The sequence below is a fragment of the Papaver somniferum genome, chromosome 2 (assembly GCF_003573695.1).
Source record: "Papaver somniferum cultivar HN1 chromosome 2, ASM357369v1, whole genome shotgun sequence".
NCBI lineage: Eukaryota > Viridiplantae > Streptophyta > Magnoliopsida > Ranunculales > Papaveraceae > Papaver > Papaver somniferum.
Genome location: NC_039359.1, coordinates 6,092,516 through 6,143,067, shown reverse-complemented (window position 1 = coordinate 6,143,067; position 50,552 = coordinate 6,092,516). Strand labels below are relative to the sequence as shown.

Genomic DNA, 50,552 nt, shown 5'->3' with positions numbered 1-50,552 from the left:
ACCAAGGAAGGTCTGAGATAGACATCAGCTGTTCATCTGGGAATGATTCTCTAATCAGCTCACAATCATCAATAGACTCTAAAGTTAATCTAGACAAATGATCAGCAACCACATTCTCACAACCTTTCTTATCACGGATTTCGAGATCGAATTCCTGTAATAAGAGTATCCATCGAATAAGGCGAGCTTTAGCATCCTTCTTGGAAAGAAGATACTTCAAAGCCGCATGGTCTGTGTATATGATGATCTTAGACCCTATCAGATAAGATCTAAACTTGTCTAATGCGAAAACGACGGCAAGCAATTCCTTCTCGGTAGTTGAATAATTGAGTTGGGCATCATTAAGGGTTTTGCTAGCATAGTATATCACATATGGTAGTCTATCAACTCGCTGTCCTAAAACAGCACCAACAGCATAATCAGAGGCATCACACATAAGTTCGAACGGAAGCTTCCAATCGGGTGGTCGGACTATAGGAGCGGTGGTGAGAAGGGTTTTTAATTCCTCCCATGCCTTCACAAGGCATCATCGAAATTGAAGGCAACATCTTTGGAGAGAAGACTGCACAGAGGTCTGGAGATTTTGCTGAAATCTTTGATGAATCGCCGGTAAAAACCAGCATGACCTAGAAATGATCTGATCTCCTTCACAGAGCAAGGTTGTGGTAGATGTTGAATGAGGTCAACTTTAGCTTTATCCACTTCAATTCCTTTTCTGAGATGATGTGTCCTAGAACTATTCCTGAATTCACCATAAAATGGCATTTTTCCCAATTTAGAACAAGGTTCTTTTCTTTACATCTGGATATCACGAGGGCAAGATGCTTCAAACATTCGTCAAACGAGGAACCAAAAACAGAGAAATCATCCATAAAGATCTCGAGAAAACTATCTATCATGTCAGAAAAAATGCTCATCATGCAACGCTGAAAAGTAGCAGGTGCATTACACAACCCGAAGGGCATACGTCTATAAGCAAACGTCCCAAATGGACACGTGAATGTAGTTTTTTCCTGATCTTCCGGAGCAATGTGAATTTGGTTATAACCGGAAAAGCCATCTAGAAAACAGTAGTGACTGTGTCCAGACACACGTTCTAGCATTTGGTCAATGAAAGGGAGCGGGAAGTGATCCTTCCTTGTTACTGTGTTCAACTTCCTGTAGTCGATGCATACTCGCCATCCTGTGGTTGTACGAGTAGGGACTAATTCATTCTTGTCGTTCTGAACAACAGTAATGCCTGACTTCTTAGGCACAACTTGAATGGGACTAACCCATTTGCTATCGGGAATTGGGTATATGATACCGCATCAAGTAGTTTCAGGATCTCTCCTTTGACTACATCTCTCATGTTAGGTTAAGTCTCCTTTGCATTTCCCTCGATGGTTTGGCATTCTCTTCAAGGTTAATGTGGTGCATGCAAATGGTGGGACTAATTCCTTTGAGATCTGAGATGGTCCATCCTAAGGCCTCTTTGTGTTCCTTAAGTACTTCTAAAAGCTTACTTTCCTGTTCCGTGTCTAAACATGATGAAATAATGACAGGTAAAGTATCAGAAGAACCTAGGAATGCGTACTTCAACGTACTAGGCAATGTTTTCAATTCAAGCTTGGGTGGCTCAACAATGGATGGAATAAGCTTGGAATCAGAGAGTATGGGTGGTTCCACTTCATATTTCCTTTCGGTGACGTCCATTTGAGGTACAGATTCGAGCAGAGATAGGACGTCACTACAGTATGCATCATCATAGAAATCAGGGTTAAAGTTCTCCATACATGCTTGAAAGGGGTCAACGGATAGAATGTTAGTCAACGAATCTTGCATTAATCCTTCAATCATATTAACTTCATGCACATCATCATCATCAAGATTCACAGGTTGTTGACTAATATCGAACACATTCAATTCTACCGTCATGTTACCAAAAGACAGTTTCAACACTCCATTCCGACAGTTGATGATCGCGTTGGACGTAGCCAAGAAAGGACGTCCTAAGATGACAGGAATGTGACAGTCTGGGTTTTGTACAGGTTTTGTGTCTAAGACAATGAAGTCTACGGGAAAATAGAATTTGTCAACCTTGATCAAAACATCTTCGACCACTCCACGAGGAATCTTGACAGATCGGTCTGCCAGCTGTAGAGTGATAGATGTTGGTTTCAACTCCCCAAGACCTAACTGCTCATAAACATAATATGGCAGTAGGTTAACACTTGTACCTAGGTCTAATAACGATTTATTGACCGTGTGTTCTCCTATAGTGCAAGAAATTGTTGGACATCCTGGATCCCTAAACTTGGGTGGAGTTTTGTTCAGAATGATGGAACTTACCTGCTCAGCTAAGAAAGCACGTTTTTGCACATTGAGCTTGCGCTTTTGAGTACACAAGTCTTTGAGGAATTTGGCATAAGCAGGGATTTGCTTGATTGCTTCAAGAAAAGGAATGTTGATGTTGACTCTCTTGAACAGATCTAACATCTCATTGTAATGGGTACTTTTCTGTTGATAGATCAATCTTTGAGGAAATGGAGCAACAGGAAGATGAGTTGGCAAAGGGACATTCACAGCAGTAGAATTGTCAGATTTTCCAACTTGCTCAGATTCTTTGGTTTTCTGGGGTTGTGGAGACAACGTGGAATTTGTATCAGACTCATTAGGTTCGCCTACGTTGTTCTCGATGACTTTACCACTTCGGAGGGTGGTAATGGCATGGATTTGATCAGGTGAGGTTTCAGTGCAGGATGTTGTGCCTGTTTGAAATATCCTCTTTGGATTTTGTTGGGGTTGGCTCGGAAGTTTACCCTTTTCTCTCTCACATATTTGATCCATCTTTTGATCTAGATTTTTCTGACTTTGCATCAAACTCTGGAACATCTCCTCTAAGGTGGACAATCTCTTGTCGGTATTGTGTTGAGGATATGATTGTTGTTGAGGGTTTCTCGGGTGTTGATAACCTTGATTGTTCTGATATCCCTGATTGTTTTGATAGCTCTGATTGGGTTGAGATGGTCCTCCTTGAGTGGGTCCTTTTGACCATGAAAAGTTAGGGTGGTTTCTCCATCCTGGATTGTAGGTCTGTGAATAAGGGTTATGCTCTGGTTTTTGAAACATGGCATGTGCCTGTTCAAGCCTAGACTCCTGGACTGCAAGCAAATCGGGACAATTTTGGAATTGATGGTTGGGGTCGTTACAAGCAGCACAAACAGATGAAGCGACATGTTCTCGGAGAGTAGTGGTGGAAGGTTTTGAATTTTTATGTAGTTCTAACTCTTCTAATCTCCTAACTATTGATGCCATGTTTGCTCTACCCTCAAAATCCGCTTCAATCCTAAAAGCCTTTGCTTCGGATGTAGTCTTTCTGGTTTCACGGATGGATTCCCACTGTTGCGTCTTTTCAGCTACTTCAATCAAGAAGTCCCAAGACGCGTCAGCAGTTTTATCTACGAATAGACCATTACACATCGACTCAACCGTTGTTCGGGTGGACACATCTAGACCTTCATACAAAATTTGCACAAGTCTCCATTTTTCAAAACCATGATGGGGACATTGGAGCAATAATTCATTGAATCTCTCCAGGTATCTAGCTAAGGTCTCACCTTCTAATTGCACAAAGCTATTCAGACTTTGACGAATTGTCGCAGTCTTGTGGTTCAGGAAAAACTTTTTGAAAAACTCCTTTATGAGGTCATCCCATGTCATGATGGATTGAGGCTGTAAAGCATAGAGCCAGGCCTTTGCCTTATCTTTCAGGGAGAAAGGAAAAAGCCTTAACTTCAGGGTTTCGTCGGTCATTTGAGTGAAACGCAGAGTTCCACAAATTTCCTCGAATTCTCTCACGTGGTGGTACGGGTTTTCATTCTCAACACCTCTAAAAATAGGAAGCATCTGTATTGTGCTAGATTTCAGCTCATAATGGCCATTAGCCTCGGGCAGCAAAATACAAGAAGGTTGACTGGCTCTAGTTGGGTACATATAATCCTTGAGGGTACGTGGTTCTCCCATTGTTTCTGGTTGATCTGGACTGTCTCCCTCAGAACTTAGAATTTCGATAGGTTCGTCTGGGTTAATTCTAACAAGTCTGTTTGTCTGGTCTCTGTAGGTCACAATCATGTCCTAGTAGGTACCTTAACTAACATGTTGGTCAGACAGAGCAATCGGAAACAATTTGGTCCACAAGGGTTATGAAGATTTGGTTTTGAATGGGTTTTGGTTTAAAGAAGGGGTTTTGTTTTTGGTTTAAAAATTTGGGCTTTTGAAAAAAAAAATTTTGAACTAAACCTAGCATAAATTAGCACAACTCATAAAAGAAAATAAAAAACAATAATAATAATTAAAACAAACCCATAAAAGAAAAATAAAAGAAAAATAAAAGAAAACAAAAAAAAAATAATTACAGTCCCAAATATAAAAAAAAAAGAAAAAGAAAATAAAAAATTATTACAATCCCAAAATAAACAATTAAATTAATTATTACAAGCCCAAATTTGAATTTAAATGAGGCCCAAGTGGGTTAACTCATGGGTTAGGCTTACTTGTTTTTTGGAGGGAAGCCCAAAAATAGGCTTTTAGTCCCCTTTTAGTTGCACAGCCCAGTTGGGCTTTAGGATCGTCTTAGCAGCTCACGTCCAAGCCCAGCAGCAACAGGTGGAGCAGAGCCCAGCAGCAGCAGCAACGGAGCCCAGCTGAAGCAGCGAAGCCCAAGAGCAGAAGTTGCAAGCCCAGCAGAAGTTGAGGTTATTGAGCCCAGCTCAGTTGGTTCAAGCCCATCTCAGTTGGTTCAGAGCCCAGCAGCAGAGGTTGCACAAGCCCAGTTGACAGCTTCAGTTGGCAGCCCAGTTGGCTTGGCAGCAGGCTTGGCAGCAGCTTGGCAGAAGCAACAGCAGCAGCAGCTTGGCAGCTTCAGTTGGCAGCATCTTGGCAGCAGCAACAGCAGCAGCAGCAGCTTGGCAGCAGCAACAGCAACAGCAGCAACAGCTTGGCAGCAACAGCTTGGCAGGGCCAACAACAACAGCAGACTTTGAAAACTTCAAAAAGATGGCAGCCAGCTCCCCGGCAGCGGCGCCAAAAACTTGGTGTGATGATAAGATGCACACAAAACACTTGCAAGTATACAAGGTCAAGATTTATAATATAGTGATGAGTGGGGGTTTGTCCACAGGGAGAGGAGCATACAAGAAGTCTTCCTAGCTAAAGTGTGTAGTGATGATGCAAGGCAAAGCAAGGTAAATGGCATGAACCAAAGATGCAAGGTAAAGCAATAAAGAAACAGTTAAGAACCACAACAGGGAAAGATAACAGACAAGGTAAATCAGCAAAGAACCAAGGCTTGGAAGCCAAGGGCAAGGTGAGTTTGTGCACTGACTTCAGTGCACAGTAGCTACAAAGTGCAAGAAAATAAAAGGCAAGAAAATAACTGAATTGCAAACACACAGGACTGAAAATATAAGTGACTGAAAGGGAATTGGTGGGTAAGCCAAGGCTTATGATCCACCTTGTGTCCTAATCAAATGACATGTTTCTAGGTTATGTTTGTTCCTAAGCATACATCTAGAAATGGAAGAACACCAAATTGCTCACTAGTCTACCCCTAGCATTGGCTGTCTTTTGACAGTACAGCCAATCACAGGCTCTATGAGCATTGGTATCTCCCATTTGCTCAATCAAAACACAGCAACAGGAGAACCATCCTAGCTTCTAGTCACATGACAGTGCACAAGGCTTCACTGAGCCTTGGCCTGATGCTGATTAGCTCATGTTAACCATGATGTAGCAACATACATTCATCATAAGATATAAATTAGACACAATTAGCAACATATCAGATAACTAAAAACATGTGCAATACTCAACTGTTCACTGATAAGCACTGAAATTTGAAGTTCATTAAAATTTAGCTCAATTCTCTACTGGCTAGTCCAGAGAGATATACAGTGTCCCCTACACACTTCACATAACATCAATTTATACCCATTACACATCATTGGGTTTTCCCCCAATTTTCCCCCAAAATCAGTAGAACTAGGGTTTGGTGAAATTGATTTACCTACTGTTGATGAGATACTCGCTCCATCTCGTCGACCCACTCTTCTCCTGCTTCTTCTCGTTCCTCCCATGCTCCAATTGATGCTTTAATCATCACTTATATCCCCAATTTCTCACCTAGGGTTTCAGTGAGCAGAGAGATGAGAAATTGAGGTTATTAGTGATGCTAAAGAGATGGTACGTGATGGTGATGATGGGCTTAGGTAGAGTAGAGTTGGGGAGAAAATAGTGGAGTGATTTGGGGTGAGGTGGTGGTGATGGAGACGGACATGGTGGTGGTACGGGGTATGGTGGTTATGCAGAGGGGGGTGATGGAGGAGATGGGTTCGATGGAGAAAGGGGAAGGATGCGTTTGTTTGGGGTGTAGGTGCTCGGTCGCTAGGGTGTGAGGCGGGTCCATCAAGAGGTGATGTTTCGTGAGATGGGCCGTGGGATGTGAAGCTGGTAGGTGGATCGGATGGTTCCTCCTGAAGAGGTTGGTAGCGACCGTCAGATTTTTTGATACAACGAAGTTAACGGCTCTAGATGGGGTTAGGTGTTGTAGTGTAAGTCGGAGATATCAAACGTTGATGAACAGCAAGGGAGCGACCGTTGGATTCAACTACCATCTAATCTGAAGGCTTGGAATTTCAGCGCTGTGGTGCTTGGCAGAGACTTCAGATTTTGATGCTCTATGAAGGAGCGACCGTCGGATGCTTCTGAGAACTGATCTGGTGGCTGAGAACGGAGGCGTTTTTGTGTGTAGAAAATGAGGTTGTGCGCACCATTCTTCGTGGCTTCCTTGCGTGATTTCTCCCGGCTTTTCACTGCTTTTCTGCTCTTTTCGCTCCGCGACTCATCCAATCTTTATTTACTACCTAAAAAATGCAAAATTAAGTAAGAAAAATATTTATTCTTGAAAACAATGAAAATACAGAATATGGGATAAAATGTAGAATTAATGCATAAAAGATGAGTTAAATTGCCAACAAAAAGGGATAAATATATACATTATTTGGCACTCATCAATCATATAGCCGAAGCTAAATGCTTTCATCAAGGAATTTATAAAGATACAAGATAACCCCTATAATATTCCACAGCCGCACTCCCCACAAAGATTTGGCAATTAAGCGCAAGTTCAATTAAGAACTCTCCCCCGTAAATTGTCATTCTCGAAAGAACAACAAGAGCGACCTTACTTTCATAAGAAAATAAGGATTTCTTTGGACATAACAAATCACATACGAATATGAATTTGAATCCAAAATTACTCAATTAAATTAACCACAAGAGAACCCATGATTAATTCAATCGGAAATGCTCAACATAAGAGAACTTACGGAGCCGCATAATATATACATAAAAAATGGATCATGGAAGATCAATACTGCGGAATAGACAAGGATTCATTATATTTTCCATCACTATTTGCACAATGACATACAATAGACATAATCCTTGTAAACAAAAGTTCATCCTATTTTCCATCAATATTTGCATATGACATATGATAGGCTTGAAACTTTTGTAATGTCAAAAGTTCATTCATTCTTTTATCAATACATGCATATCGACATACGAAAGACTTAACTTTTGACTAGGTATGGGACAATCATAGTTCACGGACGCAAACACACATATCCCATAATAAATTGTAATATATAAAACCATAAAGATAAATACTGCAAAAATCATCTTCCAAACAACTTTTTAGAATTTAAACAAATAAACCTAAAAATATGAAGATGAAAACGTTGGGCATAGCTATGTGTAATCACAATAATGGCTATTCCAAACTCTAGTTATTCTTTTAATCAAAACAAGAAAATAAAATTCTCATAAGAAAATTTGCTAGACAAAAATAAAATCAACAAGCTAAAAAAGAAAACAAAGAGGACTCCTATGCCAAAGTCGAACACGAACTGACGTCAAATAGACAATTCGGGATCCTCACGAGCCTTGAGGTCTTTGAGCTTGTGATTGACAACATCCACTGCTTCTTCAGAAAAGATATCCTCATTGAGAAGATCTTTAACATGTTGTTGATGGTGGTTTTTAGCTTAGGGTTAAAATCGTAAAGCCTTGCATCTGATGTGACGTCACTCTGCAAGGAAACGGTGCCGTGAGTGCTAACCTATCCACCGGCATATATATTTACATGAAATCTATCCAGACTGGCGGATGCATCAACCATCCCAAATACTCTGTAAATTTCGGCACTTCGCCTACATAAGACTCACTGAGTACTTTCCTGTTCTATGTTCCCCGGCAGAACCCTTAATATCGGTATGGCATGACAGATTTATGTTCACTCGTAGCGGAGTAGCATGAGCCTCCGAGTACCAAAGTTAAGGCAATCGCACGAAATGCTCAGACGGAAAGCACACTGCATTCTGTAGATAAGGATTTTTGTGGCAGCATACAAAATCCATTCAATTATTGTGATAACTCACAAAAACTCATAAACCCAACCAATTTGCAAAAATTAGGCGCCACCCGCAGTACACTAGACCCCGTTGGTCGAAACTATGCTTAGCCAAACTAGGCGATTAAATCCGCCATAACGCACTGGAAGTGTCGCCACGCCCTAGCTTGCTGGCCCCACTTCCCATCGACCAATCAGACCGCTTTAAATCCACCACAGCGCAGTGGAAGTGTGGTCGCTCCCTAGCTTGCCGTCCCCACTTCACATCGACCAATCAGGTCGCTTTAAAATCCATCACAGCGCATTGGAAGTGTGGCCACGACCTAGCTTGCTGGACCCACTTCCCATCGACCAATCAGGTCGCTTTAAATCCGACACAACGCACTAGAAGTGTGGACGCGCCCCAGCTTGCCGGCCCCACTTTCCGTCGACCAATCAGGTCGCTTTAAAATCCGCCACAGCGCACAGGAAGTGTGGCCACACCCATGCTTGGCCGTCCCCACTTCCCATTGACCAATCAGGTTGATCTAAACTCGCCACAATTTTTAAAAGGAGGAAACCACGTCAGATGATCGCAAAGCCAATTGGCTTCCCAAAACCCGCGCCAACATGGCAATCGGCATGCCAAGCAGCATGCCAAACTCGCCAAACGCGCATGCCAGGCGCACATGCCAATCGGCATGCCAAACATGCCAAGCAACATGCCAAACTCGCCAAACGCGCATGCCAGGCACACATACCAAGCAGCATGCCAAACTCGCCAAATGCGCATGCCAGACGCACATGCCAATCGGCATGCCAACCATACCAAGCAGCATGCCAGGCGCACATTCCAATCGGCATGCCAGGCAGCATGCCAAACTCGCCAAACGCGCATGCCAGGCACACATGCCAATCAGCGTGCCAAACATGCCAAGCAGCATGCCAAACTCGCCAAACGCGCATGCCAGGCGAACATGCCAAGCAGCATGCCAAACTTGCCAATCGGCATGCCAAATATACCAAGTGGCATGCCTAACTTGCCAAACGCGCATGCCAGGCGCACATGCCAAACGACATGCCATATATGCTAATTAGGGTTTCGTCATGCTAAACCCTAGTTTAGACAAAGTTGCCAGGCGCCGACAGAAGTTAGCCATAAGCAACGACTATCCTTCCTCATGAGATGTAATCTCAGCCGTCCAAGTTCGCCACCAAATTAAAAGACTTGTGGCAACTTTTAGGCGACGATGCCAATTCTTTGGCCACAATGCCAAAACCTTGGTTGTGCCGCCAAAACCCTAATTTGGCTACGATGCCAATTGGTCACGACACCAACTTGGCTACAATGTCGATTCTTTGGCCACAACGCCAAATCCTTGGTTATGCCGCCAAAACCCTAATTTGGCTACAATGCCAATTCTTTGGTCACAGCACCAACTTGGATACGATGCCAATTCTTCGGCCACAACGCCAAATCCTTTGGCTGCGCCGCCAAACTTGTCAGGCACCAACGCAAGGTAGCCACGATCAACGGCTACCCTTGTTTCATAAGATGCAATCTCAGCCGTCGAAGTTCGCTGCCAAGCCAGCAAGCTTGTAGCAAGTTTTAAGCGACCAACCAAGACGAGCGCATCACATGCTATCTACTTACGGAAAGCCTCTCAATGTTAACTTGCCCATACTATCAAAGTGCTACATGTTTTAGAGGAAAACACTCGAGACATCAAAACATGTCACAAACTGGGGGATACTCATCAGGGTATTGGTCTGGCGGTTTACAGCATGCGGCGTGCAATACGCCCGTTATAAGAAAGTGTCATAAAGCGGGGCGGTTAGTAATGGCAAGAAGTAATTGTGAAAACATATCCTTCATTACGGAAACATCAATTCCAGGCGTTACCCGTTACTCCTTTCTTCCATTACTCAAACGTTTCCGCTTCTACGAGACTAGGGTACGTTTTATTGCGACTTTTATAATTAGGTCTCACCTGTTTCCACCAAACAACAAGTTTTGGTCAGGAGAACAATACCACATACAGAAATCATCTGATAGCTTTTCATTCATCTAGCCAGTCCAACTTTCTGATACAAGTCACAAAACACCCACATTTCCAGAATCAACTATTCTGGTCTCAACACTTCCTTCGCTTCCCTACATAAGACCAACCTGTCTCCTTTACTTTGTGACCGAAGCAAGATTGGAACATCCATTTCTTGGTTTAGTCCAGGATTGTACAGATTGATCTCTCGAATCAAAAGTACTCCCGTGCAGTACATTGTTTAGGGTTTAGACTAAGTTTTTCATCCACACACACGAAATTACCAAAATCAACAGAAACGGTTTTCACCCACAAACAATTGGCGACCACAGTGGGAGACTAATCTCTCGGTCACAATATCAATTTCTCAATTCCCGATTTTATATTTCAACCCCGATCTCAAGATGGTAGAACTCAGGTCCGGATCAGCAACAAACCCTGAAAACACTGACGCTGAAATTATTCTCGGTGTTGGCGTTCCTTCCAGTAGTGTTAATACGCCACCTGTCAACACCAACAACATGGAGAATGTTCCTTCAGGTGCTACACCTTCGGTTACCAGAGCCAAAGCCTCTGCCTCGGAAAATGTTCCTTCAGGTGTTACGCCTCCAATCACCAGATACCGTGCCGCTGCTGCCCCCAACGTTTCTTCAAACGTGACATCTCCAACCGTCACCAGAGCCGCTGCTACTCCACCATCAATACGAGAGACTGGAGGAGACAGGGTGAGCCGACCCCATATTACCATTGCTGGCTTGATGGAAAGACAGGAATTTCTCGCTAGAGCCCAAACGGACATGGCTTCGACTCAGAAGGAGGTACTTGTTTTTCTCAAGACACTAACGGAGCGGCTACCACAAGAATCACGCCAGCCAGAGCCAATGAGTAACACCTCCAATACCCCTGGAACCAGCACCTCAACAGGACGCGCCTTTATAGACGAAGAGACTCGCCCAGGAACTCCAGCGGTGAGAAATCAACCGTCCAATTTTGTCACACGAGAATATTTGGAACGACTTCTCCGAAACCGAGACAAAAGAGATTCCATGGACACACATCAGCATCAACCCACGTATCCTTCGGAAGTACAAATAATTCCTCTTCCAAGGGGGTACTCTTCCCATTAATTCTCTCCGTATGACGACACCGATAATGCGCGTGAACATGTTTCTCGATTCTTGGAGTCCTTGGGGGGGCACGAATACAATCACGTTCTCCGTTTGAGGGAATTTTCGAAATCACTTACTGGAAGAGCATACACATGGTACAACAACAATACACCAGGAAGCATCTCCAACTGGCCTGACATGGTTACAGCTTTTTATAAGAAGTACTTCTTTGTGTCTGAGCAAATTACTTTCTCAGATCTAGGAAGGATGTTCCAACAAAACAACGAACATCCGAATGATTTTGTCAAAAGATTCATAATTCAAGCACTGGATTGTCGTGACCCAAACGTGACCGAACAACAATTGGTGGATTCTTGCATCAATGGCATGGTTCCCATACCACGCCTTACTAGAGAATCTGCAATCCCAGACATTCTTTGAACTTCATGAAGATGCAAAACGGTCGGCCACAACAGCACCAGCATTGTTGGAAAGAACCAGGCCAACCAGAGGCGAGGAAACACGCGAAACTCGAGGAAATAGATGCCTCATCAATAAGCAATACAACACTGGTCCCTCCTATGTGAGCGTGGTAGACGAAGGAGGAAAAAGGAAGGCTCCAACGACATAACAACAATCCAAGCGCGCAGCGCCATCGGTTGAACTCACCAAACGTTGGTATGTCAAGTTTGGTTGTCATATTTTAGTGAGCCAAAATTCATTTAAGAGTCACTTGATTATGTACTAGAGTCAACTTTGTATAGGTTAGCTTGAAATTATTAGGATATGAGACATTACAAGTATTGTGAGGACTTGAAGAAGTGAGGAAGTGGGGAGCTACAACGACAACATCATCCTTTCACTTGAGGTTAGTGATATTTGACTTGAACTGTTTCATTCCCTAAATGTATCTTTCAAGTCGTGCATATTGAAAACAAAACTGCGAAGCATGAATGATTATACTCTAGTTAGACATAGTATTAAGGAATACAATACGAGGTTTATTGCTTAACCATTAAACTTTGTAGATAAGACACCGACATAATCGTTTGAATGCTATTGTGATTATGTATGGGTATAAGGTGAAGATTTCATCCTAAGAAACAATGTTTTACATTTGTTTTAAGGAAGTAAATTTATGAACTTGTTTTCTGAATCGAAAGAGAAATCGTTAGGCATTATTAGTATTGTTATTCATTGCATATCTTTTGAACTACCAATATGTGTGATTAGTATAACCGCTCATGACTTGTTTATGTTCTTGGTAAAACTATTCACAAAGGCCTGACTTTTGTATTGGTATGACTTTTATTAGTGAAACTGATCTTAAGTAATCACCTGAGATGGTATGATCGATTTTGTGTTATTGGTATGACCGACTTTGGGTAAAGGGGAACCGATCCTAGTAAGAGGTGCAACCTATCACAAAGGGGAATCGATCCTTGTATGAGGTGCAACAAGTTTTTAGCAGAAAGGGGAACCGATCCTATGGACATGTGCAGCAAGTACAAGTTAGATATCATATATATGTGGGGAACCGATCCTAGTAACTAGTCAACCTAATTTTGGAAATCTAGTGTGACTATGCACAATACTCACATGAAGGTAGAACTGAAACTTGTTTTGGTAGAACCGTGAAACCTATGATTTGTGATTGAGTGTTCTTGATCAATCACATAGTTCTTGAAAGTCAGATGAACCAATTCTAAACTTGTTTGGAAGTGTGGCAAATCGGTTTCAAGATTGCAAGTATGAAAGAGGACTTACAAAGTAAGGATGTCGACATATTTTGAACATGTGCAGTAACGCTTATCTTTAATTGTTCAAAGTTATTCCTTAATAGCGAAAGGAAGAAAATCCCAGATCGAATAAAATAAATTGAGAATCTTTTATTTAAGGTTTTTAATTTTATTTTAGGAAAATTAAAATTAGTAATGTGCATTTACTATTTGGAGATTTTCCAAGAGATTTTCGGTCATTATTTTGGACAAATCATTTCCAGGAATTATGGAAACCGAATCTGGAATATATTGCATATCTTGAGAATATTTTCGGTTTTGGAAATTCCTTGGTGTCCAAACTTCCTTGGTCTATAAATATTAAAGTTTGCATTTCGAGCAAACTAATCCTCGTACAACAAGAACTATCTCAGTTGTGCTGCTACTGGTGAAGCCGCCTATTCGGAGAGGAGAGTAGCCTAATTACGCGAAATCTCTTACGACCGCTCATTTTAAAGTCTTCTTTGGGATTGAGAAGATCTATTAGTATTGTTGGTGGGAAACTAGATAATTGCGGTTTATCTTTTGTTTTCGATTGATTTGATTGACTAAAGGTGGTTGAACTTTGATTGCACCTAATTTGTTTATGCTTGAGAATCTTCTCTTCTGATATAAGATTTACTCAAACTAGATCGAAGTTTCGACGGGGATCTTTAGACTGTTTGTAGATCTAAAAACGTCTTGTGATAATCCATTGTTAACAGACTTCGTTCTGTGCGTGATTGATCACAAGAGATTCAAGTTGATTATGTGCAGGTGTTTATTAAATATCTAAGAATATTTGAAGACAAAGAATACTTTGAAGATTTCTGATTTGGGATTCATAATCTTTGGTGTGCACAATACTTGTTTCGGTAAAAGAGGATCCAACTATAATCGGTTTATCCTTGTGGTAGATTAGATTGATTAGTTGTGTAGATCGGCATCAATACAATTCTTTGTGATTAAAAGTATTTATTGCGAAATATTAACAATTACTTCGGTAGTTGATAATAAGATAGATCTAAGAACCTGACGAAGGAGTTTATTGAGATAAACAGAAGAGCCTTTGTCGAACTCATATCACTTGGTTGAAAAGAGTTGATATATGTTCCTTTACTGTTTGGAATATAAACCACATGAATTGTTCCAAGTACGTGACTTATTACAGGTCGGAGGCGTGGGAATACGTACGGAACTAGGTGAACTATAGGTTTAGTTGCTTGGTCTCAACTATACGAAGTTGGTTTGATTTTGTATAACGGCTTAATCTTGAGAGTATTCAATTCTGGACAACGTAAAGTTAGCAGATCTTCAATCTTCAAAGTACCTGCATAAACAACTTGATTCCTATTAATGATCAACACACACAAACCGGAGTTTGTTAACGTTGATTGATCAAAATCTCTTTATTCAGATCTTGAATCACTAGATATGAATCAATCGTCAAACAAAATTGAGTGCGTTTATATCATAAAAGAAGGACCATGGAATAAACAAGTTTGATCTATCAAGGATAACTATACTGATAGTCAATCAAATCAATAATTAGAAAACTAAAATAACAATAAGATAAGATTTACCACCAACATACATACTAAAATCTTATTGATCCGCAATAAGACTTTAAATGAATGCAACGTGAGAAATTTCACTTAATTATATTATTTTTCTCTATCAACGAGTTGGCTTCCCACATAAACGGTTAAGGAGTATGTCAAGGAATGAGTTTGCAAGAATACAAGATCCATTATTTTTTGTGTTATGACCAAGGCTTGTTTGAAAGACAAGGTATTTTCATTTCGAAATTCCCAAAAAGACATTCAAAGAATATTATTTTCGAAATTATAAAATACCAACTCTATTTCAACTCATAAACCGACATCACTATTAGTTGACAATTAATATTAGCTAGCAAAGTTCCATATACTTTATTAATTTAATAAGTAGATATCGCAAAACTCTGGGATATGGTAAGTATATATTTTCGAATATCTGAAATATATTTGAAATTCGGTTTTCTAGGATCTCGCCTTGAGTACCAAGGAAAATACCTGGACATTAAGTAAGAAGAGTTTAATACATGTGTGAATCACTATGTCGATATTATGTGAACATTCCAAGTTTAATCCGTATACATCTCGATGTTTATCCAAACCCTAAGATCACCAAACATAACGGAAATGTAAAATCAGATTAAAATTCAATCATGATCTGTTAGGGATCGGTCCTGAACCTAAGATCTGTCTTTTGCACAAAGGATCGGTCCTTACCAGGGATTTTTCCTACATTGGGATCGGTCTTGAATTCTCTTTCATTATAAAACGTAGTTTTCCATGTCTAATTCCTTAGTTTACGTATATGATATTCCTTCGTATGCAATACCAAGGGTTTAATTCATTTTGGGAGTTCAACTCACTAAATAGTAATAAGTTACCGATTATTGTAATATTGACCTATGAAGCTTATAAATAAACTATACTTCATAACTTCATATACTCAAGTTGTACAAAACGACTTGTAAATCTTTCCTTGATATATTTTGATCATAGTATAATGACCAAGTCACTGATACTAGAGAAAAGTAAACAAACTGTACTTCATATGTCGTGTTTTTAATGGAAAATTACTTGAAATAAAAAAAAACATATAAATGGAACAAGTCAATTCTAATGTACTTCGTTGATGCCGATACATCTTCAGGTTCATCATGAGTTAAAAGAGTGAGTCTCAATATTCTTATGTTCGTATTCTAACCTGACAAAGTTCAAACAGCTTCAAGTTTTGGAATTGATAACCAAACCACCAATGCTTGGTGAGTTCAACCAAGAAATTATCTAACACATAAAAACTAACTTGACATCTCCTTATGATTTTATTATACAAATAAGATATTTCAAACAATAAATTATTCTCAATCTATTGTGTAACAAGTTCTCTATTGCTTGAATTTATTCTTTATAATTGTTCACCGTAATACTAGAATTGTACCATATGTCTCAGTAGATACAATGGTAGATAATATGAGTAAATAGGATAGTCATTCTTCACATACCTTTTTGATGAATTTTTTGTTTATGTTGTCGTTCTTCAGTCTCCAAGTTTCAAAATCGATTGGAAAATTCTGATACTCAACTACCATGCTCTATTCCATTCGAGAATGAAATTAGTAGTCTATAAATCAAGATATAATTTTGATAAACTAAATACGACAACATGCTTGATATACCAAAACTTGTAAGTTTAACCTGTAACAAGGCTTTTCTTCGATAAGAGTTTAAGTGTTCATGACCCGTGAGGTTTTCTAGACTTGTTCTACTGCAAACATATTTCCAAACCTTTATTGAAACATATATGAAGAAAAAATCAATAGGTTTATGTTAGAGGTATATAAGTATCAAAAGTCTTCACTGAGGATGAAACAACTCTTAGGTTGTAACGGACGCCAACTAAGGGTATCAAGTGCGTCGAAACCACATGGGTTTAGCGATGTACAAGAGAACGACTGCAACTGAATTTCTTGGAGGGTTAATTCGGTCTCAACGACATTCCAGTCTGAAATCTGATAGTAAGCTAGTGTCTATAGTGATTTAATACAATATGTTGTTCAAAACTGGACTAGGTCCTGAGGGTTTTCTGCCTGTGCAGTTTTCCTCGTTAACAAAATTCTGATGTCTTGTGTTATTTCCTTTTCCCCATTATACCATTTTATCTTTATTATAAGAATATCACAAGTAAGTAGTAATCAATCTAGTTCGTTAATACATTATTGATTGAGATCTTACAAGACTAATGCTTGTTGAATTCGTATATTGGGATATAAATTATAAGTTTTGTACTTGTTGTAATTCAGATCTTGTATGATTTGGTACATACTAGATTGATCATAGATATTAGTTTTTGAGATCGTCCAAGAACTCTTCTCCACGATCAGGTACACGTACCTTTGGTCTATACATACTGATTGTGGAAGGGAAATAGAGAAACTTTATATACAATATATGTTAGAGCATTGCTAGGTTGAACCCACCAAGCATTGGTATGTCAAGTATTTTAGTTTCAAAACTCAAGGTTCCTTGATTTGATTATCTGTTTATTTTTTTACTCAAGAAGAACATCAGATTAAAAAGACAGTACCACCATTAAGGAAAAAAAAACAAATTAGAAGAGCTAGCTAAAGATATTTGAACACCAGACCTCTAAGAAACTTGATTTGATTATTAGAGTCAACTTCGTTAGGTTAGACTAGGAACAATATAAATGTTGAGGCTCGCTCGTGTTACTCTGAAGAACCTAGAGACGTATCAGCATCAACAAACACATCACCCTTATGCTCGAGGTTAGTAACAGAGGCTTGACTTGTTCCATTTATATATTATTTTCTTTCAAGTCTGTTTATATTGACAACATAATATACGAAGTACTTGTCTCTAATTATTGGTGATTTGATCTTTCTATGATTAAAGTATCTAGAAAGCATATACTAGTTGTTTTACACAACTTTGGTATGTTGGATTCCGAATAATAGTTTATCTATTTGGACTTCGTAGATTCGAAATAACACTATTTAGTAATTCGCTTATTTTAGTTTGTGTGTTGAACTTTCGGGTTGATCCATACATGGAAGATTATGTTTAATTACATGGTTTTGGTTTAAGGAAGAATACTTGTAAAACTTGTTCGTAGTTGAAAATGAGTCAAAGGATCTTTTCTAGGAGGATCTTTACTAGAACCGATCCCAAGGATTTATAATAGGATCGATCCCTTACCAAGAACCCCTACTAGGACCGTTGTCGATAAAACATAGTTTGTGTGGTGGTATTATTTTGGGATCCCACACTATAGACTTGGGTTCAAGTCTCACCCCATACATTTGACTACGTATATGTATATACATATATATATTATTTAATAAAAGTTCGGGATAGCGGGAACTTGAGGGTCTTGGAAGGTTGGTGATTTAAAAACTAACTTTTTGCTCATTCGACTCCTGGTTTTCAAAACGGTTTTGAAAACTTAATATTCTACAATTAATTTCATTAATTTTCATAATTATATTATGTATGTTTTATTACTGCTATGGAGGATTTCGGCAGGCATTTATTACAAATTTTATTCTCATTAAACTGCATTGATTTCTTTAAGTTATAAAAGACCAGTTTCTGGAGAAGATGAAGATATAGAATGTTTCATCTATCGAGTTCCGAGCAAGTGTTAGAAAGAGTAGTTTTTTTGCGTTTGATTTCTCATAGTGTAGAGAAATTGAACAAGAGAGTTATCAGTTGTTTTATCTCATAGGATTTTCGACAAGAGTTGAAAGCACAATCAAGAAGCAGAGCAGCGAAACACCTTAAAGGGGGCGAGATAGTCCGCGACTCAGCTGTTTGAGATTTGTTCCCGTGTGATTTTATTTCTGAGCATTGTTTCCAACAATTTTAAGGTGTTTATTTATGCTATGAAGAATATAAGGAAGTGTGTTGATGATACCAACAAACATTTCAAGTTTGAAGGGCTGCATTTCAGAAGATGAAAACAAAAGATTTTTTTTATCTCAAACTTATGAAGCTGCATTTGATTGTGTCGTCTATTCTTACTAGAACGGTGAAACCTGTCGCTGATAAGACAAGTACTCGCTGATAAGACAAATACCTTTATTGCTAATGATGTTGATGTTGCTGATCTACCCCCTACCGGTGCTGCCGAAGAAACTATTTTCCAAACTCCTCAGGAGAAACAAAAAGTTATCGACAAATGGGTCGATGATGATTTTGACTGCAAAAATGATATCCTTAATGCTTTATCTGATGATGTATGAATATTATTCTACCTTTGAAACTGATAAAGATATATCAGATGCTTTACATAAAAAGTATAATATTGAGGAAGTTGGATCAAAGATGTATGTTGTAACCCAGTATATGAAATACCAAACTGTCATGACAAATTACAACAATTTGGTATTTCATATTCCGGCTTACAACATACTTCTTTGGACCAGCTTCCTCAGTATCATACTTTTTATATAAAACATCCCATACATCTTTAACAGTTTAAAAGGTAGAATAATATTCATACAAATCACCAGATAAAGCAGCAAGGATATAATTTTGCAGTCAAAATCACCGTCAATACATTTTTCAATAGATTCTCTTTCTCCTCAGGAGTTTGGGTAACAGTTTCTTCGGCAGCACCCGTAGGGAGTGGATTAGCAGCATCAACATCATTAGCAGCGGAGGTACTTATCTTATCAGTGGCAGGTTTCACGGGTTCCAGGATGAACAAACGACACAATCAAATGCAACTTCATAAGTTTGAGATAAAAGAACATCTTTTGTTTCCATCTTCTGAAATGTAGCCCTTCAAATTTGAAAGGTTTGTTGATATCATCAACACGCTTCCTTTAATTCTCCATAGCAGAAATAAACACCTTGAAGTTGTTGGAAACAATGTACAAAAATAAAATCACAAAAGGAACAAATCTCAAACAGCTGAGTCGCGGTCTAAGTCGCTCCCTTTAAGGTGTTTCCGACTCTGCTTCTTGATTGTGCTAGTAGTCAACTCTTATCGAAAACCCTATGGGATAAAACAACAAATAACTCTCTTGTTTGATTTCTCTGCACTATGAGAAATCGAACCAACTACTACTGTTTTTAACATGTGCTCGAAACTCAATAGATGGAAAACGCTATGTCTTACCTTCTCCAAAAAATGGTCTTTTATAACTTAAAAAAAATCAATGCAGTTTAATGAGAATAAAATCCGTAATAAATGCCCACTCAAAATCCTCCATAACACTAATAAAACATACGGGCAGAAAAACTTCGATAAATTAATAGTTTTGGAACTGTTAAATTCTATCAATTTAGCGAAGTATCAATTTATCGATAAATTAATAAGTTGTTAATATATCGAAACAAATCAAATTTAAATTTTAAAAATAAGTTTGTAATATCATTTTCCTATATCAACAAATATATCTAGAGATTTTATTTTCAATTCAAATTATTTTCCAATTATTTTGTCATAATATGAGAAAGTATTTTTCATATTATATGTGTAAATGTACATGCTTTGAACACAACAAAATAATTCGGGAAATTCTCATTGGACTACCAAAAATTAGAATTAGAGATGAAATCTGATATTATATAAATGTGATCAAGAAATAAATAACTTTGGATTCTTCATTTCGATAACGATATTACGCTGATTATTAATTTAGGTATTGGGCCCAATTGGAAGCTTCAGATTTTTATCATCAAATTTAGCACACTGTCCCAAATGAAGACTGGCAAAACGTATTGTTTTAGCAAAGTTACTAATAAAAAAGATGCTGAGCTTGAATGTGCCAGCATCAACCCAACCTTGGTTACCAAGTTACAAATCGATCATTGGATTGTGCAACAACTAAATTTCCAGAAATTGTGGATGGATGACTAGCTCTATTTTCGAAAGCATAAACTACAAAATTCTTTGAAGTTAGACGGCAAGATCAGATATTCCAAACCAGATTTATAACAGAAAGGCAAGCAGATGTTCACCTGAGGTAAGACAAATGATAAATATTTGATAATTTCATCAGAGCTGTGCCACATAACAAAATTCGGTCTTTATCACATAAGTTAATATGTACATGTGAGGTTGCAATATGTAAAAGTAGATTTGTTGATGACACTCTTTATCACAAATTAGATAGCTGATTACATTAGTCTAGCGACTCTAGCCAGTTCATATATGATTTTATATTTACTCTAGACACCATCTTCCTTTTGCAGTTTTCTCTACCCCTAATACTTCTTCAACTATACCTTCCCTGCCAAGAAAGAAGGAAAGTAAGGCAAGAGTGTGCACCTTCAATATAGCTTAATTCAAAGTCCGGATGAGCGGAGCTTTGTGAGCTTGAATTTCATTAGTGCTGCATAACCAGTAAACATCACATTTCAGTCTAAACATAATTTTTTGAACAAGTTGGCATAAAGAAATAGGACGTCAAATGGAAACGATCCGAAGAATAGGACAAATATTACACTAATGAAACTTAAACAAAAGGAGTAAAAAAGATCGAATGTATAATATAAGTACCCGCGTCTTTATATCTTTCCTCCTTGACAGCTAAATTCATATTCTTAAGAAGATCAAGCTCCTCAGAGAGTAAATCTGGCCCTTCTGCAGCACTACACAAGATAAACTCCTAGCTAAGATATAAAATACCAAATTTACTATAGATAAATGATAGAAGCAGTGGAAGACAATAAGGGATCCAACTTTCATGTTCCACTCCACTTTTTAGAAAGTGAATTATAAACATAGGAGACAATAGGGTACATATACAAATACCTAAAAGAAATGTAACTTGATAGCTTGATGCATAGAGGAGGGACCGAGAAATTACCACAGAGGCATGAAAGAAATAAGTCTAAATGAGGTAAAAACCAGAAAATAAACAATGTCCATGGTCACTCCATTTTAGGAGTCAGAACAGCTGTAAGAAGTTTGCATCAGGATACGATCAATACCTGTCCAAATATACGTCATAAGCTGTTTTCGAGTAACTTCGTCTCCTAGCACCGTAAACAATTTTAGTAGCATCTGTCAAGACAATTTGCTTGTTTATGAAAATTGGAACCTGTGAGTAAATACTAAACATGTCAGTAACTATCTCTAAGAAACCAAAATGCACAGAGCTCATACACCTACCTTCAAGAAACACAAATCCATAAAATTTTTATACAGTAATTGAGCAGGCATTAGGTGCATTTTGTCCACTGTTGATGAATGAATCTTAAACAGACATATGAGGGATAAGATACATCGTCCAGATAGACTGATTCCAACTATTTAGGCTAAAGTTTTTTTTTTAAAAAAACCTCAGCTATTGAAATTTACAAGTTCTGATACACTTTATCAATTCAATGCCTAAGACCAATCCTACAAATAATACATTGATTTCTGAAGTATCCATGGTATGCAAGTCTATTTGGGAAAGCTAAAATTTGTAATTGCAAGACCAAATGAGATCTCTTAGTATGAATCACATTACCTTGCATCTCTTTGCAACATTTATGGCATCTGATGGCCGTGCATCCACACTTAGAACAATTTTTTCCCCTGGCTGCAGATTATAGAACCCTTAATATGGTTATCAAAAGGGATTTGACTACTATTTCCTAAGAATACAGCGGGCACTTCAGAGTCATACCTTTCTGAAAAATATTTTGGCATAGTACGTATTAACAACTCTCTCTGTAATCCGTACCATTAATATCTGAAAATTAAGAAAAATATAAAAAAGTATTGAACTAGTGGTGCAAAAGTTAACCTTTAAAGTAGTTGGATAACTAAGTTTGAATAATAAAAGTTCTAAGGACAAAAGAAAGAAGATAAAAACAACATTGTTGTATTGGGCCTCAAAAAGATTTGAGTACTATGTCAGCATTACTGCATGATTCGCTCGTCCTCCATTAACCGTATCAGAACAAAGTTAAGGTAGATTTCTGTGGCAAGTGTTTTTCTTGTCGCACAACTTCAATAAGATCCATAAACTATCGAGGTAAAAGGTGAGACTGAATACTAACACAAAAAAGAAATTGTTCACACGACAACTTGCCATCAATTTTTTTACTCAGTGGGACTCTGGGACCTTTTTCATTTGTCAAGTACTTCTATGATACGTTGGGATATCCTATAGACACTATGTAATGTTTTGGGCCAAATGTTTCCGCAGGGGAAAAGTACAGTAGTAGCCATACACGGAATTCTCACTTAACTCCATAACCACTCTTCAGTGGGGTATACTACAATAGAACATTATCACTAATTTTAGCAGTACAAGCGCAGAACTATGATGAGAAAGACGAACCAGATTATGCCTACAGTTTAAGAAATTATCTCCTTACCTCGTATCCAAGTTTTAACCCAAGATTTTTAATCAACTGGAATTGGCTTGGAAGATCCTGCAAATTCCCAACATTTCGCATTAAGTTTGTTAGTAAGAATAATCGGTGTAAGCTGAATGAAACTAAAAACTTACCGCATTCTCATCCTCTCTTGAGACATCTATAAGATTCTGAATTGCAGAATCCCCTGCACTAACAAGCAGATAAAGTTACATGTAAATAAGTTGTCCATTAATGAAAATAGGAACGCAATCACTGCAAGGCAATTTGGGTTTTGGACTAAACAGGCAGGACGTGCGAAGTCAGTGAACTCACACTTCAAAATTAGGACAGGCATCGGCAAGTTTTGCACTGGCATAGAGTTTATAATGCTAAAAACAAATTATTATGATTGTGGTAAAGGTTCTAGTTATATGACATACCGACAGCAATCGGGAGTAACAAATCTCCATCGCAAGCAATCTTAAGAAAAACTGTAGGATTCTGAAAACGTCGAAGAAACCCATGTCCTGTGGTAGTATTAGGTGTAAAGTACTGTGCTTGAGTTGAAAACGGAGATAACTTTGTCTCTTCTACAAACCCTTGTTTCCGTAATTGGTAGTGTCTGATAGTTTCTGCAATTCCAAAATTGTTAACCCCCAGATTTATTTATGTTTTTGAAGCAATTAACCCCCAAAAATTCATAAATGTACAAACTTAATACCAAATATACAGCACTTAGTAACTATATCCCTAACTCTTAATAGTTAAAAAACTTCATGATTTATCCAATGCAAACACCCAATTTCAAGAATATACAATTAATACTCTAAAATTTAGAAACTAAGAGTAAAAATTAGGTACATAATTTATGAAATTGTGATTAGAAATAAACAAACAAGTACCTGAATATAAGAGAAAAGCTTGAACATAATCATCACCAAAACCTGATCTACGTCTAGAGTTATTACCAGAGGAAGAAGCTTTACAGGAAATGATAGTTTTCAATTTATTATTATTACTACAATTAGATTTATTTATTAGTCTACTTCTAGAAGAACAACAACCTAATTGAAGTGACAATGAAGAAGACGACGATGATGAACAACAACAAGTACAAAAATTAATAGAAGAAGTAGACGAATTAAACACTAGTGAAGTACGATGATGATCTACATTTGATCTGTCTGTGACAATCCCGAAAATCGGAGGAATCTTACAAACTCTACAATCTACTCTAAACATTTACAAAGAGCGGTTTAGGGAAAAAGAAATGGAGAAACTATTATAATCTTAAAATGCGAGTAAGAGCGAAGAAGAAATCAAATTAAAAACCAAGGGTGAAATGAAAACGATCCATGCCTGCCTAATTTCTCAGGTTATGCAGAAAATTTTGTTTTGTTTATACGCAGCAAGTGCGTGGAACTTTAGTTTTGTTTGTTGTTATCCTAATTTTTGTTGACGCTGCCCATGTGTTTTATGCGTGTAGCCCCTTAGCGGATACATGCTCTGACGTGGAAGGCACATGTAACCGATACTGGCAGAGGCCGGCCGATTAAACTAACTTACCGTCTATGTAAAAATAAAAACTAGCGGAGAATGGAAGATTAGAAGAGAATCACAATCCAGATTTACACTTCTTTTACACTGATAAACTGGTCGTTTTTTCTGGTATGTTTGTCTAGGTTCACTGAACCTTGTAGCCTTGGAAGTGTTCGAGTCCCTATCCTAGTTTCGGTTTAGGCATCCCATCCTCTCCAATCAACCTCTGTTAACTGTCATGTTTTGTTCGATCAGAACAAAAAAAAATATGTTACGTATTGTCCCACTGGTGGATTCCATTTCCTCAATTTGCGGGAGAAAATATTATGCATCGTCTTCTAGATAATCCAAGAAGTAAGTCTCAGGCAGGTTTAAACATTAAAAGTGAGCCTCTATATCCAAATATACCTCGTTGCATAACAACACTTCACATATGTAACTCTACACCTGAAAGAGGGTAGAGGTGAATACTATACAACAATGTTGAAGTCCAAGTGAAACTCAATTACGTATGACAACGAACTCAAAGAAAGACAGGTAGGTAAGTACATAAGCTGTCAAAGTAGTTGATGTTGTTTGGACTTGGGCAACAACTTTAATAATCTGAGAAGCTCGTAAGTCCTCGTGTCTCGACCAGAGTATAGGCAAATATCAAGTGGGGTTAAGCCATCCTGAAACACAATCCAACATTATAAACAATCTTATGCAACTTGAAAGTCATCATAAACTTGTATTGGAAATATCTTCTAATTGCTCCAAAATGCATATTATAAACACATCTGGCGAAAAGTTCTAAATAAATACGGACTGCATCAGTCAAAGAAGCTTATCCTTATGGATGACTACTGAACCCACTAACATGTTTAACAAATAGAATTTCCTTTTATCTGTTTCCATCATACAGAATGTTGGGGAATCCCCACTTAAGACTATGGCTGCCATTTTCATTAGAGTGCTGGACATCATTAAACAGTTCATAATGCTGGATATGTCTATCAAGTATCATTTAAGTTCAGTGGGGTCTTGACCTATCTTAACTGGAGATATCTGTCCAGTATCATATGGTTGAGTGGGGGTGTTGACCTATCTTAACTGGATATAATAGTTTATCATACAAGTTCAGTGGGGTCTTGGCCTATCTTAACTGAAAAGAAGGATGTATGCATTTTTCGTATACATGTCAGTACAATCTTTATTTATTTTCTCTCGGTATTCATTATAGAAAATGTAAAGTTGGAAGTAGCCAAGGCAGTCATAGTGCTTTCATTTGATGCTGAACATAGTTCACAAATCGTAATGCATATTGGCCCTATTGTACATCTATTTGTTCATTTGTTAGGGCACTTGGCTTATCTTTAAATGGGTGGAAGGATGGTAGAGTTAGCCTCCAGTCACTAGGTGGAAATTTCTTGACCCATATTAAGGCAAACCGTAACTTCAACAACAAAAGAGGCAAAACCTTCGATGCAGATACACATGGTCTCTTTGAATCGACAATATCATAAAGTATAAAACAGCAAAATGTAAGAGTGCGAGAGGGCAATGTCAGAATAGTAGTCTCAAGTAGGTGGCCAATAACTGACGTGAAAGAATGTAATATAACTGTTCCATGATGCAGGTATGGCCAAGAAATATCCTGATGATGATGTTGCCGTACAGTATAAGATGATAAAGGTATTTAGAACAAGCTAAGGTACTTACCCCATTCTTTAGCGTCTTATCAGCTCCTTTAATAAGCAAAAGCCTCACCAAATCCGTTCTTCGGGATTGAACAGCAATATGCAATGGTGTCCATCCATCCTGTAAAGTAACAAACCAGGGCATTTCAGATAGAGTAGTCACGGTCAGTCGGATAATTGAAGAAATCCAGGAAAGTAAAGCATTATCACAAATCTTTTGATCATACATCATCTGCGAGGTTTATGTCAATATTATACAACAGAAGAATTTTGATTGTGTGAGTTGAGGCACTTTGAACAGCATAATGCATCAAGGTTGCTCCATCCTGTTGTAATAGGAAATCAACCAAAAATGAGTATATTGATGTTGCACCATTAACAGCCAAATTAATATGTGATAAACTACTTCAGAAAGTAACATCAAGGTAATGACACTTCCATGAGTGCCAATATTCAGAATTTGCAAAACTATTTTATCTTTCTTAACTCACTTTGTCACGAACAAAAGGGTTTGCCGATTCCCTTAAAAGATAATTGGTAATGGCTTGCTTTTTACACAGTATTGCTTTATGAAGTGCAGTCAGACCATCCTGCATGGAAAATAATGAATACGGGTCATACATGCAACCGGAACCAATTGAAATAACAGGGTAGAGTAAATTTTGAATATTCAGGATGAATGAGCGTACTCCTAGGAAAAAACATTTAACTCAATGATTCATCTAATTAGCGTATGCCCAAAATTATACCTTATCTGCAGCATTGATGTCAACACTGTGCTTCATCAGGGCATCCACAAGGAAGAACTCTCCTGAAGCAGCTAGAGTGTGTAATGGTAGCCATTTTCCCTAATACATGTCTATGTCAGAAATTGATAAGTGGAATTTTTCATATCAAGGAAATGCATTCCCGTTAATGACCAAAACAAAATTAAAAGACATAAATAATTTAATAGATCCCTCAAACGGAGACTCCTCAGCGTTTGGACTCATAGGCTTCCCTTGCAACTTAAAAACAACTACCCCTTCTACTAAAACCTCCTGACTAATATGGAGCTCAATCATGAGATCTGATCCTTCAAAATACTCAAAGAGGAAAATTTCCTTCTAATAATATTGAAAAGGGTACTTCTTTGTAGAAAAAGAAAAATCAAGAAGGAAATTTCTTGGTTACTCATCAAATGCAGTGAGTATAAGTCGGTTACAATCTGCAAGTGTGTGTGCAGGAGGATTTTACGTGTGTGCTTATTACATAAGGTACATTACTTATATGGGTAGGTAGCAGAGATTTTTCACTATACAGAACATGAATCATCTTTCCTAGCCACCTAATATTGATAAACGATTAGCAAGAACAGTTAACTACAAAAGCCAATGCTGACTACTGTGTATACACTGCCATAGTGTGTCAGGTGACAACAGACCAAAGTTAAATATTATGTGAAACCATGCCCTAGTAATTGTTCAATTTACTCCGAATATTCGCTAGTCAATGCATCTCATTTAAAAATGAGGGCAAAGCATGAAAAGCAGATCAACTAACACATATACAAGACATTCAGCGTACATAGAAAAACTTACTGAAGCAGCGTCCTCCAGATTAGGTATGCGCCTATTCAAGAGAAACTTTTCTTCCTTCGAAAACAACTTACGAGGACCTACTCATGAAGGCACATGGTAACAAAGTCTCAGCTACACACGAACATTAACAAAAATATTCCCTATGAACGAAGTTATAAATTCACACTAGATAGACAAGTAAATGGGACTATAGTATAGGGCATGATTGAAGTAAGTTGAACCCCTTGTCCAACTCCATTATGCAATAAAATGAAGCAGTTTCAGTTTGCTGGATTTCCTCGAAACACATTATGAGTCAGAGATAATCTCTATGTCGATGAAAGAAATAATCTCAATGTAGCATTAATCTTTATGTCATTAATGAAAGAAATAATCTGTAATTGTCATGCAAATTAAGCATCTATGCTATCAATATGATCAACATCTAACAAGGAGTAGACATTTGCATGACAAAGAAAAAAAAATCAACAAAAAAAAGTGAATGAAATTACCATCTGATTTCTTGTCACTGTTTGCTCCAGGTACATAATCACCACTATTAAAGAACTCAGTTATATCATCAAAAGTACCCTGATAAACAGCCAATCTAGGATTCCTAGGAGCCACTCGGTTGCTACTGCTTGATGTAGCAGTCGAAGAAGAAATCATTTCATCGTCCCTCTCATCCTCTTTCAAATCAAAATCAGGGTTATCAAGAACAACAGGATTCAACTGAGCTAACTTATACTCTCTATAAGACAAAAATTCTACTGTACTAGTCACAGGGACCCCTTTATTTTTCTTCTGAATTTTACTACCAAATTCAATGGAATGCATAATTTTTCTCCTTTCTTTCTTAGTAATATTGATTTCAGCTTGTACTTCTCTCCAATTATCTGGTACCAAAGTTTCTTCCTTGACTGGTGTTTTTGATATAATTTTACTACTAGGTTTCTCAGAATCAAAATCATTTTTCTCAAGAAATGGGTCTTCAAAAATTCCTTCTTCAAATACAACACAATCACCAATTACATCATCTTCTTCTTCAGCTACTGAGTATGAGCCTTGGTTTTGTGGGTAAGAAGATGAGTATGAATTTGTGGAAACTGAGAGAGAGAATGAGTGGGGTTTTCTAAGAAATGTAAGGGTTTGAGTTGAGATTTGAGAATTAGGGTTAGCGAGAGAGAATGGATTGGGAAATAAAGAGAAGATTTGCGAGGTTTGGGGTTTAAGCAGAGTTGACGATGGTGGCATTTTGAAGTACAGGGTTATATCTTTTCTCCCTTCTGTGGTAAGACTGGTACTAATACTCCAATCTAGAGTGTTTGGACGGAGGCAAAGGAACAACCCAGAACCCGGATAAATATAGTCCTGGTTGGCAAAGTAAGAGGACAGCACGTCTCGGTTTAGAGGACTGCTTGAGTTTTTTCAACGCAAGCAGGATTTCAGATTTTCGTGGACGCAAGCAGGAACTCAGATTGAAATTCGGTTAACTTTGAGATGCCAAAATGATAGGGATTGGTATCGGTACGAGTCTTGGTGAGATATCGATTTGAAAATAGCTCGCATTGCTTGACGGTATTAATTTTGTTGCTAACAAAAGAGAGATCAGCGTGTTTTCTAAAGTCTCCTTCCCCCAACGGGGGGTATTCATCTGGAGAGTGTACATGGCCATTCCAAGGTTAAGCAATTGACCTTCCTACTGGTCTGCAGCAACATTGTCTATGATAGCAACATGACCCCAAAAATAGAGGGTTGGGAGAAATTGGGTTAAAGGTGATAACAGAGTAGTGCTCCCTTCAGGGAAAAGGTTGCCGCTGGACTCCTGAATACAGATAACCCAGCACTTGGGTGAATGTAGCAATCTGGAAGACTAAATGCCCAATACTATTAAGCCTGAATATTCAAGTCGCCTAAATGAAATGCAGTATGTCATAGCCCATTCTAAGGTTGTATCTTAATGGTAGATTAGTGCTGAACAATTTCAATTGAACTTTATCAGAGACGAACCAATATAAATCTCACTCAACACCACTCAATCGAATAGATCAGCCAATTTCCAGTAGACTAAGACTAATCAAATCAGATAATAATAATAATACAAAATTGAAGTATCAAACATATCGTCAGAAGTTAACAAGTACTACTAGTTCACATATTATAACAATCTACTATTACATAAGAAGTTAATAAAACGTCTTCGACAAGAAACCACAATTCAAACAGAATTATGGTAGACAGACTTCCTAACTGAGACTGTAACAACAGTACCTTACTAAGATACCCTCATGCAAGCAGGAGCTAAAACGTTCCCGAGGGGCAAAATCACCTTACCGAGAGTAGACATCAGGGCGACGTCCATAACCCCTTTCGGGACCATCATACGACCTAGATCTTTCTCTCCTAGACCGTCCCCCGCCATAAGGTGACCTTCGTGGAGGGGGGGAATAATGACGACCACCATACGGAGATCTTCGAGGGGGAGAATAGTCACGGCCTCCTCGATAAGGTGGTGAGCGCCTCGGAGACCTACGATACTCATCACGGCCATAACCACCGCCACCACCACGGTACCTGCCACGGTCGCCTCTATAGCCTGAAAGGAAGGGGGCAAAAGTTAAGAGAATGATGAAAGAGAAGAAAACAAGTCCAATAAATAATTATGGATTGAAAATGAAACTCACCAGTTTCTCTGGTACTTTTAGCTCCTAGATAGTTGCCAGGAGTAGGTGTTCTAGGGCGCTTCCTCCTTGACTGAAAAATAAATAAAACACCTCAATCCCCTAGATTTGTTGCACAAAATCTTTAGTCAGCTGGATGAGAGGTCACGGAGTCATGGGCAACATAATGTGAATGCAAAATTGCACGCGGCAGGAATATGACATGACAAAACAGCGAGGAAATCAGTTCTGAACACCGTGGATAGGGGTGACAGGCGAAAACAAAAGGAAAAAAAATGACTTAGCAGAATAGAAATCTAAATATCAAGTCATGCATTAGTACTACTAGTAAGGTCATTAAACAAATGCCAGCTGTAAGATACCATAAATTCCCGATTAGAGAGTTGTTGGTAATTTCCGTTGATTAGTTGAGAGAGATTTGAAGATGAATGCGGAGGTTTGGTTGATGTGGGAAATAATTGCTATACTTAGTTGATATCAGATGCATATGAAATTCTGTTAAGCTGGCCATTGCTCAAGCTGTGTGTAACTTAAGTTGAGATGGGTGAACTGATCATCTTTGTATATTGCCAACACAGCTGAACGCATTTCTTCTGAATATAACCAAAAACCTCCAAGTCAAGATGAAAGTATTTACTAATAACTAACAATAATGTACATACTTCATCAACTCCTGACCAACTTTAATAATAAATTACCTTCTCAACAGTGATGCATCTGCCCTCTAATACAGATTGATTGAGATGTTTTATACAATGGTCAGCATCTCCAACGTTGTCCATTGTCACAAAAGCAAAACCTCGAGAAATCTGTGTACGAGGCTCCATAACGAGACGGCATGAACTTACCTACAATGACAGGTAAAGCCCATTATCAAAGGAAGAATACATGTACACCAAGACACATGCAATCATGTCTTTTAAGCAACCCAACCTTTCCCTCCTTAGAGAAGTGATCCTCAAGGTCTCTTTCTGTGACCCTGCTTGACAGGCCAGTCACGTAAAGCGTATTTCCAGGATTTAAGGCATCATTCCTAATTTCCAAGGTTCCAAATATAATCAATAACATTTACAGGTAGTAATAATCCAGACAAACATCAACTAGAAAATTGCAGGTTTACTAATCAAGAATGAAACAAGAAGATGAAATGAAAAAATAAGTTAAAAGAGTAGGCAAACCCGTTAGGACTTCTGGACCTGGATCTAGATCGGTCCCTTGATCTGGACCTGGATCTGGGACGTTCTAGAGGGGGAGGAGATCTTGAATACCTGATATATTCAGTTCACAGGACGAAAAATCATATTGAGAAAATGAGGCCTCAAGAGTATACCAACAGACAATAAGACCCACAGTCCCAATGTTAAAGCAAGGAGGAGGTTCCAACACTGACTTTTACTTCTTGATGAATATGAGCTAGTCATTAGTAACACACCTAAAGAATGAGTTCAAATGGAAAATATAATTCCCGAAACCCCTTCTGAAGCACAATAAAGTTTTGTTGATAAGCCTTCTTGATATCATTTCTAATCTACTTAGATAATTTATTCTTGAATATCAATTAAGAGATACTGTTCATCAAGACATTTTCTATACAATCAGGGAGTAATCTACTAATTCCCATCCCCACGTTCCAACAACGCAACAACAATGTTTAAACACACAAATTCATGAAGCTAATACAGTCTACAGGCCTTTTCAACTGTCTAAAATTTTCAGCAGCAGTATAGTAACAGTTACTCAAAAGTCAAAATAAACCCTAATTTTATTAAACAAACTGATTTACTTTAACTGACAATGGAAATATGCCCTAAATTCTCCAGTGGCTACTTCAGAATACCCAAAATTCTAAATCTTAAAGAAAATCAGATATATGTAGTCCAATTTTAGAAAATTTCATTAAACCCAGTTTAAATCAAGAATACAGTTCAAATTTAGGGTACGAACACTAAAATCGTAAAAGGATTAATGAAAGTACAGCGAGATAAGAATATACCTTCTACGAGGTGAATCGGCCTGCAATAACGAAGGATAATGGAAAATTAGGGTTTATCGCTGTGAAGAGATGAAATGTAATACACCAAACACGAACAGAGAAATTACTTACCATGATCAGATGAATGAGAGCAGTAAGCAGACTAATACTCTAGAGAAAGACAGTGATGGAATAATTAGGGTTTCTTTGCAAACCCCAAGGACGAAATAACAAAGGCGACCGAATGAGGCGTATATAATATAAGTGCAAAAAATGCAGTGGCAGAAGAAATTTTCACGCTGTTGGATATTTACACTACTGTCACTGTTCCCTTTTCAATTTTCGAATTTCAATTTGGGATATTTTATAAAGTACCCCTGTTTTGAAATGTACGCTTCAAAAGTACCCCCGTTTTTTACAAATTTTCTAAAGTACTCAGTTTTATTCAAAAGTCAAATTCCATCCAGTTAAGTGCTACGTGGCAGTTATCCTTCCTATTAAAAGTTCTATTTACCCCTGAACTACATCTCCTTGTTAGAGAGGATAATGATTCGACGATCCTGAAAGAGGGTGTAACGATTCTGAACTAGGATCGACGAACCTGAAAGTGGTGTAACGATCCTGAACCGGGCTCGAATAACAGAAAAATATTGTAGAAGATTGATTCTCCACCAACCAAAAACCCCAAGACACTTGGGAATGATGAACCCTTTCAGGAAATGATGAAACGAACCTGAAAATGACGACACGATCCTGAACCGAGCTTGACAAATTGAAAAAATGATGTAGAAGGTAAACATACTAACAAGTAAAGGGTAAAGAAGTAAACTTTAAAGAAAGTAAACTAGTGTTGACTAAATAGGATGGAAAACTAAACAATTGGGGTATGTTAGAAAATTTCTAAAAAAACAGGGATAATAAAAAAACGAGGTTAATAAATCGGAGGTACTTTATAAATTATCCCTTTCAATTTTAAGAGCAGCATGGTGGTCACTCTTTGTAAGAAATTGGCCAGATTTCGACCAAGAACGCGATAAAAAGACGGAAAATTTGTAATGCTCCAGCACTAAGCCATGGCGCGCACAGCCCCCATTCCTGCCATCTGGATTCCGCTATGGATACTAAGTTATCACTTAGTTTGTATATGTAACGCGTGAGGGAGGGGTGGGACCACTTATGCCCATCCCTATCTCGATACAGAGAGGGTGACCTTTCTGTCGTTGGATCCCCTCTCTGTGTACACAACATTGTGTATGTAGCAAATTGTCAATTGATTTGACATTTTGTATATATTAATCTTAAAATGACTATTTCCTGTCTTTTTATATACATACTAGGTATCATGCCGGGGTTCAACCTTTTGTGTGTTTAGCCATTTTTTAGGGTTATCTAATCCCCAAATACCTTGCCGAAACCAATATCCATTTAGAAATATCTTCCGATTAGAGAAAATAAAAATTTGGGTTAGGCAATAATCAGAGGATTTAGACAACTTACTTGATAATCAGTTCGCAAGAGAAACTTGATTATCCAACTTAGACAATAATTGCTTGGTGTTGCTTTCTTTTTCCTGTTTTTTTCGTTTTCTGTTGGATCTTATATTGGTTTGAATTTGACCTAGTCCTTGGCTCTTTCGAGCTTTGATTTTAATTTCTCTTTGTATATTTATTATTGTTCTTTTTCTTAATGTTATTCTTCTAAAAAAAATCACTGAACCCAATAGATAAACTTTTTTTGTTTGTTCTTTTTGGTCGGTAAATAAATTCACCCAGTAGAGACATTACAGTAGCCTAATAACTTTGCATAATTAGGTTTTTCATACACCTATCATTAAATCACCGGTCCATACGTTCACACCCATGCCCACCGGTTCTTGCCATGAGATACCAGCAACCACCATTTCCCCCCACCTTACCGACCACTACGATCCTTACAACCTCCGTTACCATCTATTTCTCACCAACAACCACCGGCTCAGTCTACCAATTCTCTTCCACATGGACACAACAACAACAGTTCCTTCTTTTCCTCGAGATCCATCACCAACGGCCCACTTTACTACTAGCTGCTTGTTTACTCAAGTTGGCTCTCAAGTTTTCCCCATTAATTAAGCAGCAGAGCAAGGTCACCAATCTGGAATTCTTGGTGTTATTGCCTTAACTTAACATAAACTGCACTATGTAATAGAATCATAAAACATCTACCAGTTCATTATTCATATATCATACATCGTATAGTTGAATCTGATGCCATGTCAGGCCTTATTAGTCAAAATATTTTAGTATCCAAACAAAATGTCTGCAATGTTAAATATAAAAGATGGAAAATGAAAAAGAAATCTAATACCTGAAACACCAATTGAGATGATATGATGACATTACTGATCCTTCACATAAAACCAAGACCGGAACAACAAAAATAGCCAATAACGGCTATATACTGGACGTACTTCGCTAGATGCGGGTTCCAGTCAGCTGATTAAACTTTACCCCTTGTTCCCCGTGGAAGGTTCCAAATCAAGACACTGCAAACTTTCCTCTGTACGCTTTATCATACTTTCATGCCTCAAAGTCTTCTCTTAAAATCTATGTATTAGTTGAAAATGAGTGCAAATACTCAGTTTGATACTATGATTTCAGATTTTCCTATCAACACAACATATCATTATTTCACTACATAAACCCATACCCTTCAGACTTGGTTTTGAATCCCAAGGACTATCATTAGTGAAAATGATTATTTCTATCTCCTGAATTAATTATCATCAATTCGATAATATCTAATAACGATGTATTGCACACAAAACTACGCTACGTAGTGTGAAATTCAGTTGTTATTCACATCTATATGAGTGAACCTTATAAGTGAACCTCGAAATAACATGTTGGATTAACTTCAACATAGAAGTCACTAACAAGCTGGTTAGGACAAGATTAGGAAATTGATGTAATTCAAAGGGAATTAGAAGTCATCTAGTTCTAAGAAAAGGAAAGACATGTAATAAGGTAATAGGACTAGGAAAAGGAATTCATAGTTATATATATATATGCTCACCAAAGTTGTGGTTGATCATAGGAGCAAGATTAGAGCTTGTGTTTAGTTTTGAGAGATTTTCTAAACATCAATAAAGAGAGTTGTCTTTATATAAGCTAAGTTTCATCTTGCAGTTGTCATTAATTGGTATCAGAGCTTGTCTACACCGAGCCATGGGAGACGAGAGCACCATCATACGTGCAAAAGATTTCTCACAAGCACAGTTGAAGATTAAGGGGGAGAATGTTGGATTAACTTCAACATAGAAGTCACTAACAAGCTGGTTAGGACAAGATTAGGAAATTGATGTAATCCTAAGGGAATTAGAAGTCATCTAGTTATATATATATATATATGCTCACCAAAGTTGTGGTTGATCATATGAGCAAGATTAGAGCTTGTGTTTAGTTTTGAGAGATTTTCTAAACATCAATAAAGAGAGTTGTCTTTATATAAGCTAAGTTTCATCTTGCAGTTGCCATTATAACAAAATATAAATGCTATTTCAATTACATGCTTCTCTTTTATCTCCAATAATACCTCTAACACGTCTCCTAATGAACCTGCCTTATGGGTAGTACGTACATGTCTTCTAACATATACTAATAACCACCAAATATTTTATGGGTGGTGTGTCCCAACAACTACCTACTAGGGACATTTTTTTTTTAAACTGGTCGTCCCTACAATCCCTCTTTTTTGTAGTAGTGTGTACCGTCGCCAAAGATCATTATTTTTTCACTCCTAATGACTTGATCTTGCGAGACATGAGAAATATGCGGGGACTTGCGCCTGGTTGTTGTAATTCCATCCCATGACACCAAAACATAATTTTTAGAAGTGGCGATTGTACATCAAGAAAAAAGTGAGGAATTTGAGAGATGAAACAACAACTAAACCAATGGGTTTTTGAAAGTCTACACCAAAAAGAACAATTAGTATCAAAATAGCAAACGATATGTCAGCATGTTGGTATAAGTATAAAGAACTTGGAAAAACTAAAACATGAAACACAAACCTTTGATCCAATACTTTTTCTCAAGTCTCAACCGATTCAACTCTTCAAGATCTTCAATCCAATTCTACATCAATATCTCATATGCAAGCTTCCCCTACACGGCCATAGAAAACTCAAAATTTTGTCATGATTAGTATAAATCGATTTGCACTGACGCAAATAATCATCTGCATTCGAATAGTTGTCACGTTCTCAATACCTCTGGTGCAAGCTTCCCCAACGACCACGGTGAACTCAAACTTCTGTCATGATTAGGTAAAAAATAGATGGGAACGCAGCTGATGGTAACCAACGATTGTTGAAAATACTACGCCATCTTAGAAACCAAAGGTTTAGCGGTCAGGTATTACTGCTTGACATCAGGCAAGGTTAGAAATTAAGTGGCTAGGTTAGGGATTAAGTGGCTAAGTCACGGTTAGCTTTAGTTGGGCCGCGGAATAATCTCTAACTAATAAGACGCTTAAAATCTAGGGTCACCTTTGACTGAAATTCAAACCCCTAATAGTCAATCGAGACCGTAGGATGGCCGAAATCAATGGTCCTAATTGACCCATAGACAGACAACCTTCTTCCTTATAATATAGATACATGATCTTAGTACGCCTATATATATTTTATACACATGATCTTAAAACGAGTTCTGGCGGGTTATTATAAACTTAGTGATGATATTACAACTCGATTTTTGTTAGGGGGAGAGCAGAAGGTGACCTGAGAAGCGCAAGAATCGTAGTCGACTGGCTAATTAGAACTTCTGTTAGAGCATCAATCGGTGAAACTAGCAAGTTTTTCTATCTCAAGTTTGTTGTCAATGTAAAATGTACGAAGTTATATCTTGATTTCTAGTTTACTATCTCATACTAGAATTAGAGTACGGTAGTCAAGTCTCAAACTTGTTGTCAACGCCAGACGCTCTCTTGCACGGTATTGGGCAATACCCAACGATAGACTTGATCATGCCCATCCATGCCATCACCATGCCAAAAAATGTCACCGAAACAATGCCAACTCATTGATAATGCCATTTTATGGAGACCTCTTCATTGCTCACTCGTGGAGTTTGAGCTATCTCCTTGAGCCTTATGTCATAATAATCTACAAAAGAGTCTCTCATATGAGATCATCACTAATATGCCATCATTGGTCAATCATATCATCGCTAGGTATCATCTTGCTCAGATTCCCATGGCATCATCAGAGCTCAATGTTCAAGCCATGGTGAGATAGCCTACTCTTAGACTAACTAAGACACAAGTCATTCAAAGACTTATTATCGGGATAACACTAGTCATTCCATTCAGAGATGAGCATCTAGCCTGAACACATCATGGTTATGACTTGGCCAAAATAAGAGGTAGTCCACTATTCCACTATTATCTACGAGATATCACATTGGGGGATACTTTCTGGGGTATTCGTTTGGCGGTTTATAACAATATGTGGCGTGGAAACATGCCATAATGGGGAAGTAACAAGTATTGGTAACAGTTAAGAGAAGTTAGAAGAATGATGGGGCGATGGTCTAGAATCTTCCCCGACATAGTGGATATGACTTCAAAATTATCTCCATGATCTCCACTTCTTCACTCCTTCACAACCTCCACTACTTACGAGGAATCAGTATATGCTCATTACAACAATAAATAGATGGTTTCATATATTTCACATGGGAGATGAGAACAAGCTTATTTTCACATATCTAGCCTCCATATGATAGTTCAACAACTTTATACTGCAAATACATCACCACCGTGATTCCTCAACTTTCTCTGCTTTCCTTCCCTAAGATCGACCTTCTCATTTCTTTATGACCGAAGCAGTGCTGGAACGATCATCTCTTTGTTTAGGACGGACTTGTACGATTTTGATTTTTCAAACTTAAAGTACTTATACAATACATTTTATCCTATAAATTTTTTTTATGTACAAACACTCGTTAGCAAAATTTCTAACGTCGTGCTTTACTTAATTTCTCCATTATATTGTTACTCTTTATAATTAAAGTAAAATCACTTGAATGCTATCTATCTGTGAGTTCTAATATCTTCTCTTTATCAATGCATAATCATTCACATAGTGTTTGTGTATGTTAAAATCAAAAGGATTAGATAAAACCAGGTTATGACCCCAGATAGTTAGATTTTGGAAACATATTCACGTCAACTAATCATTATATTCTTAATGGGTTATTTGAGTTTCATAATAGAGGATTATTGTTTTGATTCGATTGTTTCTTGTCAAACTTTGGTAGATTGGGTATTTGAAAGTTTGATAGTAGGCGAAAACATCTGATATCATCTTTGAATGGTGCCCAAACAGCTCATCAAATTCGATATAACTTATTATATTTGGATCATGTTTTTAATACATTCTCGATCATTTTGTAGGAGATGAACATTGGTTGTCTCGAACATTAATGATGTACGAATTCTCTCGATGTTTGAAACCTTTATCTTCAGGCATATCAAATCCACAACTAAGTGTATCATGTTTGTATTATCAGGATTCCCTCCAATGTTGTTGTTATGCGAACCAAACCTCGTGTTGGTGATGGTTCATTCCTATAATGTCAATCCAAAATCGAGTCTCCGTTGTCATAATTCATTGAACAGTTTGAATTCGGTGCCTGCCTTGGCAGGACTCTGTTGAGTTAATGTTAGCCGCGTACGAGCACGCTCCCACCTAGGCATAACTCCCTTCACCATCAATTTGGTACCCAATGAGATTTGTTACATGAGTTTTCAAGATTGAATTGCATCTTTTAAGCTTATATGTACAAATAGATCTATTTTCGAGATCCCTCCTTTTTTATTATCTATCGTACAAGTGATTCTAGAAGTTTTTAAGAAGGTTTTTTAAGATTTTAGAGTTAGGTCAACATTTGAGAAAATGGTTAAAGCCTACACAAATAAATTTTTGGAATGAATCAAAATTCAAAGTCCACGATATAACTCATAAGTTCTGGGCATGGGGTAGAACTTGGGTCGGCGGCTTGAATCAAGCGATTTTGGTCAGAGACCTTGTGGCGTGCGATTGTGACCATTATAACGATGTAATTGTCCAATGCTGATGTCAAACTGTTAGAACACTCTTGTATTGGAAAATTCCCTAATTTTGACTACCCGGCTGGGAAATGTTCCAACGGTTACACTTTCTTTCCAAATTTGGTCGCATCTTGACCGGTTAATATCTCGTCAAATGAGATATTATGGGAATATGATATGACTATGCTGACCTTACTCCATCGTAGTAAATAGATGCTATGCATGTTTAAATCTTGTAAAATTACCGCCTTAATAGATTAAATGGTCGTAGATTAGCCATATGTCTGAAGACAAATAATGAAATAACATTTAAACCCTCATATATTACACATGTCTTCATCACACTACATTTATACCCTCACATGTGATGTGGACGGCTAAGGATGTTCCACGTCTTTATTTTTCAACCATAAACAAAAATTCATCTCCTTTATATTCTATCGACATTGCAACACATCCAAAAACCAGACATTGAGAAATACTTGCTGAGAGAATTTTTATGGTGATGGTTGAGTGAAAATTAGGGTTTCAAGTTTACTTATTGTTGATTAGTTTTAGTTGATGTGCGAGGAAGACAAATAAAAGAGTTTGTCCATCAAATTTGAAAAACTCCAACAGATGAATGGAGTAATTAGTTATTCAAAGACGATTCAACGTGGAAAATAGTTGAACCCCGTTTATATTTTAGAGTTTTCTCTTGAATTTCAGTTTGAAATTGACTAATTATGTTTCAACTAAGGATAAGGTTTAATGATTTGGAAAGATTCATATATTAGGGTTTTTAATTGTTGAAATAGAGGTCTTTAACGGGGGAATTTCTGAAATTGAATGATATAAACTAATATTTTTAATTTAAATAAATTTTCTTCGATTCATGTAGTTTGATATTTTTAAGGCTTTAAAAGAATGGTTTTTTTTTTTTTGCTGTAAATTATGTAACTTGAGTTTGTAATGGATTGGGGTGAAAATGTATTGATTTTCATAATGAAGAAGTAATCCGGGTTTGTAATTTAGTTTACTTGATTTTAGTTTTGGAGTTTCAAATGTACATCCGTATTTTCTTCTTGGTGGTAGATCATCCTTGATTTGTCGGATGAAGATGAAAACGATAATGAAAGATTATAGTTTATGTCGTGTTAGTTAAAGATGAACTGGAAGGATACAATAACCATGTATGGTTTACGCATGTGTTAAAGGGTGTAATTATTTTTTTCTCACATGTATAAACGCACATGTGTGTCTAGGTTGACTATATAACTATAGTTGGATGGAAAAGCAAATGATGGGAATTTTCATATTGTTAGAGCAATGCTCGGTTGAACCCACAAGTTTTGTTATCTCAAGATTGTTGTCAACGTTAGATGATCAAAACTACATCTTGATTTTTAGTATATTAAGTCAAGTCTCGGACTAGGTCAGAATTTGGTAGTTGGGTATCAGACATCACTCTCGAAGACTGAAGGTCGACGAATACATTTGAAGAACTTTTGTATCAGGTATGTGAAGACTGGACCATTCTACTCATTATATATCTTACCATTCTATATGTTGAGACAATGTCCTATGATTTCTAATAGATTTATAAAGAAGAAGTTTCGAGTCAAGCTTGTCTTGTTAAAATTTCGAAATATTATTTTAGCAAAGATGTTCAAAGGTCCTTAACAAATCTAAGCAATTTATTATTTGAATTAGTTTGTGGATCAATTGAAAATTGTCTATGCAAATGATTTTATCACGTGGGAGTGTGTCAAACATCATAAGAGAGAAATATTGAACTACTAATATATATTTTTCAGGGTAGGTTGGCGAACCAGTTCGAACCGTAGATATCTGAGTTTCAGAAATACATGAAGGTTGGTGAACCAGCTCGCAAACTGAGTTCAGTTGGGAACACTTCAGGAACTGTTGTGAACTGAATTCTTGAAGTTGGTATTATATGCTAGCAGTTGGTGAACCCCGTTTACGAACCGTGGTCAATTAAGTTCGATAGTCTTGTAGGGTTGGCGAACCCGGTTTACGAACCGTTGCACCCGACTCGTGAACAAACCTCGGTTCACGAACCGTTGTACCAACTGTCCCAGCATATGCTCAAAAACTTATTTTTTTAAATATGTTTAACATTGCTAAAACTCTCTCAAACACTTCTAAGACTTCATTGATCACTCAAATACTTATGTGGGTACATCATGATTAAATTCTTAGGTGTTTAAGTGAACATCAAATTTCTTTTAGTTCTTTCGCATACTTTCGAAACCGAACAATCATTATACACGGTTCCAGAACTGATCCATAGTGTATATTCTTGTATTGTATTTTCAAGACCTAAAGGTGTTTGCTTCCAAGTTATCTTATCTTGAATTCTAATCAACCCCTGGTATTTGAAAAATATAAATAGAGATGGTCTTTCAACTGGAAAAATCAATCCATGAAATTTTGTGTCCTAGTTGATTATAGAGTCATCCTCCATAGACCTAGGTTTTCTCTGAGAAACATAATTAGGTCTACGACTAAAAGACTTTGCTTTGGGAATTCGTGAAGCCAGGTCTGAATATCTTTACCTTGATATTTACAGTTTCCTGATATTGCTTATTGTTATTGTGGTTTTCGTGATCTCTTTCAGGCAAGATAGATAGTAATCGCAAAGTTCTCTTTGTCTCAGACTTTGTAATTCCTCAAGATAGATATTTGAAAACTGGTCTTAATTGATCTTTTGAAGGTCGTTCTTGATATGTGGTTAAGAATATAGCCTGCTCTTCGGGAGTCGTAAGTTCAAAATTTGTGAGGTTTTCTAGCTTTGTCTATTGCAAATAGATTTCCTCACCTTGATCTTTTAATCTAAACAAAATTCAAATAGGCGTATCCGTTAGAGGAATATTAGTATCAAAAAGTCTTCACTTCGGCTAAAGCAACTCTTAGGATGTAAACGACGTCAGCTAAGGGAATCAATTGCGTAGAGCCTTGCGATCTTCAAGAGACGTAAGGAGCGCGACTATAACTGAATCGCTTGGAGGGTGGATTCAACCTCAAATACATTCCAGTCCGTAGTCTCATAGTAGGCTAGGGTCTGTAGCGGATTAATACAATTTGGTCTTCAAATCTGGACTAGGTTCCGGGGGTTATCTGCAATTGCGATTTTCTCGTTAACAAAAATTCTGGTGCCTTGTGTTTTTCCTTTTCCGCATTATATTGTTTATCTTTATAATTGGATTTACACAAGTTATACGTGTTAAATCTTAGTAGATATGTCCATATAATTATGGTCGATTACGAGACTTGTTTCTTGTAAAATTCGTATCTTGAAAGATAGATAACAAGATTAATTACTTGGAAGAATTCTGGATTATTTGGATACGACTAGATTGATCTTGGATATTGATTTTTGAGATCGTCCAAGTACTCTTCTTAACAATCATGTTCACGAACCCTTGTCTATATACATACTGATTGAGAATAGGTTAGCGATATAAACTCTATATACATATTGTCAAGGATCATTCAGTTGGTCTACTTGCAATTGTATTAGGTTTTGTCCATAAAGGTTGCCAAACGAAAAAGTCGGCAGTGTACTTGGTACCCCTGTGTTTTCACCTATAAGTTTTGAAAAACTGGTCATTTTCTAATTTCCCCTCTTTCTTGTATTCAACAAAAAATCAAATCAAATAAAACGTAGGTGTACATTAGCGGTGAACCATATTTCAAATTTTAACACCTAAATCGGTTTTACCCGAATAAATTGACTTTTTTTTAAACCCCTATAATGAATTGGGCTACTTAGCGTTGTTTCCCAACAGAAAGTCTCTGATATGCAACCCTTTGATGGATTTGCCTTGAGGAGGGCTGGTCTCAAGTTTAGCTATGGTTAAAAGGGTATTGTTCATATAAAAATCGACAAAAGTAAAAGCTCATAATGGGGAAGAGATAAATGGAAAAAATGACAAAGACAACAAGTGGAAAAGGAATTAATGAAATACGAAAATATGAAGTTGGCGAAGTTCTACCAAAAACCTTTGATCACCGTCAGGTTTATTGTTTTTTTTTTCTTCTCACAATAAATTCACTTTTATTCATAGCCAATTTTATTATGTTTTTACTATTTTTACTGGTTATTATTTATTTATACACCCATTTTCTTAAGTAACATGCACTTTCATTAATCTCCAACTTCTCCAATTAACAAAAACTAAATGATTCTGAAATCGCAAAGCAACAACTGCTAACCGAAGTTAAGGAAGGTCAAGTTGTAACAATGTAAAAATGTTTGTCACTCGTTCCGACTTCAATTGGTCGATACTCGGATACTATATCACAAACCCATAAAAACAGTTGCAGCACAACCAAGAAGCTGAACACTATGAACATGAAAGATGAGATAGAAAGAATCGAAAAGAATCAAATCTCTTAATCGTGCTCTCATGGGTTAATAAATAGGTACGATGTTTGTCACAAATAAAAATTGGGAAATTAGGGTAAGGTCCCACTCATGGGCTACCCATAATATTAAAACCTTAATTAAGTGATTCTTATCGATAAATGTCGAATTAAATATAGTTTCAACAAAAGCTGAAATGACTAGATCAACCTTTTACTTTTCTAAATTTACCTTTCCCCCAAAAAAAAATCATTTTCACTTTTAGGATGAGAAAGTAGATTTGACAAATAAAAGAAAAACTAAAGACAAAAAAAATAATCAAAACCAGGGAGAAAGAATGATCGATCTCTATGATAAACAAATCAAAATTCAAAGAAAAAAGAATCAAAACCAAAGAAAAATAATCCATAAGTTATATTCCTCCGTTTCTGCAAAAGAGATACTTTCACTTTTTCATTGTAGCCTAAAAATAGGCCACATTGAAAAAGTGAAAGTATCTCTTTTCCAGAAACGGGGGGAGTATTAAATCCAAATCTAAACCTAAATATTTGATCATACTCAAATCAAATCAAGTCAATGTCAAAAACAAGAAACATGAAAGCAAAGACACAAAATCGTTGGAGAAAAAAACCTAAAAGACAAAATGTTCACTGGTATGTTTATGGTTGTTTTAGGGTTAAATATTTTATTGGGCATGTAGCTCCCTCAAAGCCAGCAGCTAACTAATCCAAGAGATTAACTAAACAAATAGTCACTAAGAATCTAAATCATTTACTTAAACATTCAGTTAAGAAATCTGTTACAAAACTTAATCCAAAAGTAGCCCCGCTCAGAAATATATATACAAGAACTCCTCTCAAATGATACATATACAATAGTCATTCGGTTTGCAAAAAGAATATACAACATAATAAACATAGCAGAAGTAATCTAACAAACAGACTCAACTCCTCGAAGCTTACGTTACGCAACTCTGATCTGTCTCTGAAACTGAAAGTGGGAATGGGTGAGCACATCATCCCTAAAAGGGGTGTCCCGCAGGAATAACATTTAACTTTAAAGAAATCATAAACAAGAGTGGGAAAATAATACATGTTTACCGAAACATTAAATAGTGACAAAGTCACTGTAATAAACAAACATGTATATAGACAAACTCCTTCTTCAAACAATGTATACTATGGTTGTGCAATTCCGAACTCGCAAATCCACACCTAATTGTAAGTATTGATATCGACAATTCCGAACTCGTAAATTGCCGACCAATATATCATAAAAGCTCTAGGTATAAATGTGAAGGAGCGTATCCTATATACCACACGTGGAAATTCTTATTTCCCATAACAATTCATATTGACCACAACACATTACAGGTCCTTTCCAAACTATGGAAAGATTAACAGAATCAACAGAATTATCGTAAAACAAGTTAAACAATGCATAGAACTCACAAACAGAAATACATGATTTTGTTAAACAAAAAATGTTGTAAAGGAAACAACAATGGTTTCAAAAGAGTTAAAAGTATTCCCACCTCTTTTGATGACAAGCCTCGCATACCTCGAGATCCACGATCCACTGGTTCATCCTTTGAATCGATCGTTGTTAATATAAACTAACTGCTAATCACACAAGAAATCTAAGAATCTAGCCAAAAGGCTCACACAAGAATCATACAAGTCTTTCTAATGACTTTAGGCCCATTTAAGATTCTACACCTTCCATTTTATACTTTGACTCATCTAAGGGTTTACTAACACAATTAGGTTGATTCTATAGTTTATTTGCTCAGTTTTATGAACGCCTACAACTTTGTAGAAGAAGTCAAAGTCTAATTTGGACCACAAGAGGTTCAAAACATCTAATTAAGAAACTACCCTAAGCCCAAGTCCACTAAAGTCAACTAACAATCGAACTAACGGTCAAGGATCAACTAATAGTCAATGTCCAAGGTCGGGTCAAAGTCCAGGGTCAAATAGTCAAAGTCTAAAGTCTAAATCGGTCAACTGGTCTGGTCACTGAGTCAAACCTATTCAACTCAGGCTGACAAGATAACTCGACTCAGTCAGATTAACTGTGTCAGGGTAAGCTAGAGCAGTCAGCCAACTATCTAGCTGAAAGATACATGACCTAAGCCAAAGCACAAACTAAACTCAAATTGCGCAATCACCTCCCTGTCATAGTTTTCAATTCAACTCTACTTCATTAACATTTCATTTATATCAAACTTAAAATTATACATTCATTCTTAAACAACATTGAATTTCAATTACAAATGTAACTAAGTTTACCTGCAAAAGCAGTTATAAGCCAAACTCAGATCAGCTCCACTCAAACAACACTCAAACCTCAACTACAATTCCCATTTGATTACACTCCAGGACTAACTGAATTCCAATCTCAACACAAGCAATATCAGTTACTTCATCACACAAACAATATCAGTTATTTCAAACAAATTAATCCACCACCTGCACATTCATATATTAAGTGCAGTTCTAGTTCTAATACACACACACTTCACTTCAGCATTATCAACAATTCCCACATCCATAATAACTCATTTTAATTAATCCAACAGCCATACTTGAGGCTTAACACCACTATCAGCTGAGTAAAAACACAATTGCATCTCATACCACTTCCTTAAACTCAATTCGACACCACCATTACAACCTGCACCACCACTAGCAATCTGAACTGCAGTTACAACCCACAAAATATCTGAGATCACGATTACATCCACAACAGGCCACAATACATCTTCACCTTCAAATCCAGTTACACAGACAACACCAACAACATCACCATCTCATTCCACCTGCAACTCAGCACCAACAATAACTCCAACTCCACAACCTTGCACTTTCTTCATTCATTCTAGTTCATAGTAATTCAACACAACCTACTTCATCAACAATTCTACCACATATCCATCATAACACAATTTCAAAAACAATTTATACAAAGTTAAAAATTCAATGATTCATCATTCAAATATCAAAATTCAAGCAATTAAAAGCTTACCCTAGTAACAACATCCACTGAATTGACATTCCATCGTCTGCATCTCAAACCCATAAACCCTAACAGGGGGTTAGTCGTGGGAGAGTTCGAGAGATTTTAATGTATTTAGGTTTTCTTCTGTTAGTCCTGAGGGAGTTTGAGGGAGTCTCTCCAAATCTCCGTTAGTCGTGGGGGAGTTTAGAGGAGTCTCCTAAACTCTCTAGAAAACACCTGTTAGTCGCTGGGGAGTTTAAAAAAATTTCTTGAACTCCCTGTTAGTCATAAAACCCTACAATACTAGGAAGTTGGTTGCTTTGGGGAGTTCGAAGGAGTTTTTAGTGTATTTTGGTCTCACAACAAATCTCTCAAAAGAGTAGAGATTTGGGAAGGAGTTTGGTGCGTAGAAAACCATATGAGAAAGAAGAGGAAACGTTTTTTTTCAGGTATGTTTTTTTTCTTCTTTGATCTCCATGATTGTTTATAATAGTTTGATTTGTGTAATATTTTGATTGTTTTTCATATCTTTGATCTCCATGATTGTTTATTTTGATTGTGTGCATAGTTTTTTTTGTGGGTACTCTCTCTCTGTCAAAACCCTAATTTGTGGTTCAAAAGATCTTGGCAAGAAATTGGATGATTTGATTATAATGATATCTTTAAATTCAACCGTTGGAATATGATGAAATTTGAGTATGTCGTAGTTTACCTTGTTATAGAAGTACAGTAAACTTTTCACGCGGATCAGGTCACGTTTTCTACTGCAAAGCTTGCACAATATATGACTATGGTCTGCTGAGTTTAAATCCCGAATAGGGGACTGATTCCTATTTATCTCATTCTCCGCTTATCGGACAAAGCTGAAATTTTAGTATGATGTTTGTATATATGAAATTTACCTACTATAGACATTTCATGAAGTTCTGATCACTTTAGGTACACCAAAGTGTGAGAAATCCGGAACTGAATTTTGTATGCACGTATTGAAAGTAGTCGGGTTCTGAGTAATGTATCTTTTTAATGAACCGTTGGAATGCTATGATTTTTGATTGTGTTGTGGAATATTGAGTTTTAAGTGTACCATAAAAATTTAAAGAGGATTAGGTAAGTATTAGTACTTCAAAGATTGGACAATCTGAAACTGTGTTTCAGTGAAACAGAATTCCTTTACAGTTATCTTCGTAATTTGTTATGTCATCATGCATTAATTGGATTGATACTTTGCATGGGTGTCATTGATAATCACTATCACTTGTTAAGTCATCTTATTTAGACACATACTTCTCTTCTATTCTATATGCCAAAGTTCAATACAGTGGCGTACTTCATTCCGTATTGGCGTGTTTTAGCCAATTCATACGGTGCTTTTGTTATAATGATATCTTTAAATTCAACCGTTGGAATATGATGAAATTTGATAAAGAGATATGATCATTTTCATTTATTTTTTTCTTTTAATTAAAGATCAATGTTATTTGCAAATAAGGGTTTATCGTTTCTTAAAAGAGAATGAGTTAGGAGTGAACTCTCTCAAACTCCCCCAAACTCCCTCTAATAAACTCTCTCAAACTCCCTACACTCCCCCAAACTCCCTGAACTCAAAAACACAAAACTCTTTCAAACTCCCTACACTCTCTCAAACTCTCTCAAAATCCCTGAGATTTAAAATACACTCAACTCCCCTGAAATCACTCGAGGACTAACCCCCTGTAAGTCTTCATTTTATTAAGAACCCTAACTGAACTTGTTCCATCCTTCTTTCTCAAATCAATTTCAGAAATATTAACTTCAAATATCCATCTCCTACTTCCATCATCATCATCTTCTCAGTCTTGATTTATTGTAAACCCTATTTTTTATCAAATCTTCACCAATATAGCTCCAACATCTAATTAACTTCACCTTGTTCCTTAATCGACTAAACCACTCCATAAATCTTCTTATTCATCACAAAATCAACCTTTAAACAATTCCTATGAGAAACCCTAATTCTCCAAACCTTAATAAAATCAACACCACCTCGTCAATCAGACAACAACCCTCTCCGTTTACATCTAACAACAACCCTAATCACTTATCAATTTAAACATGCACTCAATATCAATCTCAAATCCTAATTCTTCAATTCATCATCAGAAACACTTCAAAACATCAATCAAACGGTAACCCGTTTCTTCTTCATCGATCAACAACCTAATCAACCAATTTATTCCATACGAATTCAATTAGACAGTTTTACAAACCCTTACTGGATTTTCTCTGATTTATTACTTCGATTCTTAATCGTCTTCCATCGTGATTTATAATCACCTCATCTTCTCCTTCATCAAGTTAAACTGATACATCAACAATTCTATCAATTCGATTCTTAGAATAGCCGGAGGCGAGAAATAGAAGAATAACAAAGAAGAGGGAAGAAGAAGGAAAAAGAATGAAGAAACAAGAAAAAAGAAAAGAGTTTATCTTCACGGTTTGGGGATAAGGCCAACAAAATTGGTAAATACGCCCACCACTTGGATATGGACAGCTAGGTGGTTAAGATTAAAATGAGAATTCTACCTTTCATAATAATCTGATGATATCTTTTTCGTCTGGTGTTTGAATGACACGTTCGAGTAGTCCATTCCGCGTAACTTTTCGAGATCTATGCAACTGTACTAGTTTCATATCTAAATCGTTGTTAAATTAATTTTTATTAATTAACATTCGTGTTAAACTAATCGAGCTATTAGTGGCTAATACGTCCCTTGACTAGTCTAATAGCGTTGACGAGTTTGAGGGTCTTTACATTCTCCCCATCTTATAACATTTCCGTCCTCGAAAATCAAACTATCCTTATGGTCTTCAAAACTCCCCACCTTATAGAGAAACTACTATCTCTCGTCTAAGCGCAATCAATAAGAAACAAATCACAAACCTATATGGTTTTATTTTAGAAATTTACTGGATCATTCATTAGACTAAAGATAATTTCGGTACATTTTATTTCCACCCTTTTACGTCCCTAACAAGTGTCATATTAACCGTCTGGTTTAAACGCAAAACATGTATTCCTAGTTTGTCATTAGTTTAATTTACAAAACTTAATCGTAGATAAGCGTTACCAATTTTTTCCATAATTACTTAATCATAATTATTATTATTTATTTATTTTTGTTATATATCCTTTTTGGAATTTTAATTAAGTTTAATATGGTACTAACTGGTAAATGCTAACATTACTTTATTAAAACTACTATTACTGTTATTATCATCTATAATTACTATATTAATATTTTTATTATTAACGTCGGTGGTCGAACTATTATTCCAACTACTCTCCCAAATGTTATTGAGTCCCAAAAATATTATTAACATTTATGTGATTGTAAATTATTGACCGTACGTATAATTCAAGGTGCTTAATAAGTCTATAATACTAATCTCACTATTTATTTA

The 50,552-nt window shown here is 37.0% G+C and overlaps 3 protein-coding genes across 3 annotated transcripts; all 3 read right to left on the bottom strand.

Annotated features, from left to right (window-relative positions):
- Positions 1–20,886: 20,886 nt before the first annotated feature.
- LOC113346757 (bifunctional nuclease 2-like) lies at positions 20,887–24,720 on the bottom strand. Its single transcript, XM_026590265.1, has 9 exons — positions 24,120–24,720; positions 23,658–23,849; positions 23,370–23,422; positions 23,236–23,292; positions 22,539–22,604; positions 22,380–22,451; positions 21,856–21,965; positions 21,422–21,513; positions 20,887–21,254 (listed from the first exon to the last, which is right to left on the bottom strand). Exons 1-9 carry the CDS (start codon positions 24,457–24,459, stop codon positions 21,208–21,210), a joined length of 1,029 nt encoding a protein of 342 aa, XP_026446050.1. The 5' UTR covers positions 24,460–24,720; the 3' UTR covers positions 20,887–21,207.
- Positions 24,721–25,106: 386 nt separating this feature from the next.
- Positions 25,107–29,333, bottom strand: LOC113346756 (ankyrin repeat domain-containing protein, chloroplastic-like). The gene is made up of 7 exons (XM_026590264.1): positions 28,507–29,333; positions 28,016–28,092; positions 27,185–27,283; positions 26,927–27,025; positions 26,663–26,761; positions 26,458–26,556; positions 25,107–25,427 (listed from the first exon to the last, which is right to left on the bottom strand). The coding sequence occupies exons 1-7, from the start codon at positions 29,246–29,248 to the stop codon at positions 25,314–25,316; spliced, it is 1,329 nt and encodes a 442-aa protein (XP_026446049.1). The 5' UTR covers positions 29,249–29,333; the 3' UTR covers positions 25,107–25,313.
- Positions 29,334–30,057: 724 nt separating this feature from the next.
- LOC113346755 (serine/arginine-rich splicing factor SR45a-like) lies at positions 30,058–32,919 on the bottom strand. Its single transcript, XM_026590263.1, has 7 exons — positions 32,780–32,919; positions 32,669–32,688; positions 31,854–31,943; positions 31,609–31,708; positions 31,374–31,523; positions 30,679–30,748; positions 30,058–30,590 (listed from the first exon to the last, which is right to left on the bottom strand). Exons 1-7 carry the CDS (start codon positions 32,780–32,782, stop codon positions 30,325–30,327), a joined length of 699 nt encoding a protein of 232 aa, XP_026446048.1. The 5' UTR covers positions 32,783–32,919; the 3' UTR covers positions 30,058–30,324.
- Positions 32,920–50,552: the final 17,633 nt, after the last annotated feature.

What these genes read in the sequence shown, in the direction of transcription:
- LOC113346755 (XM_026590263.1), bottom strand. An exon ending in GCCGATTCACCTCGTAGAAG is followed by an intron (nt 31,944 to 32,668) that starts GTATATTCTTAT and finishes TGAATATATCAG; the next exon opens with GTATTCAAGATCTCCTCCCC. An exon ending in AGGTCCAGAAGTCCTAACGG is followed by an intron (nt 31,709 to 31,853) that starts GTTTGCCTACTC and finishes CTTGGAAATTAG; the next exon opens with GAATGATGCCTTAAATCCTG.
- LOC113346756 (XM_026590264.1), bottom strand. Translation starts at nt 29,248, where the DNA reads ATGCCACCATCGTCAACTCTGCTTAAACCCCAAACCTCGCAAATCTTC. An exon ending in ATCTGGAGGACGCTGCTTCA is followed by an intron (nt 27,284 to 28,015) that starts GTAAGTTTTTCT and finishes GACATGTATTAG; the next exon opens with GGAAAATGGCTACCATTACA. An exon ending in ATAAGACGCTAAAGAATGGG is followed by an intron (nt 25,428 to 26,457) that starts GTAAGTACCTTA and finishes ATTGTGTTTCAG; the next exon opens with GATGGCTTAACCCCACTTGA.
- LOC113346757 (XM_026590265.1), bottom strand. Translation starts at nt 24,459, where the DNA reads ATGTTTAGAGTAGATTGTAGAGTTTGTAAGATTCCTCCGATTTTCGGG. An exon ending in ATGTTGCAAAGAGATGCAAG is followed by an intron (nt 21,966 to 22,379) that starts GTAATGTGATTC and finishes ATTTACTCACAG; the next exon opens with GTTCCAATTTTCATAAACAA. An exon ending in TATGACGTATATTTGGACAG is followed by an intron (nt 21,514 to 21,855) that starts GTATTGATCGTA and finishes TATCTTGTGTAG; the next exon opens with TGCTGCAGAAGGGCCAGATT.